Here is a 60,948-nt window from a genome sequence, read left to right on the forward strand (position 1 = left end):
AAAGAACCACTGAAAGATCCTTGTGTTTGGTTGCTTTTGTCGATTTTTTGAACTTGTGACGAATGAAAAACACGATGACGATGAAGTTGACGGTCACCGTCAGTATGACGACCACTGCTCCAGTGGTGGCGTAGATGTAGGAATAGATGACATTCGATGACACCGACATGTCGATGAAGTCCAGAAAACACCAGGACCCCGGGTAGTAGTTCAAACTGGAGCCTAAGCCGTATAGGTGAAGAGAACTAAGGATCCCCGCTAACGTCCAAGCTACCCCAAGCATAACCAGAACTCGACGATTCTTTGTCGGAGTGTTGTACAGGATTGGAAAAAATATCGCGTAGAAGCGATCAAGAGACATACAGCAGACGATCATGGCAGACGACATTAAGGTGAACATGAAGACGAATCCTACGTAGTCACACACTGCCTTTGGGAAAACGTATTCAAAATTAGAAATGTATCGATACTCAGCGAACGGGTAGGACGCTAAAATCCCCCCACCATCTGAAATAGCGAGTCCAAATACCAGCCTGTAAAACGGGCGCCATTTGTGAGTCTTAGCAGAACAAATCAGAACGAGCAGAGCAATGACGTTGCCGGACACCCCAAAGAAAAACAGCAGGGTGACAGGAGCAATGTTTTCGTACACACGCGTTGTGGTTGTTAGGTTCAGTGGCGGGGTAGAGTTGTTGACGGAGTTGACGTCTTCTGTAGATGTGGTGAACATATTATATACGTCCGTTAAGTTGTTCATGGTTATGCGAAATTCGCCTGAATTATGTAGCAAAACTAATGAGTGGCTTCAAGATTGAGTTCTGTAAATGATTAAAATGAAAATTAAATTAACGTTTTTGCATTAAAGCCATTGCAGTATACTACTTTTGATATTATATCAATCAAGAAAGTGAAAGAAAAAGCAATAGTTACTACCTGGCAACGGATAGTTCGCTTACCTTAGATGTGCGAAGATTTTGAATAGATGCTGTACATGCTACGCATTCACAAAATGTAAATTAACATTGTTTATGAGTAAAACTTAAATCCATAAAGGGTACAAAACATTACGAATGTCAAAATTAAAACATAAAAAAACCATATAAGAATATTGTACAAGCTTTAATTCAATAAAATCTGGCATTAGTTAAAAGTCAACATTAAAATTTCTCTCCAATAGATAAGGGGCTTTAATTGTCATAATATGATAAAATATATCTAGTTTAATCGTTTTATACAGTTTAACTATTACAAATGTAGCTATCTATCAATGTTATCCTTTGTACACTCCCCCGTCGTCGTCTGAAAGCTGTGATTCTGCTGTTCGGTTAATAGAAGACATCACTGTTGACACTTGTTTTGTATCTGCTGTTTCGGATATTCCCGACAAATCATGTGTGATCTGGAGACTTCTCCCCCGCACGCGCTCGATGGCGTGAAGTATGATCATGAGGACCTCCTTCCGGAACAGGATGTAGATCCAGGGATCTACCACGGAGTTTGTGACGGCCATGCGTAGAACTGTGAGTTCGGTGAATCCTTCCCCCTCAATAGAACCAGAGGCGTGCTGCAGTATGTTAACCTGATTTTTGAAAGAATGATACGATAAAATGACTTGATAACTGTCGGAGTCAATGTATCAATGTTAAAATCACCACAAACTCTAGAATTATTAGGACTTGACGATGGTAAAACATTTTTAGAATATATTACGTTTTAACAATATATAAATTAAACTCAGACAAATAGACAAAAGAAAAATGTGGAGCTAATTCATCGCTTTCGTTGAATAATATACATACTGAATCATTTTTCCTAGCATCACAGATATGTTTTTCTGTTTCATTTAAATGTCAAAATGTGTTCAAGCACCGTAAAAATTTACTACTAATTTGTCATCAATGCGTCTACCACCTTAGGTGATAATTCAAGCACAAAAACATTGGAATCGCCTTACCATTAGGGGAGCCCAGCAAGACGTAAACACTGTGACGATGACGATAAGGAAAGCAATGACATGTATATCTCTTTTCTTGCTTGCCCTCTTCTTGGTAAGTCTGTTTCTGACGAAGAACGATACGACCGCCATATTTATTACAAGAGTCATCAACACAACAAGCACACCCACGGAGGCGTAAATGTAGGAATAGATTGTGTTTTCTCTATAATTTGGATATGTGGAATTCAATTCAATAAAGTTTAGAAAACACCACGAACCGGGGTAAATGTTTTTGCTGGAACCCAGTCCATATAGATGAAGGCTACTGAGGATTCCCGAAAGGCACCACACAACGGCTAAGATGATATTCGTCCGCAGCCCTTTTGTAGGGGAGTTATAAAGAAATGGATAGAACGTAGCAAAGAATCTGTCAAAAGACATGCAGCAAACGATCATGGCAGACGACATTAAGGTAAACATGAAGACGAATCCGAGGTACTCACACAAAGGTGTTGGAAACAAATATTCAAACTTAGAAATGTACCGATATTCAGCAAACGGATACGATGCTAGAATCCCACCTCCATCAGATATGGCAAGGCCGCACACGAAGCGATAAAAAGGGCGCCATTTGTGAGTTTTGGAGGAACAGCAAAGTACAGATAGAGCAATAACGTTTCCAACAACTCCAAAGAAAAACAGCAATGTCACTGGGCCGGCGTTTTCGTACACCTTTGTAGTGGCTGCTGGCTGGACTGTAGTAGCGTTAATTGGAACTGCAGTTGACGAATTATTCCCCTCCATGATTTTTTCTACACGCACACTGTTATAGATGAAGACGGTTTACCATGACGCTAAGGCTTAATCGGATATCACAACCATCGACTGCCATAAATAAATTGAAGGAATTTAGGGTGATAATTTTACTTCAAATGATAACACCGACCAAGAGCTGCTCATGTCCTGTTTGTGAGTGAATCCATTATTTATCAGGTGTAGAGCAAATGAATTTCAACCATGGACAACAAGCTGATTTTTTTTCTTCTTATGCATTGCACGGTTACCAAGTTCTAACTTCTTGTTTGTAAGTAATTGGATAAACTTTCTTGGGTATTTTTCCGTGTTTGGATATCATATCAATGAGTATTTCCTCAGTGAGGAAGAAATCGGAAAACTTTCAATTATATATTAGATTGCGGAAAGCTTATGGTTTTAAAATCAGTTCACAGGGCACGCAATTTATAACAATATCTGAAGCACGAGAAGCGAGAAGATTCATATTGATGTAATTTATTTTACGGAAATAAAAATATTTTTTCAATGCACGGTGACCTAAATTTTAAAAGGGCTATGTGCTGCAGTTTTGAAATTGAATAATAAAAGATGACATGCAATTATAAAGTAATGGATTTTTTAAAATTTTATTTTGATAATCATTGAGTTTAGTTAGAGCGTTAGTGTTGATTAAACTGTACATCTTTTAGTGCGAGGGAAACTTTTATCAAAATTTATAGTACAAGAATGATTTCTTAAAAATCTACTATTATGAAATGGTAAAAAAAACTAAAAAGATATTACTGATGATGCAATGCAAAACAAATCGTTAATATTTGAAAAGTAGTTTTACCTGAAATGTTATTACTTGGCAAAAAACATCAACAATTAATACCCCCGCGCACTTTCTTGTTAACATAAAAGATATAAATAGCACAGTATTATTTGAATTTGTTCCAGTGCGTTTAAAAAAAAATTAAAAAAGTGTAAAAATTTAAAAACCCTACAATTAAAAAAAACCCAGATAATAATTTTTATCAATTCTTGATTATAAATACATCAAATCAATAAGACAAGTGAGAATGAGGTAGTTTCCGTTGTCCACTACTATTCTAGCATTATTTGATTAGTAACCAAGTGCTGCATTGTCATAATGTTCTGGTAAAATGTCAAGCGCCCCTCTTAACTTCCGTCCACAATAAAGCTATCCTATCTTTAGTCAAGTATATCGACAAAAATGCTATTGAGGCCAACAGGGGAAACATCAGTTTTTAATGATCTAATCAATTACCCTAAACATATTTGTGTTATCTTTACTGTGTATGTATAGCAAAACATACTGAAGTGTCCTTTTTAGTGTAAATAGAAGTTGTGGTTTAGTATCACTTTAGTAGCTTGTGGTATGCGTCCATTGCATAGGGTCATATCTTTATGTCAATCATCTTTATTAAGTTGATAAATTATCAAAAAATTATCAAGTTAAGATAAATACGGAAGTCCATTGATGCCAGAAAATATTGAATCTTACCTTATACTAGGGGGCTTCCGTAGAGATTAAATATAAATAAAGTGAATTAATATGAGATTGCCGAATACAGTTTAAATACGATAAAAGAATTAACATAATCATAAATATGGTTTATACAAAACACAATATTTCTTAAGGATTTTTTTTCAAATAATATCGTTAATAGAATGTGTATTATACACACTGGGACATACAAACGTACACCTTTCAATGATCATAAATTTCATTTAAAATGAATATTGTTAACAATCCTCATTATTATAGCTTTGTTAAATATAAAATTAAAGTTATTTGTTTAGTTAGCTTTTTTCAACAAAGATTTTAAAATTTCTCTAATGTCGGTAGGTAACAGATTACAAGTAGCGACGACAACATTTTGGCCATGACGCTTCTTTTAATTTACATTTGCAAACTTTATATTTGCAAATTTATATCCTTACACGAATATTCAAAATATTTGAAAGATAATTTCATAAAGGTACAATCTAACATTTAAGAAAATGCATTATAGTATTTCATCTTACCTTCAATATAGATCTTCACAGTATGAAATTCAGACAGATCTAGAAATAATTTATAAAAGTTTTGCATTTAATTTGTGAATTCCCATTCTCGATGGACATCAGTGTTTCCCTGGTTGTAGAACAGTGTTCTTCTGTTTGTAACAAATTGCTAGTTTCCGCATTATCATGAATCCTACAACTTTTTATCCACAAAAAAATTCACTGCAGGAAACTGTGTTAGGTGTTTTTACAGTACACATAATATTGTTTTTGATTATTTGGCGTCAGTGGGGAGATCTTATTTGACTTTGGTAAGATGCCAAATCTTATATAGAATAACCACATTGCAGAGGTTTGGTTAATGACATGTGTTATGTGTATGTAAATTGAATACAATGAAGCTGTATTAACTGCATTACCAAACACTGATGATTTATCTAAAGATCTAAACACAGTCGCTTAAAATCGTTAATAATAATAATCATTAAGTGTTTCACGTTTGTACACGCACCAATTAAGGATGTCATTGCTGATTATCTATAGATTATGCGCGAACAAGGTTTACATCCCGCGAAAAGAATAGTGTACGAGGAAAACAATTTTTTTGCTTTAAATTAAAGTTGAATATAAAAATACTTAAACTAATCGATAAATAATTAATTAATGCTTTAAATATTGGAAAGACATTTCTGGAAAGTTGAATTTCCCAGCTTACAACAGCTGCTAATAAAAGATTGAAAAATTTCGTTTTTCACTTTCTGTTCCTTGAGAGGAAAATAGTAAAAAGAAAATATATTTTGTGTTTTATAAAAACCCCTTTGATACTACGGAAAACCACTATTAGTATTCGGAATATAATGTGACTAACAAGTTTTATTATAACAATGAAGACAAAAAAGGCTGAATATTCGCTTCGGAAAAGATAAAATTACTAAGCTGACGAATACAATAACGATTTATAGCTTTATATTAGTCATACTTGGTACGGGAAAGCTGTTTAGATGTTTCTATAAAAGAATAAAATCGCTTCATTTTTATAGAAATGAAATGTTTGTGAAATATTTCGACGAAAATGTACAACATAAAGTACAAAAGTAATAGTCTGGTTGCAGATTTTATTATGAGCCTTTGTTTTTCTAGTGTATGTCTATATGATAATAGTTTTGTTAATATATGAAGATTTGAGTCAAGACTCATTCTTCTCCCGGGTAAAATCCATGTTTTACAAATCAATTGAAAGATGTACTTAGACCTGGAGTAGCACCAGTCGCGGATTATCTTCGTAATATGTGAAGTTTTTGTTTTGATAATAGTTCTAGAGTTCGGAGCATAAATGTTAGAGTTTCTCTCCTAAATAAAAAAGTGGAAGAAAATTCGTCACACCCTTGTGTAAGTTCGGTTTTGTCTTTTACACTGTCAACTTCCAAGGCAAACATGTGGAATGCTAATCTAAAGTTCTAAATAAGCACCTTTGCAAATTAAGAATAAGAATATGGCACATTATTTGTCACAGGGTAACAATTGATTAATATGATAAGTGATACATATATTCGTGAATTGGTGACCAACATACATGCATTCAAAAGTAATTTTTGCTAAAACTGTTCATTAAGTATTTTTATGAAATCTCGCGACTTGACGCATACAACTCTGGAGCGTTATTTCATTTCCAGGTAACGTGCACATGAAACATTATTGCAGAAAGTATAAATAATTCAACGATGGAAATCAAATAATGAAAATAAGTGTTTTACATCAAAGGCCGGAACGGCCACAAAGGCGTCGAGCTGACATTTTTTTCTTTTATATAGAATGATACCAATAATTTGAATTTCTGTACTAATAGTCATATCAAATGATATTAGACTTAGAATAGAAAGTATATGAATTATGTTTTCTGCTGTTTTAAAAACAAAAATCAGTATATTTTCTTATAAAATAGGTAGTGGTGCTTTTTTAATACAATAACTCATCATAATTGCAAAAATCGAAGAAATTTCAAAGTTCAAAAATAATTTGTTTCTTTCTGCTTCAAACAGTCTTTGAACAACTTTCACAGGTTCATAATTTGAATACATTAACAGTGTGTCCCTAATTATAATAATAAAACATACATTTATTTATTTCAATTCCCGTTTGAAACAAGATTTCCTATGGTATGGTTGTTTACAAACAAATCCACAACACGTGCTATCTAAAATACTCGACCAAACTAACTACATTATCGAGTTTATTTTTTGCAACGAAATTACTAGATACGTTTATCGCTTACATTTATTTTGGAGACCGTGCCCGATAACAAATAAATTTACATCTAAAATGTTATTTCTATCGGGCACGGTCTCCAATTAAAATGTAAGCGATAAACTAAAATAATATCTAGTGAATCTTTACACTTAGGCCTGATTGTATTCATCCGCCATTTCTAGATTAAGCAAATTTATTCTTATGCAATGAGTTGTCGATCACAATCACCAGGGAGGCAAAGTTGGGTTTTTTGTACACAATTTAGTTGAATAAATGGGAAAAAAAATCTTGTAATACGTTTAATACTTTTAGGAACTTATATCTTATGCGCATTTAAAAGGCGGTGCAGCGCGTGAATTTTTGGACGATTGCCAATCCAGACGATCGCTAGAAGGCTGCCGAGCATTAGCTCGACGCCTTAATAAAAGCTAGACCCTGTGCAGAAAAGGACTAGATGCAGTATTATGCATATGAATTAATAAGGTTGAAGATATTTGAAATCATAATCATTTAATATTCATTAGTTCGACGAGATGTAGGCGCATTTGATTGGTCGAGAAATGCACTAATTAGAGAACGGCAATTCCCAAAATAAACAATGTCAACAAAATGTATCTTTTTTATTTAAACATATTTCATTGAGTAATCAAATGGATTAGGCAACAGGCAAAGCCTATATAAACCCTCTCCAAAATACAAAGTCAAGAAGTTGTGTTATAAAATAATCATAGAATATAGTATATAGTATAATTTACCAGGCCCCGAGGTTATAAAACTTTTTCCATACTCGTACTCCAACTCGTACTCCGTACTCCGAGTATGTGCTCCACTGAGTACGGTTCTAAAAAGCGAGGTTATAAAAGTTTTGGAGTACGTTCTCCGCTGAGTACTATTTGGAGTATGCTCCAAAAGCCGATCGATGAAAGTGTAAGTCTCTGGAGAAAGACAGAGAACGGTATTTCATGTAAATAGTCCTGGCATGTAGGCAAACTGTTCATGTATTCAGATTAATTATTTATCAACAAAATGTAACACATTATTTACATATACATATTACCTTCTTCATCTGCAAGCATGGAGATGTGTCTGCATCTATAACTTATGAATTTTTGAGCAACAAAGACGATAAATCCAGTGTAATTGGTAAAATTATCAACAAATTGTGTTTATGTCAAATCTCTCTCTCTCTCTCTCTCTCTCTCTCTCTCTCTCTCTCTCTCTCTCTCTCTCTCTCTCTCTCTCTCTCTCTCTCTCTAATGAGACTCAGATAGTGATTCATGCATGTGATGATTAAGTATAATTATGTTGTAAGGAACGATATGAATATAAAAGAAAGAAGTAAGAATTTACACGGATATGAAGAGAGTATTTCAACATAGAATTTAGTTCGATATATCTTAAGTTTTCCTGGCTTTTTAACGATTTTGATATTTTATATGCCAGGAAAAGGTCAGAAACGACACCAATACAAAACTGGAAAGTCACTGCCCCCAAGTGGATATTTCTTAAGATACATGTATTTAGTGAGCAGTTCCTGTATAAGGAAAAACAGAGAAGAGTTTAATTCAAAAATAGAAACATATACTTGCGAAAATAACAAAAATACTAAGAAGATCCGTTTATTTTTACACTCATATAGTATACACTAAGGAAATTATATGGGTATTCCAATTTAATTGCAACATACTATATTTGCCTTAATTCTTGTGAGAAAAAAACATCTAATATCTCGAAGGGTGGGGTGAGGGTGGGGGTTGAAATTGCATCAATGAACATATGCCAAAAGCCAAGGACACACGTTAAGTTTCTCATTTCGATATTTTTGGGAATGTGCACGAGAGTTTAAGAAAATTCAGTAATTGAAATATTTTTGAAATTTCCAATATGTGTACTTGCTGGGTCCCTTTTTGATTATAGTGAAGATGTAGGTTAGTTCTAAACATTACAAAGGATGGGGGATGCACAAAAGTCGAACACTTTCTCTTACTTACTTATTAATCAAATATCATTTATGTTGCATGCCACAAAACTTGGAAAGGGAAACATTTTATAGAATAAGCGGTAAATCAGTGGCGGAGTAAAAGAGGTCGCACCCAGTGGCGCCCCCCCCCCCCCCACAGCCCTAAAAAAATTGTCCAAATAAAGTTGAATCGTACTCCTTCTGGCAAAGAAAATGTACAACTTGCGAGTCTTAATTATCTTTTTTTTTAACTTGGGGAATTTCTCTACATTTGACTGATTTCAATGGTGCAATATGAAGAAAACGCGTGTGTTCAATGGTGTAACTAAAAACCCCCCAGAAAAAAACTCATTTTGGTTACGCTGTCCTTGTGTTCAAATATGACCAGTCACCCATATACCCACCTTTAAGTAATTGGTTATACTAACTAGTGTTTTAGCGACTCTTCCACTGTTATTATAATATAAGCTGGTATATATAGTTATCTTTTATTAAAACTTCATTAATTTACATTGTCCCATTTTTAAACTGATTAATTTACAGTCATTCGAAAGAAAAAAAAAATAAAAGGATATGGTTCTTGGATTTCTACAAGACAGAGGGATTTGATGACTGTAGGTCTTAAATCTACAAACCTTTAAAAAATTGTAAATAATTTAATTTGATTACTTTAAGAATACCGGTAATTACGAGAAGAAATATCTCAAACGTCTATTTGAATATCAATGAAATTTTACCATGGAACATCACCTACCTTACGATCCTTATTATTTATTTTAAATTAAAACATCGAGAGCATAGACATGCCTAAGTATACGTAAGGTGAAATGCATTGTTTGGCTTAACATTTGATTATAAACGCTCGAATATAAGGATGGTGGGTCCCGGTGACCCCATAGTCTTAAGTATTATATAGTATCTTTCTACATAAACATTAAGTATGATCGACGTATATATTCTGCTTGAGAATTCGGGTAATTTTCAGTTAATTAAAAGCTTATTTATGTAAAAAAAAAAGAAGAAAAAAAAGATAACACTTTAATTAATCATAACCCGCATGATAGAAGCTAGAATTTATGAGAGAGAGAGAGAGAGAGAGAGAGAGAGAGAGAGAGAGAGAGAGAGAGAGAGAGGGGATTATTGTTATTCTATGCAATCGATTGACAATACATGTACTACTTGTGATAAAATAGCTTCTTCGCATTTTCATGTGAGAGATTTTTCTCTATATAGCTTAGCTGTGGGAATATTCATCTCTTAAACTATTTTATTTCATTAGCAAGTAACTATTTAGATAAAGTAACCAAATATTTATGTCAAATGCATCAAAATTAACACATGTATTTCAAATTTTAAAGATGAATAGGAAAAGGCTTGCTCAAAAATATCAAATGACGTTACTTAAGATTAAAAATGACACAGTACGTGTATGTATAAATTCTAAACACACATTTTCAAGCCTTGACTAAGTGAGAAAAACTTGAACCATCAATAAAACCCCACAAAAAGGGTTACAGCAACTTTAGTACACAGTTTCCTTGAACACGTTGTTTCGGTTTAACGTGGTCCTCATATTGGAAATTTCAAAAATATTTCAATTAGTGAATTTTCTTAAAGAGACATGGTCACGATTTTCGTCAATTTTTTTTTTTCGATTTTAATGTTTATAATGCTTTAGTAAGGCACTTTATTTGGCAACCACAATTTGAGTGTCATTTGTTGAGTTATAAGCGAGTTACAGAGCTTACAATTCCTCCCTATGTAAACAAAGCTTTTGTTTTCATTTTGAATGTTGAAGTAAAAATTCCAGTTTTAGACCTAAAATGAATGTGTTAACCGTTAGGAACTGTTTATTTATGCTTACAAAGAATAAGAATATAGGCAAATCACCTTGAAAAAGATTTTATACTGGTATATTGAACCTATGTAAACAAAAACAGGGCACGAGCTTTGTTTTCATGACGAACAAGTGTAAGCCCTGTATCTTGCTTAAAGCTATACACGCTATAATTTGCGTCAATTTTGAATGACAGTGAAAACGCATGTGTTTGTCTACTTATAAAAGTTATCCTTAATCTGTAAATTACAAGGGTGAATTCCATCTCGTTACACAGATATAGATTTTTAATTGTTTATTTTCCTGCCAGGAAAATATACCTTTTCATGAATATTGATGAAGGAAGAGCAAACCGACCTCATTGCGCATGTCCGCGGAGAACTAGGTGGTCGTTATTGTTTGCCTAATTAAATATCCAACTTGATTTTTAATATGCTTAACAGTTGTTAATTTGAAATACATACATGTACATGTATAATGAGTAAAATACGCTTGCCATTTACGATACCCTTACTTCTGCATTAACACTTATAGGATCTATAAATAGCACATAGGGGAAAAACACAGGTCTACGTCATTTTTTTAAAGGAAGTATTCCTATCTACTCACAGGCTTGTATTTTTTTCTTTTGTTTGTACTCGTATATCTGACAAATTTATGCTTTACTGAAAATATCCTTTCCTTTGTGAAACTATCACAATTATGAAGATGTTGACCCTTCACCAGTTTTGGTATGATAGGCTAAATTTAGCTGTCGATATCACGTGATAGATTGATATTCACGAGGAGGCATTACTTTCCTGGCAGGAAAATAAATATTTTTTATTGTTTAATATTGGATATATTTGTTACGTGATCGAATTGAGCATTATAATTAACAGAATAAAGGTAACTTTTATTAGTAATCAAACACATACATTTTCCCCTTTATTCAAAATTGACGCAAATTATAGCGTGTATAGCTTTAAAACTCATCGACGAGCACCCAAATTTCATTTGATCATTAGAAATGCAGTCATAAAGCGTGGTAAATAATAAAAAAATAAAAATAAAAATTGATCAAAATCGTGACCATGCTCCTTTAAACTCTCGTGCACATTCCCAAAAAAATTGAAATGAGAAACTTTACGTGTGTCCTTGGCTTTTGGCATATGTTCATTGATGCAATTCCAACCCCAACCCCCATCCTATCCCTTCAAGATATTAGATGTTGTTTTTTCTCACAAGAATTAAGGCAAATATAGTATGTTGCAATTAAATTGGAATACCGATATAATTTCCTTAGTGTATACTTTCTGAGTGTGATAATAAACGGATTTTCTCAGTATTTTTGTGATTTTCCCAAGTATATGTTTGTATTTTTTAATTAAACTCTTTCCTTTTTTCCTAATACAGGAACTGCTCACTAGATATCTTAAGAGATATCCACTTGGGGGCAGTGACTTTCCAGTTTTGTATTGGCGTCGTTTCTGACCTTTTCTTGGCATGTAAAATATCAAAATCGTTAAAAAGCCAGGAAAACTTAAGATATATCGAACTTAATTCTATGTTGAAATACTCTCTTCATATCCAGGTAAATTCTTACTTCTTTCTTTTATATTCATATCGGAGAGAGAGAGAGAGAGAGAGAGAGAGAGAGAGAGAGAGAGAAAGAGAGAGAGAAAGAGAGAGAGATTTATCATAAACACATTTTGTTGATAATTTTACCAATTACACTGGATTTATCGTCTTTGTTGCTCAAAAATTCATAAGTTATAGATGCAGACACATCTCAATGCTTGCAGATGAAGAAGGTAATATGTACATGTAAATAATGTGTTACATTTTGTTGATAAAAAATTAATCTGAATACATGTACAGTTTGCCAACATGCCAGGACTATTTAGATGAATTACCGTTCTCTGTCTTTCTCCAGAGACTTACACTTTCATCGATCGGCTTTTGGGGCATACTCCAAATAGTACTCAGCGGAGAACATACTCCAAAACTTTTATAACCTCAGTTTTTAGAGTCGTACTCAGTGGAATACTCGGAGTACGGAGTACGAGTTGGAGTATGAATATGGAAAAAGTTTTATAACCTCGGGGCCTGGAGTAAACCCCTATTTAACGCTTCAATGTTGTTCGCTGTATAACCTCGACACCTTGAGTACGAGTACGGTTTGGAGCACGGAGTACGATTTGGAATACGAGATCGTACTCAAGAAAGTTTTATAACCTCGGGGCCATTTTACAGAGTGATATATTATTGATATTTTTTGTATACAAGACAAAGGATAGTTGGATATTAAATAAGCTTGACTTTTGTCATATGATTATAAATTGTAAGTTAATTTGTTGTTTAGCATATACATGAACACATTCATTCCTACATTTGTAAACCCATCACCTCATTCAGTCAACAAAATGTAAAGTAATCAATCTGATTTAGGCTACTGTCATCATTTACGGCGAGGCTGGCTGTTCCAGGAATCATTATATATACGACATGTATTCACTGCCACGGTAACTTTGCTGTTCAAGTTTTTAACGATGGGGTGTTTAAGATTATCGCCAATCGGAATTAAGAGTACTTATAGCATCGTTACAGCTTGTGAACCACCTAAATCCTTAATACAGCATGTTCCAACGAAGATACACATGTACCATTTAAGTATCAAAATGGCTATCATTTCCACGACATTCACAAAAGTCACACATACATACTATTTTTGTGGACATATGAATTTTTTTCGTCCACTATCGCGTCCCCGGACCCCTTGCATCACGTTTAATGTGGAAATGACGTCATGAAGATTGTCTTGTTTTGATAATTTAATGTTTTTAAGCAAAATATGGGTGTTTTGCGACGGTATTTTGACTTGTAAACATCGACATATGCTTGCTCAAGTACCATTTTTTACTATAGTTGCATAATTTTATAAACAGAAACATATGTAACAATCATACTTGAGCAGACCTACGCTCTATACTTTCAAATGCAAAATATGAAGGAAAATGGCAATATTTTCATTTATTTGCAATTTTGCGTCCATTTTTGTGACTTCGTTCATAATAAGATTTTAATTAGCTAAATAATAACACGCATAAAATTAAGATTTAGTCGAGCTAATTAAGTTTTAAGGTGGAAATGAACGTATAAGGTTATAACGAATCTTATTAATAAAGCACTGATCTCATTCGAAAGTTCAGATAATACTGTTAAATGTTATACAAATCAAACCAATTCATTATATGAGAAAAAATAATGTTTCTTTATTGAAAGAATTTCTTTAACAAATACAAAATCCAACACAAATTAAGATAAGGTTAAAGTGATTATACCTTAAACGACGACCGACAGTAGGTAAAAACGACTACTATGATAAGCAGGAATATAATGACCTGCACGTGTCTCGTGCTGGTGGTGGATTTCAAGGTTCATCTGTTCCTATGGAAGTTAATGTTTTCATATTTTGGGTAAGTATACGTGCATCATTTATAATATAAAATACGAATTAGAACTTTATAGTTACGGTTTACACAATATGCACATGATTGAAAGAAAATAAACACAAATTGCGCATCATTGAAAATGTTTCCATGAGAATTCAAATGAACTAAGGTTTAATGGTGAGATGTTTGTTGTATTATGATAAAAAAATAAGTTATGTATGTGAGCTATTTAAGTTCTGTACTTACTTAAATAGTTTTAAAATTCATTACTTTGATGTATCATTATGAAAATGGATATATCAATAATATTTTTAGAAACTCACCATTGAAGTGTAAGAATTGTTTATGCCTATTACTTTTTTATTTTACGATTGGATTGGAGTTATTATTCCCCAACGTGGTTAAACATATTACGTGATGGATTTGGCGACATTTGATATTAAATTTGAATAACATAATTAGCTTATTTTTGGTCATTTTAGATGCAAGTTTTACTCAAGAGCAGGTTTAAAAATGTACAAATGTACAATAATAACATATCAAATTATCTTTGTATTCGTTGTAAATGTATTTTTAAATGCATCAAAAAGCATCATTTTCTATAATTTTGATAATTGGAGACACTATACACCGATTACTTCTTTGATGTCCATTTAAGAAAACGATGAAATATATTATTTTCTCACTTTAGTGACAGTGCTTGAACCTAAGCTCCAGTACTTATAGCATCGTTACAGCTTTGTATATGATATAACAATTCAAAAATATATAAGAAATAGCCAGATTTAAAATGAACATGCTGCGCTAAAAATATATATCCAGGTCGGTTATGATTAAAATAACGGAATAAACATTTCTCTATTCTGAAGTATAGATATTTTGTAAACTATGCACATATGCTGTTATTGTTTCTTGTTAGATATCTTGAATACAAGTGATATTTGCTATCGACAAGCCCTCTATAACAAATATCAAAATAATGTCTACCTGAAAAGTTTTTCAATTCATTGACGGAAATCTGCTGTAATTCTGCTTTTTGACTTTTGCTTTATTTGCCCTCGTTAATATCTTTTTCTATTTTGTCTCAAAAAATATTTTGCAGATCAAATAGTTTGACTGTTATCTTTATCTCACTAAAATTTCTACGGATATGAATGCTACAATTTAGGAACATTAATAAAAAAAATTTACTTTTCTAAGATGCATATGAAAACAAAGAAATAAATGAAAGATTTGCAAGGAAGGTCGATTAAAATAATCAACAAAACATATATGTGTTCTGATGGAATGATTTATAAAAAAAGAATAAAAAGTAAAAAAAAAAAAATAGCCAAGGATAATACAGGTAAGATGCAAGATAAGTTACACATCAATCCCCACCGACGAAAATTTGTCCTTCACCTCCTCTTGAACGAATCCAACAGTTTTTCGCGATAGTTATATGTTCTTTACATTGTTCTGAAAACTTTTTTCTGAAACGAATTGTTTTAAGAGGGAAATACGGGTATTGCCATTCATTTGCATGTCTTCATTCCTTGCAAGGTATACAGTACTTTCGCACTATTAAATTATTCTCTTCATTATCTCTTACAAATTTCATTGCACATTCATAACACTTTTGTGCTTTAATGTGAAATTGATATATGAGTTAAAATCATAGTTTGATTTCACTTTTTCCGATCCATATCTTTGAAAACTTATTTACAGAGGATCTAACACGGGAATTTTATCTTATTTTATATATATATAACCATTAAATATTTTCCCTGGCTACTCAAATGATATTTTACAACCTTATTGAATTAATAATAATTAATTATATAGTTATGAACGACTGCCATAAAGTAAAAAAATATAATAATGTAAATTATTCACATTAAATCAGTTTTGGTTAATATCAATCTGAAAGTCCCATTCAAATCGTTTTTCACAATGACTATGTATGTATGTACTATCTTAATATTTCAGAATATATGCACTTATTATCGATTAAATGAAGTCCGTTGATCGCAGACACCGCGATTTGGGGAAAGTTTTTGCAATATGCTTAGCTTCCGTCTTGTTACCATCTCCACAGCACGAAGCAGCAATATGAGAATTTCTTTTCGGAAAAGAATATAAATCCAGGGGTCGAGGACGGAATTCGTCACACCCATGCGCAGTAGAACGAGTTCAGTTTCGCCATCTCCACGAATAACTCCAGAGGCATGTTGAATAATGATAATCTGGGGAGAAAAAAATTAAATTATATTGAATACAAAGGTTGGCAATTTGTTCAGAAATTAAAGAAAAAAAAATCCGTTTAAATCTATACCATGGCCGCCGACCAAGTACGCCTTTTGACGCATTTTTATGCGCGCAGAGAGAAAACTGCTGTAATGTAAAGACATTGAATGCACTTTTAAAAAATGATATATTTGAAAACTAGAGAAAAAAAGGATTTTTTTTCACCAGAAAATTTGTTTATGTAAAGTCATCTAAATATAAAAAAAAATATGATTGAAATATGCACGTACGTGCAGAAATGCAGTCAAACGTTATGAAATATGCCGAATTTGGGGTGATTTATAATCAACCAAACTTAATTTTCTGTGCAAATCATTTATAATATCTTCATATATATTTATGGAAAATATATCGGGGTGATACATGTAAATTGATATACCGGGCATATTTCAAATAAGCCCCTTAAAAAATTCCAAAAAAAATCTCTCAAAGCCTTATCAAGATATTTCTGGTTTTAACTAAAATGATAGAGAAACACTAGACTTGTGCATCAACATCACATTTTTAAGGTGGTTACTCTATAATAAAATTTGATCAGTTTAAAATGCGATAATAAACTGAAAGAGATAATAAACCGGTAATACCATAAGAGGTGACCAGAGGGAAGTGAAGACGACAACGATGATAAGCAGAAATATAATGATCTGCAAGTCTCTCGTGCTTTTGGTGGATTTCTTCAAGATGCACCTGTTTCTGAGGAAGTAAAGGACCACGGCAGTGTTGGCTCCGACCATCAGTAGGAGGACAGCTAGTCCTGTAAGGGCGTAGATGTAGGAATAGATGATGTTCTGAGTGGCCTGTGAATTGTTCGAATTCACATCAATAAAATTCAGAAAACACCATGAGCCAGGGTAAAAGGTCCTACTGGATCCCAGTCCGTACAGATGAAGACTACTGAGGATTCCCGAAAGACACCACACAATAGCTAAGATTACGTTGGTTCGGAATCCTTTTGATGGGGAGTTATACTGAAATGGATAAAAAGTAGCAAAGAATCTGTCGAGAGACATGCAGCAGACGATCATGGCAGACGACATTAAGGTAAACATGAAGACGAATCCTACGAAGTCACACACGGGTTTCGAGAAATCCACTTTAAACTCAGAAATGTACCGATACTCGGCAAAAGGATAGGACGCTAGGATCCCTCCTCCATCAGAAATAGCTAGCGCACATACAAAGCGATGAAATGGTCGCCATTTGTGGGTCTTTACGTTACAACACAGTACACCTACTGCAACGGCGTTCCCCAGGGCCCCGAGAATGAATAAAATCGTGACGGGGCCGGCATTTTCATATACAGAAGTCGTCGTTTCTTCGGAGACAATTTTCGAGGAAACTGTCGACATGTTGATCTCAACATTCATTTCTGGCCTTACAGTTGTCGCTATTCTAGCCATGTTTGTAGAACTCGCCATGTAGTTAATGTGAAATTAAACCGTAAGAGCACAAAAAATGACACCAGTCTCTTGTGCAACTTTCTTGATAACTGAACCCTAATTTGTGCAGTTTAAGCTTGATATATAGATACAAGTAGGACAATTTTTCTGCATCACATCGTTGTTTGGGATATAAACAGGGACCTGCCTGGATGCATTAGAATTGAATTTCCTTGTTTGAATGTCTAAACCACAATCAGAAAATTTGAAGCCATCGGTCTCCGAGGAAGAGAACCAATTTGTTTTAAAGAACAGGAACATTTTAGTTAATCATTATTAACGTATATCACGTGAATAATCCAAAAGACAAAAGGGGGTTTTGGGGGTAAAGTTGTTGACACTTGTGACATTTTTTTGCAGATACATTATTAAAAAGGAAAACTGCCAACTTGATGAACATTTTTTGAATTTCTAAATATGGAATTAAATAAAAATCAATATTTACATTATTTTCTAAAGATTACTCCACCATCGGTCTTATTTCTTTATTTCTTTTAAAATAAGATAGCCATGTAGCTAGCATTCAACATTTCTCTTAGAGAAACGATCTCGCTGATATAAAAAATGATTGATGTGCTAAACATAAATGAACAGGTTTGTTTCATAGCTATAAAGTACAAGATATGATTACATAGAGAAACATTTAACTGTACTTTGTCTAAATCAAAAATCTACGTGAAAAGATAAACAATGACCAGTATACGACAAATTATGCGTTTATTATAATCAACAACATAAAACATATCATGATGAACAGCCGACTCTTACAAGACAATATAAAATAAAGAAAGCACAAAATGTAGAACTGAGCATCTTCGCTAGCCAAGGGTTTCTGATCCGCACCGCTCCTCATTGAGTAGTTGAGGGGCGGTGCGGATCAGAAACTTTTGGCTAGCAAAGATGAGAACTGTGTACGGTGGCATATTACTACGCCACCAAAAGTAGTTAGTCACTAAGGGCTATCCCCCTAACTACGGGAAGAAAAACACTTTTTATAGTATTGGTGAAACCAAATCACAAAAGATAAGAGTTACAGTGACTGCTTCCTAAAAATGAACACAGTCTTATCTTTAAATTTAAAACCACCCCCCCCCCTAAAAAAAATGAATTAAAAAACAATGGATTATTAAAGACATGTTTGAACATTTATGATTAAGTTTAAGTTTAACTGGAATTAAAGACTTTGGGAAAGCTACTTGAAGAAATAAAGATTATTACAAAATGGAATATCTAATTATTATTTATATATTTGGTCAGTTTTACTTGAAATGAAGAGTCATTTCTTCTGGCTTTATAAACACAACTAAATATACAAATGTTCAGCTTGACCAGCCACCCCTTGCCTTACCTGTAGTAGGTAATATAAAAGACCAAAGGTAGAAAAATGGCAAATCTCAACTACTTTAAAGCAATATAGAAAGTCTGTTCAGCGTATTCAAGTTATGAAATATAAAAAATTAAATTGACTGTATGGTCAATTTTCAAATTATAGAAAAAACATTGGTGGGCATATCAAACTCTTAAAAATATTACCAAGGAAACAAAAAATCATTTTCAAAACATGATTTTTTCATATTTTTAAAGGCCATTGAGGTAATCATTAAACCAGACTCATAGATGTATTTAAAATGTACATGCTAGATAAAAATAAATTGGCGTTTGTTGCTATGGTAACAAGGTTCAAAACAAGAGAAGAATGAAGAAATCCAACACCATGGCTTGTTTTAAACACAATTTAAAATTAATTTTTGTTGCTATTTGTGGAAAACATGCTAAATTTTTGTCATATATATATATTGAAGCATTATCCGGCATCTTAAAACTGCTGTTGCTAAAGAAATATGTTAACGTAAAAAATCATTCAGAAAATCCTAATTCTTGCAAACGTTATAGTAAAGGCGATTCCTATTGCTAAAATACAGATTCAACTGATATTGCTTTAAAATTGAGGACGTTTGGTCTTTTCATTGAAATCAATTCATTTTATAGTATCATGTTTCAGGTATGAGAAAAAAAAAACCCTCAGTAGTACATCAAAATATGCAGATGTTTGTGATTTTTAGTTGTTGTTTCCATAGCAACCGATTTCAATTTTCAATTGTATTATTTTTTTCCCAAACTAAAACAAAAGATTCATTTTTTCCGTTAAAACTATTTATGCTCAAGTAAAATGAAGAAAAAAATATGGAATTTTAAAGTGCTATTTACTTACCATGGTAACACTCTTTTAGCAATAAAAATTTCAATAACTTAAATCTTTATATAACAATTTTTATGCAATTATTTTATTATGTGTAGCTGAAACTGCTGCGATCTCTTACAGTTTGTGTTCATGAAGGGTCAATGTTAAAAGGGGTCGCTAACATCCCTGCCAACGAGAGATATTAATATTAGTTGTAGAACTTGCTTATCAGTCGTTGTAAAATAAATAAAGTTTAGTTCAGTTTAAAAGGGGTCGGATAGTCGTCGTCATTTTAAGACACATCTGTAAGAAAAAGGGCTCTGTTTAAAGGAATGGAAAACAATCTTGACTTGGTTATCAGAGATGCTAAAAACAGAGAAAAAAGATACAGAAAAAACTTCAGACTTTTTATATGAAAAATGACAACAATGTCAACCATCTCAAAAACCCATGAATCGAAATTCAAATTCAAAGCAGAGCAACACAGACCTCTAAAAAGAAAGAGGTAGGATCAGGTTCCTAGCTTCGTAAAGGTTGATCTTTATACAGATCTTTATATAAATACCTAGTATATGACAAAGAGTTGGCTTTGATGCAAAGATGCAGATGCCTTTTTTCAAAACCAAAAAACTAATTTCATTGTATTTTATTTATAAAAGTTTGACTAAAATTTCGATACATTATTATTTGATATTAACTATTTTAGAATATTGGATCATGTGATGAATTTTTATCACGTTATGATTGTTGTTGAATCAAACAGGATACAATATCATTAAATACAATAGAATGTATGATTTTTACAATTGTATTTTATCATAAATACGTACAATATCTTATTGTGTCATGTGATTATAACTCTTATTTCAGATTCATAATATATTATGATATAATATTTACGTTTACGTTCTCCTTCCCCTTATTAATTTGCCGTGGTTGATTTGAGTCACCAAATTGTATGAATACAATCTTCCTTCAGTATTTCTCGAAGAACATGACTGACTCTCCTCGCGACTTTAAACCGAATCATGACCTGATATTATACTTACGCTGATTAATATTTCATTGATTTAAATATTTTTAACAGTAACAAGAGGCCCAGGGGCCACATCGCTCACCTGAGCAACAATTGCCTTAATTCTGATCAAATTAGCATTACAGTATCAAAATATCATGACAACTGAGTACAGTAGATCTTGCTAAAAAAATTTGAAAATCTGCCAATTTTTATCCACCTCTTATTTTTTGGTAAATACTAAGCCCCTTTTGTTGTTGTACCTCTAAGATTTTTCTCTATTCCTATATACCCCCCCCCCCCATTTCGTGGCCCCACTATTCTCTAGGGAATCATGGTTTCATCAAACTTAAATCTACCTTTAATCTCATAACCTGTGCTTTCACACTAAGTACTGAGTTTTGGACCAAAAAACTTTCCCAGAATATTTTTAAAGATTTTCTCTATATATTCATATGTAAAAATTCAAACCGCCATCACGGTCCCGCCCTACCACTAGGGACTGTCATTTTGCAAACTTGAATTTACACTACCCGAGGATGCCTCTCCACAAGTTTAAGCTTTTCTGGCCAAATAGTCTTTAAAAAGAAGATTTTGAATGATTTTCTCTATATATTCCTATGTAAAATTTCATCCCCCATTGTGGCCTCACCTACCCCTGGACTATTATTTAAACAAACTTGAATCCATATGATCTGGGGATGCCTCCACTCAAATTTGAGCTTTCCTGGCCTAATACTTTTGAGAAGAAGACTTTTAAAGATTTTCTCTATATATAAGAATGTATCCCCCATTGTGGCCCCGCCCTACCCCCAGGGACCATGATTTGAACAAACTTGAATCTACATTATCTGAGGATGGTTACATGCCAATTTGAGATTTCTTGGCCAAATAGTTATTAAAAGAAATTTTTTAAAAGATTTTCTCGATATACTCTTATGTAAAAATTGATCCTCCAATTGTGGCCCCACCCTACCCCCGGGGACTATGATTTGAGGAAACGTGAATCTACACTACCTGAGGATGCTTCCATTTTAATTTTAGCTTATCTGGCCTAATAGATTTTGAGAATAAGATTTTTAAAGATTTTCTCTATCTTTATTCCTACGTAAAACTTGATCCCCCAATCGTGGCACCACCCTACCCCCGAGGATCATGATTTGAACAGACTTAAATCTACACTACCTGAGGATGCTTCCATTTTAATTTGAGCTTTTCTGGCCTAATAGTTTTTGAGAAGAGGATTTTTAAAGATTTTCTCTATATATTCCTATTTAAAACACGATCCCCCTATTGTGGCCCCACCCTACCCCTGAGGACCGTGATTTAAACAAACTTGAATCTACACTACCTGAGGATGCTTCCATTCAAAGTTGAGCTTTCCTGGCCTAATAGTTTTTGAGAAGAAGATTTTTAAAGATTTTCTCTATATATTCCTATGTACAACTTGATCTCCCAATTGTGGCCCCACCCTACCCCCGGGGATCATGATTTGAACAATTTTGAATCTACACTTCCTGAGGATGCTTCCATTTAAATTTGAGCTTTTCTGGCCTAATAGTTTTTGAGAATAAGATTTTTAAAGATTTTCTCCATATATTCCTATGTACAACTTGATTCCCCAATTGTGGCCCCACCCTACCCCTGGGAACCATGATTTGAACAAACTTGAATCTACACTACCTGAGGATGCTCCCACTCAAAGTTGAGCTTTCCTGGCCTAATAAATTTTGAGAAGAAGATTTTTAAAGATTTTCTCTATATATTCCTATGTACAACTTGATCTCCCAATTGTGGCCCCACCCTACCCCCGGGGATCATGATTTGAACAATTTTGAATCTACACTTCCTGAGGATGCTTCCATTTAAATTTGAGCTTTTCTGGCCTAATAGTTTTTGAGAATAAGATTTTTAAAGATTTTCTCCATATATTCCTATGTACAACTTGATTCCCCAATTGTGGCCCCACCCTACCCCTGGGAACCATGATTTGAACAAACTTGAATCTACACTACCTGAGGATGCTCCCACTCAAAGTTGAGCTTTCCTGGCCTAATAAATTTTGAGCAGAAGATTTTTAAAGATTTTCTCTATATATTCCTATGTTAAACTTGATCCTCCTCTTGTGGCCCCTCCCTACCCCCGGGGACCACGATTTAAACAAACGTGAATCTACACTACCTGAGGATGCCTCCACACAAGTTTAAGCTTTTCTGGCTTAATAGTTTTTGAGAAGAAGATTTTTGAAAAATACCAACAAATTTTTAATAATTCTCAATTATCTCCCCTTTAAAAAGGGCGTGGCACTTCATTTGAACAAACTTGAATCCCCTTCACCTAGTGGCGCTTTGTGCCAAATTTGGTTGAAATCTGTCCAGTGGTTCTTGAGAAGAAGATGAAAATGTGAAAAGTTAACAACGACGACGACGACAACGACAACGACGACAGACAACGGACAAATTGTGATCAGAAAAGCTCACTTGAGCCTTTATGCACTATATTTGTCAGCAGAATTCGGCTGCTCTAATGGCTTTTCCGTTAATTGAGCATTACTCGTAGAATAAGGCAGAGATTTTGAAAAATAAATCATGATTGCGGAGAGGGAATTTTATAAAAGTTTAAGCGTGCCTTATTCAATTTGTATGCACACACCCTTGCACTTACAAGACCAAATCTTTCAAAATAAAGATTCAATGCTTAAATAACTTATTAGATATGGATTCAAAAAGACATTTTATAAAAAGGAATTACATTATATTTCTTGTATAACATCACAATTCTTTGTATTTTTTTGTTAAGTGTGTGGAAATCTACGACATGCAAAACGGAAAAAAGAAAAACATGTAAAATGTTTACAGATAAACAGACGATTGTCAAAACTTTGCTGTTCACTTATGGGCACAACTGAGCTGAAAGCTCAAGCTACAGTAAAAACAAATTACAATGTATAAATCTTTATCGAAACTTAAACGACTACGGTGAACAGTTAATTTTGAAACACAGTTGGAATATAGGAAGCAGATGCAAAATTGTGTTTTGGATAATAATCAACATTTTGAATATAAATGTTTTATTATCCCCTCGCGCAACTTGTTGCGAGGGGGGTATTGCATCACTGCTGTGCGTGTGTGTGTGTATGTAGTTATGTGTGTCCATTTTCAGCTTTTTAGCAAACGTTTTTAAAGCAATATGAGCTGTATTTCTTAGAATTTTGTTTTGTTGCAAAAACATGCTAGTATTATAAGTCTGCCTGTAACTTAAACTTTTTAGATAAATAAGATTTGAAAAAATCATTAATTTTTGTCAGGAGCGAGATGTAACTTATAAGGAATATATAGCAGATTAATTTTTGTACAGGACGACATTAATTCAATATTGCTCCAATTAAGGCATCTTAATGGCTTTTCCAACAGAAACAGAGCTAACAGAAATTTTAAAACCATGATATATTTTGTCATATTAGTAGAAAATAACATTTTCTTTAAATGAATTTCAACAGGAAAATCGCAGCTCATATTGCTTTAAGCAAAATTCAAAGAAAACCCTCTCATGAATGTTCATCAAACTTTGTACACTTCTTTGGCATGGTAAAAGGACAAACCCTATAGATTTTCAAGTCAATTGATTAAATATTTTTTTAATTATCGTACTAAATAAACGAAATTAAAACAGGAATTTTATGTACGACTTGACAATAGATTTTACGGTAATTTTATGTACGACTTGAGATAAATCACTACCGTATGCAGTTCAAATCAACAACTTGATATTTTTGGGATTTAAATTCAGTAAAGGTAAAAAACAAACGTTTTGTAGTAATGGGGGAGGGGGTGTTAGAATATTGTCCATAGTTAAAATTTGAACGGGCAAGAGATTAAAGTCATCCCATTTACATCGAAACAAGCAGTCGAATTTTGGACATGTTTCCATATTACTTAGAATGGAACTAGTCCAAAATTCAGAAGAGACTGACAGATATCGCACATTTATCACCGGATTTTTTTTTATAGTAATAAAAGCTGTATATCTTCTACTACGGGTTGAAATGCGACAGGCGACTAGAGTTGTCCATCAGAGCAGACATACGACAGGCGACTAGAGTTGTCCATCAGAGCAGACTTCAGATCGCCATATCTTCTACTACGGGTTGACATACGACAGGCGACTAGAATTGTCCATCAGAGCAGACTTCAGATCGCCAGATCTTCAGCTACGTTTTATAATGTATACGAATCGTTTATTTATGCGTATATAATAATGGATGTCACTAAATGAATATAAATTTATTAATCTTTAAAGCATTTATGTTGAGTTTCTGCTAGGAATAGGAAAGCTGTACAATCACGTAAATGTACACCTCTCTCAAGATATAATGAATTCAAAGTGGTTTTAAGAATATGAATACTTATGTCAGATTTATTCTGATCTGATACATATACATGTATTTTTTTTTATATAATGCATTCCCTTCTACAATAATTCATGTCGCGAGGGAATGCTCCGCTTAGCGGTGCCCTTGTTAGAACAGTTGCGTTTGCGGAATAAAGAATTAATGCAATATTTGGTAAATAAATATTCGATGCATTAAGAAAAGGTGTAGTAGGTACACGTATGAAAATGACAACTTAGTTAGTCAAGGTACGTATAGGTGGAATAAGAGAATGGTGACGTCAACTTTACACTAGTTGTACATAATCAAGACATAACAGGCGCACCTATATCAGTTCTTACCGCATGCAGTGATGAAACACGGAATGCATTGTAGCTGCAGAATGTTGCCCGGGACACCTGTTGGACTCAGTACAATCCTTGGGTTATCGTGGGTTACTGCGAGGAATGCTGAAATCCTGTCAGAACGGGTACTCTGAATACATTGCATCTTAACTGTGGGTGCTTTCCATTTAACCGGAATCGCCGGATTTGCCGGTGTTGCCTTCGTCGCCGATTGCTGGAACGCGCGTCGCCGGCGAGCGATTGTGGCAACGCAATATACCGTTGCCGATTAGGAAACAATATGGCGTCAAGGTTATCACATTCTACAAAACCGTGAATTCTCAAACTACAATTTGTCCTACTACATTGAAATACAAATACAAAAAACTGCAAATAGCCAAAGTTTCTGGATCAAATTTTAAGATATTAAGTATCATTAAACGAAATTATATCTTGAATTTCATAAATGTGAAGGCACCTTTTATTTACTAGATCTTGGCCTTAAGTTTTAGAATTTGAAGTTTTAGAAAAGTTTAAGCGTGCTATATTTAATTTGTATACACACACCCTTGCACTAATATGGGACCAAGTCTTTCAAAAATAAAGATTCAATGCTTAAATATTCAATTAGATATGGATCCAAAAAAGACCTATTTTGTATCTCAAATTGTAATAAAAGAAATTACAATATATTTCTTGTATAACATCACAATTCTTTGTATTTTGTTTGTTTTAAAATATGTGGAAATCTACGACATGCAAAACGGAAAAAAGAAAAACATGTAAAATGTTTACAGATGAAAAGGCGATTGTCAAAACTTTGCTGCTCACTTATAGGCATAACTGAGCTGAAAGCCCAAGCTACTAAAAAAAATACAATGTATAAATCACTATCAAAACTTAAGATGAAGAGTTAATTTGGAAGCACAGTAGGAATTTAGGAAGCAGATGCAAATTTGTGTTGTGCTTAATAATCAACATTTTGAACATATGAGTTTTATTGGAAGAGTTGCATTTGCGGAAAAATTAATTTATGCAATATACGTTAAATAAATATTAGATGCATTAAGAAAATGTGCAGTAGATACACATATAAAGAATTACAACTTAGCTGGTCATGGTATAATAAGAGATTGGTGACGTCAACATTACATTAGTTGTACGTAATCAAGACATAACAGGCGCCCCAACATGTATGCCGGTTTTTAGCGCACGCAGTGAGGAAATACGGAATGCATTGTAGCAGCAGAATGTTGCCCGGGACACCTGTTGGACTCAGTACAATCCTTGGGTTATCGTGGGTTACAGCGAGGAATGCTGAAATCCGGTCAGAACGGGTACTCTAAATACATTGCATCTTAACTTTGAGACGTTCCATGACGTCATTGTCATGCAATGGCGCTGTTGGTGCGTAATTTGGCAACTCTTTTCACGTAACTCTTGAAATCGGAGGTTACGGTGTTAAATTTTATAATTTGCAGGTCGTTTTTATCATTTAAAAAAACCACCAACGGTAACAAAAAAACATGGACAGGCGATGTAACATCGTCTAGTAATTAACCACATTGATTGAACATGATCGCCACGCCTCAATGGCTGATCCCTCGTTAGCGACTGGTTACACGTAAAGGTGTCAGAATTACAAAACACGGACAAATTACTGCTGCAATGACATGTCATTTAACCAGCATAGTGACTACCTGACGGCTAGACCGGTGTTGTTTAAGGGTAAGAGTGATGCACCCAAGATCCCTGAGAACCGTAACCACTCTAGGAATGTCAACGATCCCATTCTATTAGATGCAAGTTTCTGCAAGATGCGTTTGTTTGGAAATTGAAATGATTCACTTGCCGTTTTATTATTGTCAGATAATAAAAGTGTTAAGCAGCATTAAACACATACCTTTAATATTAAATTATTTCTTTTAATGTCGTTTATTTTAGTTATTTTTTGCAAACAAAAGACTAACATTTGAGAACCGGGTACAGAGGCCGAGCATGCGAAAAGCTCGGTCAACATTATACATTAAAGGATTTAGGTTTGTAGGGAATATCATTGATGATTTTGAGAAATTCACAGTTATTATTGCAAAGAACATACACTTTTTCCAATTCAAATAAACATAATTCAGCGTACCAAATGAATTTCTACCATTTTTATTTCAATATATAAAAATTTAAAACAAAGTAAATTCTTATAAAAATAGTACATAGTAATAATACGCCATTTAATAGCAAATTCACAGCACTATTGGCCACGCCATTCATACATGTATCTGTTATAAATCTTCAAAAACCAAACAAGCGTACATGTCTGATAAATTAGTAGGTTTTGTCAGTCGTACATATTAATGGAAACTTTCTGGTATTTAGTGCTGTCGTTAGATAGGTCGGTGCTGTCTGAATTGGTTGATATGACATCGTCCATATCGGCGATACCCGACTCCCCACCTAGGGAGTAATCCCCTGGGGAGGAGGAGCGCATGTAGCGGGCCCTGACAAACTTCTTGAGGACGCTCGGGGTCGAGGATGGGAAGTGAATGGTCTCGTTGAACTGTTTGTAGTCAAACTCGAACACACCAGAAGGAGTGCAGACGGTGGACATGGGTTTAAACTTGTGCTGCCAGAGGATCTCGTGAGGTAGGTAGGAGGTACGGGCCTGGAACGACATCCCCGTGCTTTCGATCACCCCCTGGAGGAACACAATTAGTTCAAAGTCCGCGGACTTGATCTCGCCCTCGTCCAGAGCCCAGAAAGGACTGGTCGGTGTGATCTTGTGCTGGAGGACGATGGGCCACCTCAGAGAGATCCGATTCGAGTTTAACTCACTGTAGAGATCAAGGTCGTGGCGAAAATGTGAAATGTATTCTCCGTCACTTGTTATTTTGTCTTTAACGCACACAGCGCGTGCATGCATGTCAATCATGTCTGACTTTTGGAGGTCCCCTACACGTAAGTACAAATACCTGTCCTCCCCGTCTTGATAAATACACACATTTTTGCTGAACAGAATTGTATTGCCTCTTTTCTTTGGTTTCTGTACTTTGGCAATAACAATACCCGTCAGAAGAGCTTGTAAAAGAGCCCCTAAAATAGACTGGACTGTTACCATGAATACAGCAGCCGAACAGTTGTCTGTGACGTAACGAGTTCCGTATCCTATTGTCGTCTGCGTCTCCATCGAAAACAAAATCATAGAAATAAAATCATGGGCGTTCTCTACACAGTACGGTTTTTCCTCTATCACATTACTCTCCTCAAAGTCTCCATTAGTGTAGGCGATAAGAAAATACACACCGGCGAATGTGACCCAGCTAAAGACAACGGAGAGCGCAAACAAGGACAGAAACAGCCTCCATTGCATCTCCAAGAGGGTGGTGAAAATGTCGCTCATAAAGCGGATGTTCTTACCCCTGATGGTTCTGGACTCAATGTTACACGTGCCATTCTTTTCGATCAGACGCGGAAGGGTCCGTGTGGTGTTGACTTTCGTAGTTTTGGCGAACCTGACTTTGGCCTTCTGTTTCTCCGTGGGGACTTGTGTTGTGGTGATTGTCTCAGACATTTTACCCTCAGTCACTGGGAGGAAGCGGGGTTTTCTAGGGGTCGTGCCGGGGATCGGGAAACACAGTCAGCTGATTGTAAGGCCACTACAAGTAAAACTATGCGCCCCCTCTCTCTCTAGTACTGCATATTACCTATTTTGAGATAATGGCTGCCGTTTGTTTCGCTTCCTTACACACGTTACGCTTCAGTGCACATGACACGACAGTCATTAGGAGGGTGGTGCTAGCGCTCATTTACATAAGGTAATGTGTTCCCTCTACAGTGACTGATGGATATGGGTCTATCTTCTTGAACTCTCTTGTCACAAATATTTGTCCTCGTTTCACGGATGATGGTCAAATGTATTCAGACAACGTTAATTCAATGCTTTGCCATTCATTTCGATAATTATATCGAAACAATTCATTGGGAATTCCCGATTACGTAAGAGAAATCATAAATCTCACGCTTGATTTTGTTTCGTTGTCTTTTTGTCCAGTGTAAGTTGTAGATCCTATATAACAATGTCACGTATTTAGTGAAAACATCCTTAGTCATATAGTCCAAATCACTCTCATACACCAGACGCGATGTCCGGGGCGGTAATAAAAAAACTACAAATGCTAGTATCCCGGAATCGCATACCAGTGTTTAATTTGTTCAACCTACAACATATTGATATCTACATAAAAAAAACTTTGAAAGGTCACTTATCAAGTAAATTCAATATTGCATGTTAAATTGACGCATTGACAACTAAGTTGCGGGTCATTTTTTTTTTTATAGGAATATGAAACTACTAGCATTCATATTCTAAAGTTGATATATTTGGGATTTTTCTTTACTTAAGAATAGCTTATGGCTAAGAAAATCATTCCTTTAATTCTCAGGAATATCAAATGTTTTAAAATTTGTTCATTATCCAGACTCCTTTAACTTAGTACTGATAGGAAATTCTATCGTTCAAAATCCTACTGGTGAAAAAAATTCATAAAAAACTCTGCAACATGAATAATATACATGTGTACTTTGTAGGGACCACAACTCACGTGCCCTCATGGTTTTTTTTAGGTTTCTTTTGTGTTTGTTTTTTTTAGTTTTCTCTTTGCTGTTGTTTTTTGTGATATTAACGCTAATAACATAGATTAATGTCTATATCCATGTGGATGTATTTATTAAATAAATATATGATTATAATTGTCGAACGCAGAAAATCCAAATCCATTCTTTGAGGAAGGAATTAACATCTGTCATGTGAACTACTTCAAACAGATCAGCTGTTTGTGATTGCGCAATGTTGTCTTGAATTCTCATGAATTATTCATGACCCACCTCCGTATTTTTCCATTTGATCACAGTTTATGTCTAAGGTTTTATTTCTTCTTAAGATTTTTTTTTGTGACACCGTACACCTTATTGTGATGAATTATATCAACTACACAGGCATTCTAGAACCTGCTTAGATACTCTTGGAGCCTCTTCGTTGTTTATATATAAAGTGTGCTATTTATGTTAAGAAAGTAGATTGTTATACAAATATATTTTTAAGTTCTATAAATGTTAAAACTTTAATGTAAAATATACTAGTATTTATACATGTATTTGGTTTGTTTCCATACTAAAGTTATGTTCTGTTCTGTTCTATGTACTTCAAAATAAAACATTTGAATCTCAAGAATTGATTCTAAAGAGGTGCTTCTTCGTTATTTGAAATTAAAATGAGAATATACATTTGTATATTCAACGAGTATAAATAGACTCATAATAAATCAAAAAGTAAATTATAAGGTAATATACATGTAGCATTTGAGAAGGTAGGTAAAAATGTAGATCCATTTAAGAATTATATTAGCTTACTGAAGACTATTTACATTTCATTTATGCTAACGTCGAAGTTGACAAGCAGTTACAACAGGTATACGCACTCAGGTGGGAAAGGTAAAGCAAATGATGTCATTGGCGCGCTATAAAAAATAACACCAGGAAAAATTCCCTCTAGACACATTCCTGTCGCGTCGACCTTAACAAGACACCGGGGATGAAATCGTTCAACATGGACAGTTGTGTCCGACCTCGCGCGGATTCCGGCACGGACATGGAGGACGATAAGCGGAGACTGGTCAGTAAGCAGGGGAACTACCGGGTCCGACTGGAAAACGTGGACACGAACATCCTGAAGAACTACCTCAGGGACGCCTTCACAACGCTTCTGGACGCAAAATGGCGCTGGATTTTACTGATCTTCGTAATGGGATTTATTCTGACTTGGACGGTGTTCGCTTGTTTTTATCTGTTGTTTAGTTATATAAATGGGGATTCTCTAGATACCCTAGATTCGTACGACCACGATCACTGTATCACAAATGTGTATGACTTCACCACAGCTTTCCTCTTCTCTGTGGAGACACAGCACACTATAGGCTATGGTTCTCGGGCGTCCACAACCGCCTGCCCCCATGTAGTGCTTTTAGTTTTCCTTCAATTCATCTTCGGGATCGGGGTACAGTGTCTGACCGCTGCTCTCGTGTTCACAAAGCTACAAAGATCAAAGAAGCGCGGGGATGCTATAATATTCAGTCAGCAGGCGTGTATGGGGATTGTTGACGGTAAATGGCAGCTCATGGTAAGGGTGGGGGACTTCAGGCGATCTCATCTTGTGGATGTTAAAGGGGCGGGGAAACTGATCAAGAGAACTCCAATCTCAAACACAAACCAAGAGTTCCTAGACTTAGTCCCCATCGATTTTAAATCGGAGGGTGGCGGTGACACCCTGACTCTTTTGTGGCCCGCCGTATTGTATCACACAATCGACGAGAACAGCCCATTATGGCCTCCCGAAAACCTCCACCTGTTCGGGGATTTCTCGGAATTGATTGTGACGATAGAGGGCGTGATAGAGTCGACGAGCCGCGTGATACAGGTTCGAACCTCCTACCTTCCCGACGAGATCGTGATGGGGTGTAAGTTCCAGACGATCAATCCGGGCATCGACGAAGACGGCAAGTACCACTGTAGCTACTTTGACATCAACACCATGTGTCCCGTGATGCAGAATACCCCGCGAGGGAGAAGGAGGGTAGACTACCTTAACGAACAATTCATGTAATGGGGAACATCTTAAAGGGAGGCGAAGGTTGGACTACCTTAAAGGATCAAATTCGTGAAAAAGGGAATACTAAAGAGACAGACATAGAGTAGGTTACAATTCATGTCGAGGATAACTTCCAAAAGGGAGGCGGTAGAGTGAACAACCTTAAAGTAACAAATTCATGATCATGTGTTGGAGAACACCCAAAAGCGAGGTGAAAGGTGAACTACCTTAAAGTAACAATTTATACTGATGGAACACCAGTAAGGGAGACGGGGTACTAGTGATGCTGTATGTACTGTTATATAAAGATAGCATATACTGATGCTGACTACTAGTGATGCGGTATGTACTGTTATAAAAGATAGCATATACTGATACTGACTAGACCTTACCCCAATACACATCCCTGGAGTATGTGTTCGCTCAGACAGTGCTAGTCATCAATGTCTCCCGGCAGTGTTTACTACAGAAGTGAATCATTGTGATAGAGACATCTTACTTAACAGTCTTATTCTATACAGTGTCTATATGTGAATACTACAGTACGTGCACTATTAGTTTACCATACACCACTATACTAGTGGTTGTATATACGGGACCGAGTCGCAGTGAGGACGTGTGACGTCATGTAGAGGACATCACGCGGACGACCAATCACCGCGCTCATCTCTGTCAGTATTGGACCATTTCCTCATCGATCACAAGTTTTATTGTGGTTGCCTTACTGAACTATCAAGAAATCGTATTTTATTTTACGTATATATTTGTGCCAAGTTTTGTTCTCTATCAACTGATATTTTATAAACTTTCAGTATCTAATTGTTATGTGACAGTTAATGAGTTATTTATTATAAAAAAACCCGCATTAAATCATTACAAAAATATCAAATAAATGAATGAATAAAATGTATTTTTTTCAAACTTGTATTTATAAAGTTCAGCGTCTCTTCTCCCCGGGATCACCTAGTTGTATAAAGTAAAGGTTAAAAATTTGCATTTAGTCTCAAAGTTGTGTCGTGATACATTACAAATCAGACATAAATTGTTTATGTACCGTGTTTACATATCAAATTTATACAAGTTCCTTGGAAATTTATTATTTTAACAATTATGAGCGGATTATTTAATTTAATCTGTCTTTACAGATTTCATTGGCTAGTGCATGAATTTTTGCAAAATGAATTATGCTTCTTATCAGCAAATTTCAAATGATAAATCGAGGATATCATGAACTCTATGAATATCCATGTATCCATCTTATCAAGTGTCGTATTCTGTTGCGAGTCAGAAACACTGCATGAAATGCAGTGCAAGGGGAATAACTCTTGTGTTCTGCTTCAAAACGGATCATTATTCTGAAGGAGAAAATTACACAATGTTCGATTGGAAGTACTTTTTATTTAATTAATAATATAAAAAAAAATAAATAAAAAAACCATGCATGAGATCACCTTTTAAAAAGTATTGAGCAATACAAAGTTTTACAGAACACTTTTAATTTTGACAGCTTGTTATGGAAGGTAAAATTATTCATTTTTTGTGGAGACAACACCACAGTAAGAAACCCTGCTGACTTTTTGTTGGTATCACGTGACCATAGAACGGGGCGTGGCTCCTCTGGAATCCGTTCCACCTTCTCTGATACATTGGTCAGGAGTATTTTCGACGTGGTTGAGTCTGTGATGATAGCTATAAAATAAAGTTATATGTATGCGATTTCTTTTGAAAGATATCCCAGATATAAAGAAAAAGAATTCCTCAAACATTTACGATCGTTAAATGTGAGAAAAATACCGGTAATTACACTGAATCATTAAGGTGTTACAATTAGCGGTGTGCAGGCGCTTACATCGATAAGCTTGAAGTAACTCGACTTCACTTCTACTCCACCCTACCTACTATCTGACAACCTCTCACGGACCCTGGGTGTATGCTTTATTGTTACATAGTCATGCCTGGCCGTGGAATGAATTTAAATAAAAAGACGCGTAAATCTTAGTAGAGGTCAATAGCAAGATCAGCAACCAACGATAAAAGTAACAGGAGTTGATTCCGATAGTTTTTAATAGTATCGCCAGTAGTTGCAAACATATGGTAATTTACACATGTACAACTCTTAATATTGTTACATCATCAGTTATAAAGCTATTGATAAATATTGGGAAACCCGGTATTTTAGTCACGCTTATTTTATTTGACGGATGAAAGTGGCCTTCAACATTTTTTGTTAAATTGAACTCTATTTTAGCTGCTCTATCTGCGGCTGAAGAGGTGTATTAGGATAACGTCTCCTCCTCGTGTAGCTGTTAACAAGCTCACTAGACCTTCACGTGAACACTAATCCACCTATCTTTATGGTGTGTGTTGTTTGAGGACTATTTACCCAAATTTAAAACCTCGACAAAGGCACCCCTCTCACTTTCGCTGCTGTAGTGGGAAAACTGTTATTGTGGGGTTGGAGTTGTGAACGTGAAAATGGGCATATTCGACTTAGAATGCAAAGAAAAAAAAATCTGTCTGTGATTGACTAAGGTTTATTTTGTCAGGGATCTGTGCGACTGGTCAAGGGAAATAACTCTCTGGCGGGAGTTAAAGTCCCGTAAAATTTGTGGTGACATAAGGTTTGACCCACTTTTAAAAACAGCACCCCTCTGTGTCATGGACCAGTTAGCTGGGTAAGTATAAAGTCTAATTTATTGATTATTATGAAGCTTTACTTCTGCATTCGTACACATTCCGATAGAAATAACTGATACTGACTGTAATGAATAATTAATTGATCAAAAAGAATTTAAAAGAGTTTACCCTCGAATCTTTGAAAACTATTTGATTATGTATTCAATTTGGTACATGTATATGGAATTTGCGTTTGATGTCGTATGAAAACTGTCTGATGATAGAAAAATAGGGAAACTCCCTATGGACCTTGATAGGCATTTTCAATTTTCAACTTTTACCTGAATAAACCTGTCAGGTGATTTAAATCACATCTGACTGTATATCAAATCAATTCAATGAGTTCTTGTTGACAAAAGTGTATTGACCGAGGTGGCCTTGTAATTATGCGTATATCTTTCGAACCGCATGGTTTGCTGGTCTTTATTTTTGTCACTTGCGGAGGGGGGGGGGGGTAGACTATCAGGGACCAGGGTGACAGGACCGCGTCCCTTACCGTGCTACCGACTTCAGCGTCTCCCAGCGGCCGAGGCCTCGCGCTGTAGATGTTTAAATAAGTAGGATTTGCTTTATTGGGACGACACAAGGACAAATGTGAACAATTAAGATTTTACAGGGGGTAATAAAAAATGAAGGTTCTCCTGTTGTCTGACAAACATACGTCAAGTCCGGCTAGTTTATGTCAAGAACGGTATTCTAGTACCAAGTGAATCCGCTTGGTCACCATTTAAGGGTTATTTAGAATTTGTATCCCGTCTTTACTTATCTATGTGATATTCTGTATAGACGTTGAAAAGTCCGCGCTACAGCACATTAGAAAATCGAACGTATCAAAAACTACAGCGATCGCCAACTGTCAAGAGAAAAAATGAGAAAAATATAACCTATTCTTGTCTGCAACACAACAATATATAATCAATAAAGCATCTTCATATTTACTTGATCTTACACATTGGCTCTTATCTGAATGAGTTTATTTTAGCATTTGCAGCGAGAAGAATTTGTGATCACATGTTTTTTGGGTTTAAACGTATAGAGTAAATACTACCAGAAGATTTATAAACATAGGTTTATCTTGATCGGTGCATGGGGAGTAAAAAGCCAATTGATTTCCCCAGAATCCAAGAATAGCGCCCACAGAAGTGTCTAATTAGCTAGCAAATCTCCTGAACCATCAAAGACATTCAGATTGAAGCGATAGATGTAGAACGGCGCTTATCAATGAAAGCGATCCCAGAGTGGCGGTCTGTGCTGCAAAGTATTGGAAAACCTCGGAATGGTCCTCGTATTTCACATCAGTCAATGATAATATATTATATATTGTTTCATACATAGTCTGCAGGGACTTTGCATGTGTTGTTATGTCCTGTTAGATAGCACTTTTCATTAATTAAAGTCGTGAACGCCGAATTCGTAAATCTTATCTCACGTGACAGTTTGACAACAAATCTGCGCCAAAGAGAAATAGTTTTTTAAAAGTAGTTTGTCAATATCTATTTGATTTACGATTCCATGAACGTTTAGTTGGAAATCGCCTAGAAGCACGTGTAAATGTCACTAAGGCGCTTCCCTGCACTGCAGCACCCCTAGGTGGAATACTGACACTATGGGTCTCTGTTTTCCTCACCGCCTCAGCATCTTCAGCCACCCAGATAACGGGAAGGGGTAATCCGATGATTGGCGCGTGGGAGGTTTATCGGCGGGACAGGGGACCTCCGCGCATTCTCATCTCGTACTTAGGGCCACGCTAGCCTCGTTCTCGCGCCTGAATGCACGTAAAACTGGATATTTACGTTATTAGTGTCAAACACCAGCTATTGATTTTGTTTAGGGACACATAAGCACAACATAGATTATTTTATACGATACCTTTTTATATCAATTATGTTTATTCTATACGACACACTGACTGCGAAAGATCGGCTATAAACTTTCTATACATGTCGTTTAAATGCACATGTTAAGCTGTTTACCTATAAAACTGTATGGATTTTCAAATGTTTTGCATCTAATGTTGCTCTGTTTCTTTCCAGACAGATTTAAACAAGAGACAAAATGACATCAACACCTACAACAGAAGAATTTCGGATCTTAAAACACCAACCTCGTCTTGTTTCCAAGAACTCTATGTACAATATTAAGCATGTTGGAACTCAAGGAAAAGGAAAGTACCTTATGCATGACTTTTTCACCACAATGGTGGATACAAAGTGGAGATGGAATGTACTTATATTTGTAAGTGGATTTGTGCTCACGTGGTTATTATTTGCGTTATTTTATTGGCTAGTTTCAAAACTTCATGGTGATTTAAATGACGTAAAAACAACCAGTCTGAGGCCATGTTTTGAGAACGTCAATTCTTTTACGGCAGCATACTTGTTTTCGATTGAGACGCAGACGACCATTGGGTACGGATTTCGTTACGTCACAGAAGAATGCCCGTACGCGGTTGTCGGCGTTATACTACAGAACATAGTGGGAGCTGGTTTGCAGGCGGCGCTGGCGGGACTTGTGGTGGCCAAAGTGAGGCGAAGCAAAAAGAGATCAAACACATTGATGTTCAGTTCCGTGGTCTGCATTGTAGAAGAAGACGGCGTGTATAAACTCGTCATCAGAATCGGGGACATGCGTCGATCACATATAATTGGTGCGCGCGTGCGCGGTCATCTCTTCAGAACGATGAGATCAAGAGACAGCAGAAATCACCCGGTGATGTGTTTCCCGTTGGAGTTTAATGGAGAGGACGGGAGTCCGTGGTTGTTTATGGCATGGCCGACCCAGCTGGTACACACGATAAACGATAAGTCGCCGTTCTGGAAGATATCCCGAGACGACTTAGAGAGGGAGGATTTCGAGCTGGTTGTAATTTTAGACGGTATTGTGTCCACCACAAGCACTATTCTCCAAACACAGACTTCATACATGGCCTGTGACATTCTGTGGGGCCATCGGTTTAACACTATGGCCAGCAGATACAACAGCAACGATTCTTTAGTGGTAGACTACTCCAGCTTCAATCGAACCCACCCTGTTGCTATTCCTGAGTGTAGCGCCTATCAGGTCAGCGTGTTCCGGAAGCTAGGCTACAGCATTATACACAGAGATCCGGAGAACAATAATCCGTCGTATTTTGAAATCAGGAAAACAAAGGAGGAATCTCCCTCCCAGTCACGCATTCTTCATTACAGACACAATAAGGCAGTTGTCAGCACGCCGAGTCGGTGCGCGAACCTCTAGAGAGTAACCACTGAAATACAACACGGCCAGATAATCATGTATATGCAGCAGTTATGATAGTTATATTTATACAAAACCTGAATACTGTTGTTTTTTTTTTATTATTTGCCGATTTAATGTTTGTACTATGAATTGATATTAAACCATCAAGAACCAGAACTAGTATATGTATGTAGAAAAAGAATTGGTTGTACTAGATTCCGTGTCTCTTCATGTAAGGACACTTATGGTGAAAAAATGATATATGAAGTTAAAAAAAATGTTAACATATAATAATCACAATATTTATAATATGAAGTGATAGAGCACATTTTATGGAAAAAAAAAGTTTTCAGTCACATCAACTTGACAACAAAGTGCAGCAGTACTTTAACCAACATTTTACCTTTCTTGTGCGTGTCTGTGGGTTAGGGGTTGGGGTCGGAAATAGATAAATTCTTTATATTCAAATTACAGCTCATTCGGGCATCACAAATAAAAAGCATGATTGATGCAATAACAAAAGCAAAGATATACTAGTAAATATGATTGCATTAAATACTCTACAGTACATGTTTTTGTGTACTAGTAGGTTAATAAATAAAAACACTTATTATGTATCGATAAGCCACAATTGTACGGAAATGATTGCCCACTGTTATAGGTTTAGGGTATTATACACTGAATCCACGAATAGGGTTACACTTTTGTCTGACGTTTTTGTGGTAGAAGTGATAAGCCTTCTGAAATAATTACATCATCATAATTAATCGATGTCTAAGAGTACATGGTTCCGTGTTTAGAACCGTTTATCCGATCAGGTCGCTCAGAATACCAACACTTTCCACGATAGATAACCTCTGTTTGGTCCCGATAATACATGTAATAATAGCACAAATAACCATAACTACTAAACCAGCTCGGAGTTTGAGTGGGCTGGTACACATCATTAACTTTGTTTTCTACAAACAACAGTTGACGTTTGATGTATTACCCGCTCCATGTAATTAAGTGGGTTATTTACTTTGACGTGAATTCATATTGTTAGTCAACTTTTTTATAAAATAATATTTGAGGGATTTTAAAAGACCTTTCACTTGACCAAAGGCTCTCATGAAGCTACAAAGTTTGTTGACAACAAAATAAGTAAGGATCACATGCTTTTTAAGAATATCAACACAAAGTTTACATCGAAGTTGATTGTTTATTTGCTAAAATTCCTATGAATTATAAGCAGTTGTAACGTATCTAATAATATATTATGCTACACTATATCTAAGCAGAAGCACGCATGTCACTATTAACGTTAAACAATATTCTAAAAAAAAATATCATTGGTATATACACATTTATACATTTTATGAAGTATCATTCATAAAAGGCTTGGGGTAAAATGCTGACGATGGACCCTCCGCTTTGGAGGGTCCAAAGTGGAGGGGGTGGAGCTTGGTGTGTCAATCTTAATTCAGAGTCCGTTTGATCTGTCATTCCATTTTCATCATGCACCTAATAGCTAAAACATATTGGTTGTTTATTAGAAGTTTAAAAGGGGGGGGGGGGGGGTCCTAACATTTAATGATTTTGCAACTTCAAATGAACTTTATCAGGATACATAAATTAATCTATGTTTGTGTAACAATTATTCTGAGTCCAGTGAAACTGGGAACAGTTAACTCACCTCAATGTTGAGAGATTTATTTTTTCCCTGAGTAACAAATGTTAATAAATTAATAGATCTAAAAGAACATTATCCATTGACTATCATTATTAATTTCAACAATTACACAGATATAAACTCCAATTTTTATATTCATTGTATTTAATGAGCAAATTTGAATTAGGGAAGGGGAGTTTTTATGTGCCTGTGTTTAAAAGTCATATAAATAAAACAATGTTGTGGCCCATTCTGTTTCTAATAACATAATTGGAATGACAGATCAAACAGACCCTTAATTAAGACTGACACACCAAGCCCCACCCCCTCCACTCTGGACCCTCCAAAATGGAGGGTCCATCGTCAGCATTTTACCCCAAGCCTTCATAAAATCGCAGCGAGAAAAAAGTTTGAGTCGCAGGTTCGAATCTCGTTCTGAAGTAAAGAAATCGATCTCCTGGATGTCATAAATCACAGTAAGCAATGGCAATGACGACTTTGCCAATCCTAATGTGAAGAATTTAGTGCCTTTAATTAAACTAGCCAGATCTACTTTACCGCTTCATATCAAGTAGTCGGACGTGTAAATTAATAACTGACAAGGGTTGTTATAAATGAAGCATTGATTTCCAGACCAGGGTAAGAGTTCCCGGCTTACAATAATTAGGTTCCTGTCCCCTGAATTAACACGAGTACGGAATGCCTTGGTCTGGCTTTAATTGACAGTTCATAAAGTGAAAGTTTCTAAAGCTGTGTAGTTCACCACAAAAGAAGCTAATTTACGGTTATTTAAAATAGAGATACATGTTTTTCCATCTCTGATGGGTTTGAATTTTGCTTCACCTTGATTTGTAAACTTTAGACAGAATTAATTGAGCTGCTATGTAAACACAGGCGGGGAATCCCTATACATCAAACCCGACAAAACGGAGGCAGGCCAGCCGTGGCAATCGGTTTTTAGAACGCAGTTCGCAGTTCGCAGTTCGCAATTGAATAGTGAACTGCGTTCTACAGAACGCAGTTCGCAATTCAAAATTTAGTGCGATTGAATAGTGAACTGCGTTCTATAGAACGCAGTTCGCAATTCAAAATTTAGAATTCATATTTGGGGCCCGCTTGCCTTATATGCAATTGAATAGTGAACTGCGTTCTATAGAACGCAGTTCGCAATTCAAAATTTAGAATTCATACTTGCCTTATATACACTTGCCTTATATACAATTGAATAGTGAACTGCGTTCTATAGAACGCAGTTCGCAATTCAAAATTTAGAATTCATACTTGGGGCCCGCTTGCCTTATATGCAATTGAATAGTGAACTGCGTTCTATAGAACGCAGTTCGCAATTCAAAATTTAGAATTCATACTAGGGGCCCGCTTGCCTTATATGCAATTGAATAGTGAACTGCGTTCTATAGAAAGCAGTTCGCAATTCAAAATTTAGAATTCATACTTGGGGCCCGCTTGCCTTATATGCAATTGAATAGTGAACTGCGTTCTATAGAACGCAGTTCGCAATTCAAAATTTAGAATTCATATTTGGGGCCCGCTTGCCTTATATGCAATTGAATAGTGAACTGCGTTCTATAGAACGCAGTTCGCAATTCAAAATTTAAGGCAAGCGGGCCCCAAGTATGAATTCTAAATTTTGAATTGCGAACTGCGTTCTATAGAACGCAGTTCACTATTCAATTGCATATTAGACAAGCGGGCCCTAAGTATGAATTCTTAATTTTGAATTGCGAACTGCGTTCTATAGAACGCAGTTCACTATTCAATTGCATATAAGGCAAGCGGGCCCCAAGTATGAATTCTAAATTTTGAATTGCGAACTGCGTTCTATAGAACGCAGTTCACTATTCAATTGCATATAAGGCAAGCGGGCCCCAAATATGAATTGTAAATTTTGAATTGCGAACTGCGTTCTATAGAACGCAGTTCACTATTCAATTGCATATAAGGCAAGCGGGCCCCAAGTATGAATTCTAAATTTTGAATTGCGAACTGCGTTCTATAGAACGCAGTTCACTATTCAATTGCATATAAGGCAAGCGGGCCCCAAGTATGAATTCTAAATTTTGAATTGCGAACTGCGTTCTATAGAACGCAGTTCACTATTCAATTGCATATAAGGCAAGCGGGCCCCAAGTATGAATTGTAAATTTTGAATTGCGAACTGCGTTCTATAGAACGCAGTTCACTATTCAATTGCATATAAGGCAAGCGGGCCCCAAGTATGAATTGTAAATTTTGAATTGCGAACTGCGTTCTATAGAACGCAGTTCACTATTCAATTGCATATAAGGCAAGCGGGCCCCAAGTATGAATTCTAAATTTTGAATTGCGAACTGCGTTCTATAGCACTAAATTTTGAATTGCGAACTGCGTTCTATAGAACGCAGTTCACTATTCAATTGCGAACTGCGAACTGCGAACTGCGAACTGCGTTCTAAAAACCGATTGCCGCCAGCCGTTCTGCTACAGCTTATAATCCAGGAAAACGATAAGTCCGATTCGCTCGAAATTGTACCAAAATTGTTAAATTTCACTTGATGGTATCGAAAGGGTGACGGTACTTCTGGCAGTATTATCTAATGTAGCATAATTACACGCTCTATATCACGTAAATTAGTGAATTAAATAGGCTGAAATCTTATATATATGCACGTTTTTGTACAATCAGTTTTTCATGGTTTTTTTTTTATAACAATTTCATATTTTCTGGGTGAAATGAGAGTTGTTCCCATTATATCTAAAATGATAAATTCGAGTGAAAGGATTTTCAAAAAATGTAAAGGACTTTGCGGTTTGGATAAAAATGCAAATTTAAAACCCAAACCTCGGTAATAATTCATCCAAAGTTTCTTTCATCAGCGGAGGATTTTAGATGTGAGCTACTGGATGTGTCGACCAAACAGCGACAGCTCGGAACGATAGCGAGACACAAGCGGCTCACGGAGAGATAACGGTAGATTCTTCAAATTCCTAGCCCAATTTTACCGAATACTTTCCTATCTAATTTGAGTAAATTTATAATTTATTATCTATCTGGAAATAAACGTATTCTTTATCTTCTATCTAAACGTAATCTGTGAGCCCCTATCACCCATTTTAAAGTGGAAAGAAATTAGAAACAAAATATGTTCTGGATAACCTATTTCTCATACATGTGCAGTACTTGTCCAAGTTACACATTAAATATAATTTTGAGATATTAAAAGTCAATGGAAAATTCTTAAAAGTTAAACCATAATTTCTTCGAAAACTACCTTTGATGTCCTTTTCTTACTGACATTTAAAAGCTAGAAAAAGAAAACTAAAACAAAACAGAAATCACCAAAAATATTTTGAAAAAATGTCTTCGGAAATGAAAAATAGTAGATTTTGTTCCTTGTGGACAAAGAGATAAAAAATTCAATTAATTTTGTGCACTGAAATGTAAAATCAAATTCTCTGGAATTCGTCCTCGGCTGATTCGTGCACTTGAGCGAAAGCAGAGGTGATTATATAGCTCCATATCAAACCAGGCGCTACCAGATAGATCGGGCGGACCCAAAAGCTGAGAAAACTAACGACGTTACACCTCTATCGATATTGTCAATATATTGCAAAATGTTTTGCACAAAATGTCTATTAACTCGACAGGGAGTCGCATTCGGTTGTAGAATACGGAGATTTTGTACTAGATACCTTGATAGTTTTGGGTGTCTCACGAATCGAATGTGTCTCTGATGCAAAGTCTGCAAATTCTAAGACATCACATGCATACATACATGTATGTACGGATATTGCAGAATGTTACTGTAGCATTCCTATTATTTTTCCTATCAATTTGTGATCAGGCATGTTTATATAATTTCACTATCGCCCAAGTAAATGACCACCAAAGAATCAATACACATTACCGAAGTTAAAGAGTCGATTTCTTATAAAGGGAGCATTAGCCAGAACATTTCCACTAATACAAGGAATTAATGAAACATATTGGAGAAAATGAAAATAAAATCTCAAAAAATATTAATCTTTTCCGTAAATTTCCCTGGAATGAATAATCCTTCTATTGTTGTGTTGGGTTGTAAACATTTATATTGGAGGCAAGCTCTTTTTACTGGGGGTCGTAGAGAGCCATGGACCCGGGTCATCGATATTGGACCTCAGTATAAATGGAACCCTAGCGATACAGCAGCCAAAGAAAATGACAACACCCCACCCAGAGTGTTTCAAAGATAACATGTGAGTAATCACCAAACTGACATCTATAATATTTACTAGTAAGTCTTTCTCTTTTATGAAACTGAAATTCCTGTTTTTGTTTTGTAGCTTATTGTCGTTTCCCTTTCCGGTCCAAAAACCATGCGGCGCTTTCTGCCCCTAACTCTTCTCCCTCTATTTCTGGGTGTGTTCTGCAAGGATGAAATGGTAACTGATTTTGCTTATTTGATAAAGCTTCATAACATTGTTATTTGTAAATGCAATCCAATACATCAATGTTCAAATTCATGTTTCCTTATCCGGAAAAAATATCTGATCCCCAAGGTGGCCAAAGGAGTAAAAGGTTTCAAATCAAAAGGAAAATTTTTCAAAATAATGGGACCAAAAGGCGAAGATAGAAAGGCTTTCCAGATACTTGAGGTACGAGACAACCGTTAAAGTTTCCTTTCCATCAAATATTCTGAATGATACGATAAATGTACAAAACTTGTTACAAATGAGTTTTGGTTCAGTGTTTAACTAATCGCTAATAACGGAAGGGCGTATAATTAAAAGTTCATCGACTCGATGCGGTTGTTTTCAATGTGTTACAACAGGAGTACGAGGAGGTGAAGGGTCCCGATGATGGATCATTTGAAGAAAAGATTCAGGAACAGGAGCTAATTTATTATCAGTACGAAAAACAGCGACGAATCGCCAAAAAGTTAGGGGCGGATCCGGAAGAGGTTGAGATTCCTGAAAAAGCTAAAGAATACATGGTAAGGAAAACAACCCTCTCAGATCCACATTTTCTTTCGAATTATATGTAATTTAAGGGTAAAGTAAAATGTTGGAACGCATTATCATTACAAACATAGAAAGCATATGGCGCTGACCTCTCTAAAAGGAACAAACAAAAGGCTTCCCTTGAACAAAGAAAAAGCAATAAACAAAGAAAACAGCAGCTCGTTCAGAAACTGAACAAGGACGCCAACAGGAAAGGAAAGAATCGTCGAAGACGGCGTAACAGAAGACGGAGAAGAAGCAGATCACGTAACCGGAAGGGGCGGGGCAAACGCATGGCTATTGATGACGAGACACGGTTCTGGACCAATGCAATTGTTCCTTACAAATTTACTTCCGAAATCAAAAGTGAGTAAATTTAAACTTCTCCCATCTCCCATGCGTTAAATTTTTTGTTATCTATTTGAGCTTACGACGTTTGTCCAAAGTAACAAGTAAATCCACTTAAGTAAAAATATGCAATCAATAAATATTAGCTGAAGAAGAACGAATGGGTCGATTGCGCGCTCACCGGCGGTACGAGTACTGGACGTGTATCCGCTTTGTTCCATGGACGAAGACCACACCCAGCGAGTATGGGCTGGACCACAGCAACTATCTGAAACACGTGGACAACAACGGGTAACCTTGTACCCAGGGGTGGAGGTGCTGGTCGACTGCATGGGTCAGAAATTTTATCTTGTCCCGTTGGATTGCGGTGATGGTTACACATGAAACGAAAGAGATTGTTAAAAACTGTCCTTCCCTGAAATTGTCAACAATTCTAAAGTTTAATTATTCGGTGTTTACTAGTTATGTACGTGTACATTTGTAGTGCTTGTAGGTTTCATTTTTTTTTGTAGAACAGTGATTTTAATTTAACCATCGAATATGTTTTGTATCCGGATATACAAGGTATTGGAATGTAGTTTTAGGTTTTGAATATGTTTGATGTATTACTATAGTGTGAATTTTATCGTTAACTTACTGAACTTGTAAGTGAAATGTACTTGAATAAAGCTTTATCTTACAGTATCAATAATATTGCCGCGACTGTTCCAATGTTCAATGGCAATTTATTGTCGAGATAGTCTCGTTTCAGAAAAATACATGAATTATTACATTAATCATTACGAGTTTTCAGAGATTTAAGCATTCTTTTGACTAAATGTTTGCTGTTAATGTGTTACTACAGGGTTGTTGTGATACTTAATTGTTTGACATACCCCAGGTGCTGGTCTGTGTTAGGAAACACAAGAGGAAATGGACAGAAGATATCTTGCTGCATGGACGTAAGTCGCGGGGATTCGTATGTCCAGAGTCATTATCATAAATATGCTTACATTTTATGACGAGTATATGAAATCATTAATGCACAGAGGTTTACAAAGGAAGCCTCAATATCAACATTGTTTTCATGAATAATACAGAGAGAGAGAGAGAGAGAGAGAGAGAGAGAGAGAGAGAGAGAGAGAGAGAGAGAGAGAGAGAGAGAGAGAGAGAGAGAGACTCTTCGTTTGACCGATGTCAGTTGTATCTGTAGGAGTCGTGTGTTCACGAGCTTGGTCACTCAATGGGTCTACACCACGAGCAGAAGAGTTACCTCCACCACGACTTCATCAGGATCAACTTCAAGAACGTCATGCCAGGTAAATCATATATCACACAAAAAATAACGAGATATAAGCCCCCAATCACCCCATGTATCCGTCACTATGTGATTGTTGTATCCGTCACTGTGTGATTGTTGTATCCGTCACTGTGTGATTGTTGTATTCGTCACTGTGTGATTGTTGTATCCGTTACTGTGTGATTGTTGTATCCGTCACTGGTGTGATTGTTGTATCTGTCACTGTGTGATAGTTGTATCTGTCACTGTGTGATAGTTGTATCCATCACTGGTGTGATTGTTGTATCTGTCACTATGTGATTGTTGTATCCGTCCCTGTGTGATTGTTGTATCCTTCTCTGTGTGATTGTTGTATCCTTCTCTGTGTGATTGTTGTATCTGTCACTATGTGATTGTTGTATCCGTTACTGTGTGATTGTTGTATCCGTCTCTGTGTAATTGTTGTATCCGTCACTGTGTGATTGTTGTATCCGTCACTGTGTGATTGTTGTATCCTTCTCTGTGTGATTGTTGTATCTATCTCTGTGTGATTGTTGTATCCGTCCCTGTGTGATTGTTGTATCCGTCCCTGTGTGATTGTTGTATCCGTCTCTGTGTGATTGTTGTATCCGTCCCTGTGTGATTGTTGTATCCGTCCCTGTGTGATTGTTGTATCCGTCCCTGTGTGATTGTTGTATCCTTCACTGTGTGATTGTTGTATCCGTCCCTGTGTGATTGTTGTATCCGTCTCTGTGTGATTGTTGTATCCGTCCCTGTGTGATTGTTGTATCCGTCTCTGTGTGATTGTTGTATCTGTCACTGTGTGATTGTTGTATCCGTCACTGTGTGATTGTTGTATCCGTCACTATGTGATTGTTGTATCCGTCACTGTGTGATTGTTGTATCCGTCACTGTGTGATTGTTGTATCTGTTACTGTGTGATTGTTGTATCCGTCTCTGTGTGATTGTTGTATCTGTCACTGTGTGATTGTTGTATCCTTCTCTGTGTGATTGTTGTATCTATCTCTGTGTGATTGTTGTATCCGTCCCTGTGTGATTGTTGTATCCGTCTCTGTGTGATTGTTGTATCTGTTACTGTGTGATTGTTGTATCCGTCACTGTGTGATTGTTGTATCCGTCACTATGTGATTGTTGTATCCGTCACTGTGTGATTGTTGTATCCGTCACTGTGTGATTGTTGTATCCGTTTCTGTGTGATTGTTGTAGATCGTGTCAAAGAGTACCAGGAGGAAGACCCCTCCAGTTCAAGGACGTTCGGTTATTACGACTTGGGAACTTCGATGCATTATAACAAGTTTGTAAGTGTCATTTGATATTAGGATAATAAACGAGATTATTGAATAAACTAAGTGTTTTGACTTAGCACAGTTGAACAAAAATCAGAAACAACAATAGTACGCCTTTGAAAAAAAATTCCATAATCTCATTTTTCCTATGATTTATCATCTGAAAGTGAATATAGATAGTCGAGAGACAACTAGATTCCCAAAGATACACGTATATTTTCTCCTCTTTTTCATCGTATTAAGAAATTTAAAAAAAAATTTGTCAGATGTTTTCCGCCAACTCTGAACCGACGATGACTGTCCTTGACCCTAACCTTGAGTATCTGATGTTGACCCCTGACCCCTACAACTACTACATGTTCTACGAGATCTCGCGTATCCACCAATGTCAAGGTAATCTACTCAATCAACACAAACTATTTAACCATATCAAGTTAACGTACACATGTGAGGTTTGAATTTATAGTGGCTAGCTTTTTGCCGTTTAAGTAACTCAGAGCTGGACACATATTTATAGCTCGCTTAGTTTTCTTGCTATTGGGTTAAAAATCAAACTGGTGCAGATGGTTTGCAGAGAAAAAAATTACGCCTGACCTTAAGTTTGCCATGGGTGGCATTAACAGTAGTGTACCATTCATTGCAGAGATGCGTTGCTCGGACTTCCCTACTGAATGTAAAAACGGCGGATACGTCTCATACATCCGGGACACTTGCACCTGTCGCTGTCCAGAGGGCCTTGACCCTGTTACCGGATGTACCACTGTTTACCGTGGAGGTAGGATTCTCCCGACCCATCCATTCGAGACACTTTTATATTTGTATTCTGGACCAAAGTTAAACGTATCCATTTCGTTTCTTTAATATATAAAGACGGTTCTGTAACATTGCAGACGATAGACTCCGAGGAGCCATGTGGCCGTCAGACGGGTTTTCAATGTTAAAACCTCGTAATGGCTGTCCAGACGGATTTAAAGAGGGAAGCCTCGTTATGGGAGTCCCCGGTGCGGATCACTCCGAGCAGTACCATCTGGACACAAGGCTGACGGACGACGAACTGACCGTGAGGTTCTGTACAAAGGAGCAGACGACAGGCAGAGACACTGAGTGGGAGCCCGGGCAGTACTGTATACTACGGACCGACCGGAAGTGTCCCAATGGTAAGGTACTGTGTAATCTGACGATAAGGAAGTTCTGTCAATGATGAATATTACTAGTACAAGTATTTTTATTCCCCTAAATAGGATTTGAAGATGGTCACATCGTTGTTGACAACGAGAAAAATCCCCATGTGGCGTCACTTCCGCTTCCTGATGTTGACGTAGACAAGAACGTTCGTTTAAACTTCTGTTGTCGCAATGATGGTAGCTGGTTTGATCAGATCTATCTGCCAAGTAGTCAACCATTTGTATTGTTTGAAAGAGGATACGAATGCCAGGAGGTTAAAGGTAATCAACTTTGACAATCACTTAAAGGACTACTCATATAAATGTATCAGATAAGACAACATGTTACAAGAGAGTACCTTATGTTTAAGATATGATGACGTCGAGTGAATGGCTGATGATTGAGAACGACTTATCCGGAGAATACGAGATTGTCGGATCTGCGCCGGACGTTACAGTCCGACAGGACAATAAGTACTTCATCAACGTCTGCTACTACTCCCCCGTCAATTACGGTCTGTGTGTGTCGATATAAAAGTCGCTGGTAGTGATCGCTGTTAGACTCTATAATCCTTAAGAATAGAAAAGCTCTCTATGGTTAAAGAAAAATATTCAAATTGATTTCAATGTACTTTTAATTTAAAACATTGCATTTTTCTTCGCTTAATATTAGTTCAAGGCTGGAAAATTCAAATTTAAAAAATTTGTGTGGATCGAATCGTTAATTATTGGCAATCAATCTACACTCTAAGACAGTGGGTCTTCTTGTAGATTGTGGTGGCATGTTCGAACTGAGTGAGGACAAACCCACTGTGACCATTGCCTCCCCAAACTACCCTGTCCCCTACAACCCCTCCCAGCGTTGTCAATGGACCATCAGGGTAACGGAACTAGTCACCATAGCATGCGATGAGTTACCTTTATCTACAGATCGTATAACCCATTGATACAATGAATTCTGTCTTTACAGAGTCCAAGAAATACCAAAATAAAGCTTACATTTGAGAAGTTTGAGGTGGAGCTGAGAGAGGACGACACCTGTGGTGATTACCTTGAGGTTCGATTTACGCTTCCGGGTCAACCAGGCATCAAGTAAGCTGTTGTTGATGTTCTGTCCCTTTGTAAACTCGGTAAAATGAAGCAAGAGTACCGTGCTTTCTATCTCTGGGATAACAAGGAGTAGTACTCGTACTAGTAAATAATTCTAGATCTACTCCAAAAGGTTTTACAATTCAGATTTCTTAACGGAAAATCATTATTGAAATTGAATGCTGTTTTCTGTACAGCTACTGTGGATCCACATTTGATCCGACCGTCCTGACAGAGATGAACTATCTTGGCCTGGTCTTCACGAGTGGACCTGATGTTGTTCAATCAGGATTCAAAGCAACCGTATCGTTATTAACAGGTACAACAGGTGCTACATACTTAGCATCGTTACATAAAACAAAGCAGTTTTAAAGTAGGTTAATCGTTAACTGTATCTTTTCAGACGACGCCTTGTGTTACACTGGAGCCGGGGAGGATTACAGGGGGAGGGTCAACTTTACCAAGGACATGGAGCCCTGTCTCCCCTGGACTGAGGTCCAACACTGTCCCCACAGCACCTTCAACCAACAGTAAGCAGTTGGTGCACTTAACCAAATTCCTGAAATGAATAACAAAATACATGTATTTAAGTTTGACACGTAGCAGTGTGTGTAGAAGAAACAGACTTTGCAAAGTGACAAAACATTCTGGTTTCTACTATATAGAGGTAACCCCCCCCCCCCCCCAAAAAAAAAAAACCCCAAAAACAAGCTATTTTATTGTCATACTTGTTGCATTGTTGTAATTATGTTTTCAGTGACCTTGACGATGGCCTTGACCATAACTACTGCCGTAACCCTGGAGACGGTACATCACCATGGTGTTATGTCCACCGTGACAACTGTGGCAGAAATTACTGTGACCCCTGCGGACTTGGTATGTACGTTATATATACACAATGTCGACCCTGTTTCTTGTCTTACAGTTAGTTGCGCAAATTATGCTCAGTTTTTGGTATCTTTTACAGGTCACTGTTTTGACAAATACTTCGACTGCAAGGAGCTGCTTATAAATGGAACAGCAGTATGTGAACATGATATCGACATAAAGTATGGATGCCGGAAATCTTGTGGATTTTGTGAGGGAAAACCAGATAAACCAGGTGAGACACAAAAGAATTGTCCATTTTTTGTATATAATCATTATTTATTCATTTATTGATTCAAATTGTTAAAAATAAACTTTATAACAACCCTACTTTTACAGTAGTCAACGTAAAATGTAAGCCACCAGCGGATGTTGATGACGCAAAACCGACGTCACCAATGAAGAGTGAATACAGCGTTGGAGAAAACGTCACCTATAAATGTAATGGCGGACCTGAGAAAGAACTCAGACAGTGCTTGTCTGACGGCACCTGGTCTGGAGGAGGCTTTGTGTGTGGGCGTAAGTAATGCGTGAATCAAAAATAAAACATCCTTATTAAATGATACAAACTAAGTTTTTTTTTCAATTTTATTAGCAGTCAGAATGTTAATGTAATGTATAGTAGAAGTTCTTTCTCAGGGCTGGATTTAAATATGATAAACTGAGTTGTTTATATGAATTTTAACAGGTTGTCCAAACAAGTGGGTTCCCTTCAAACAATCATGTTACAGATTCTTTGACGTTGAAGTCAATAAAACTGCAGCTGGCCAACTTTGCAAAGCTTATGATGCAGTGGTGACGTCATCCAAAAATGCAGGAGAAGACGACTTTCTTACCCACATCAGGTTTTTAATGTTACATGAAAATATGTGTATGTGGAAACTTTGTGTCTTTCATCATTCATTATGTAGCAATGATTCTAGACATCATCACAGTAGTTTATAATTTATCTGTTTACAGGGACGATATGCGACCTATCTGGTTAGGCTTGGAGGAAGTTGTTGGTAGGGGGCGCCACAGATGGCAGGAAGACATGTCCCAGGTTACGTGGACTAAATGGAAGAAAGGTTACATATTTTTCAGAAATCATTTATGAAACTAATAATTATTCTTAGTACCTCTGATTCTGTCTCTTCCATTAAAAAAGCAAAATTTTGTTATATTAAAATAGGGTTTTTTATGTTTAGGTAAAAGCAGCAGTTGTGCGTTCATGGATAGGGAAGGCCGCTGGTCAGGGGTCAGGTGTGATGCCCCGAAATACCTCGCTGTTGTTTGTAAATTCGCACCTTCAGGTGCGTTCACTTCCTATAAAATCTTATTTTTTTTCCCATTAATATATCCTTAAGTTTTTAAACAAGATGGTTCTCTTCTAATTTAGAGCGAACTGAATGTGCTGATGCATATTCAAATTGTGAAGATAACATAAAATTGGAACCAGGAGCGTGCAATGAATATCCGGAATTTGCCTGGCAGAGTTGTCCATCAACATGTGGAATCTGTGGGACAAAAGGTAGAGTTATGAACGAGACTTAGTACATCGTATCCATGGTAAAAGGAAACCTATTGTGTGATCAACTAATTTAGCGTATTCTACTTTAAAACTCTGCACTTGCAATATTGAAATGTTGTTATAAACATTTTCTATTAGGTAAGGAATGCCAGGCCCCAAAATCTCCAGATAACTCAGTTCAACTTTCAAAAGGCCAAACGGTTGAGGTTGGGGACTTCATTGAGTATGACTGCAAAAAAGGATATATACTGAATGGTGGAAATCTGCGTAGAGCATGCCTTCCATCGGGAGAACTTACGGGGGAACCCCCAAACTGTATAGGTATGTACATCTGCAGCTTGTGTAATTTTAACTATACATTGTATCAACAGACTGAAATTGTAAAACCTCTATGTTGCACAGGAGAACACAGTTTACCGACGGCCAATTTTGACGTGGAATTACGTCAGCGGAGTCGTGACGGTGGGACCGACGGCGCGGCGTACACCGCCGTCAACGAGGCCCTCCGGGTACACAAGGGTGGGCGTCTGGTTAGGTGGGAGTTCTACAGTATATATGATGGAGTACTGGTCCTCCAGGTCTGGCGAAAGTCAAAGAGGGCAGGGAAGAAGATCAGGTGAGAGAGATAGAGAGAGAGAGAGAGAGAGAGAGAGAGAGAGAGAGAGAGAGGTGAGAGCGAGATAGTACATGTTTGATATAAAATAGGAGTATGATAAAGAGAGAAAGAGAGAGGATTGGACAAAGAATCTGTTTCTATCATTAATGCCATAATGTTATATATTTATAGTTTTGAACTGGTCGGCCAAAATGTTGTTAAGAGCTCAAAGAACCACAGAATTCGAAAATTCGAGGTTCCACGAGAGGACCAGATTAACGTGAAAGTTGGAGACGTGATTGGGTTCTTTTTACCCAAAGATATAAAAGGAGGAATAACTCTGGACAAATGCAATAAAAAGTTTGCTGGGCGGACTTACGGCAGTCAGCTAGTGTTTGACGGCCGGAAGAAACTACATGACGACTGGACGGTGGGAGAAGTGTACACATTCAAGCCGGACCCCCAGGACTGCAAGGTCATTTCTATCAAAGCCTTCGTGATATGAGCACGACGACCAATAACAGTTCTGTTATGTCTTATGTAAACAAAGGAAATTAAATTAATATGCATGATTTTACTGTTTCTTTTCATTTTAGAATTACAAAAGAAACACGTCTTTTCTTCTAATCTTTATTGTCAAACTGACACAAACCTTAGGCCAGCCTGAAATCATATATTTACATTTTTTGCTATATATACACTTTGGTGTTGCTACGAAAGAATATCTAAAGCTCATTGATGTATTCCATCAATAGATCTAGAGTACGCGACATATTGCATACGGTTTTATCTAAACAGCGTTTCATTAATTACACAAATGAAATTCAATAACGTGTTGTCACATTCACAAATCTAAGAAAGATAATGCAATGCGAATATATGCTTCTGCGGTTTTAAAAAACATATCAAAGTGCATCCAGATATGTGTCCTTTTATGACAATACATTTATCCTCATTAAATGACAGTGTTTTAACAACTAGTAAGTAAGGCATTGACTTACCCGAGAGACTAACTTATACCTATTTTGATAAAAATAAAAATTCATTGATGTGTATGATAATGTGGATTGCAAATATGTTGAATTAGTTAATGACTTCGTCAACAATTACTAGTATATTTCAGGCACGATTTACACATTCTATTATCTCTTAGAACATGTCACTAATTCCCAATTTCTTAAGGTAATTAAGTAGCAGAAAACTATATTTACGGGTAATTCAGTTTGATTTTAGCCACAATTCTACACAAACTAACAAGAGGCCCATGGTCCACATCGCTCACCTCACCTGGGCAACAATCGCCATAACCCTGATTAAATGAGCATAATAGTGTAAAATTCAAAATATCTTGACAAGTAAGTACAGTAGATCTAACACAGAAAGATAAGAAGATTTTTCTTTGTTCTTATTTACCCCCCCCCTTTTTTGGCGCCACTTTTCTCCATGGAATCATGATTAAACTGCCAGCTGCACAATTTGTCCTTCACACAAGTTTCAGCTTTTTTTGGGTGAATGCCATTCCAGAAGATTTTTAAAGATTTTTCTTTATATCATCCCATGTAAACATTAAGAATCATTTTAATAAGAACTGAACATCATGCAGTACGTGACAAACTCCGATATGATGAAGACGGGGTCTACTCATGGTTAACTGTCCAGTCATTGGCTTATATTTCGTTGAAACAGCGTCAATTTCACATAACAGAGCAGATCTTTGCAAACAACTTTCCGGTTTTGATAGCCTATTAATATTAGTGAGCTTCTCTTAGCAAATTAGAAGAAAGGGTGTCAATATTTGAGAGCTTGTTATGTTGAGCAATGTAGATAGTAACATCCTACAGAAAGTCCAAGCTCTTGTTAAAGCGGTTTTAACACCTATCTCCCTCCCAATTGTTGTCCTACCACACCCCGGTGATCATGATTTGAACAAACTTGATTCTACACTTCCAGAGGATTCTTCACCAAAAATTTGAGCTTTTCTTGCCTAATGGTTTTTTAGAAGTCTTTGTATTTTCCAATGTAAATACCTCCCCCACCCCCATTGTGAACACATATTACCCCCGGGAACCATGATTTGAACAAACTTGAATCTAAACTACCTAAAAAAAATAATTCTTGATGTCTTCCTATGCAAAACTTAATCCCCCAATCGTGGCCCTACCCTCGGGGACTATGATTTGAACAAACTTGAATCTACACTACTTGAGGATGATTCCACACGAATTTGAGCTTTTGTAGCCATATTGTTTTTTTAGAAGATTTTTTAAAAAGTAGCAAAAAATTCAATAACTCTAAATTACCTCCCCTTAAAAAAAGGCATGGCCCTTCATTTGAACAAACTTGAGTTCCCTTCACCTTCACCAAGTGATGCTTTGTACCAAGTTTGGTTGAACTCGACTCAGTGGTTCTGGAGAAGAAGTCAAAAATGTAAAAAGTTTACAACGACAACAACGACAGACAACGGACAAATCTTGATCAAAAAAGCTCACTTGAGCCTTTCGCTCCGGTGAGCTAAAAACCATCCCTGGTTCGAAACAAATCTTAGTCTTATTTCGTCATTGTCGGCATTTTTTATCATTATTTCAACTACAATGTATTATTATGTTGTCCAATATTATTGCAAGTCTTTGTGCGCCGAATATTGCAAGTTTTTTTTTCATCTAATGGAAACAAAAATTACTACACAAAACCCATTGTCAAACTTATTACATTGGAAATGAGACATCCTGAGAACCAAAAAGAAAACAAATAGTGTTTACATTCATACGATGACTTGGTACAAAGTGAGTTATTGGGACCATTCATTTCCTGAACAATGCTATTATACATGTAGTCCTCCGATCAGTTTGTTCAATGTTTGCTCCTAAAGAAACTCTACCAACTGACCGTCAACAATTATGACAGATCTATAAAAACATGGTGTTCCCAGAAACCAGGAGTCCAGAGTTACCGACAGAGGCACAGTCATGGCAATGTGCACGTCTAAGATCGCAGTGTATGTTTTTTTGGGCTGCATCGCTGCAAGTTCCCTACGCGTCTTTGTAGAAGCAGCCTCGACAGATAGCAAACAGAAGACAACAGGTGGGTACAATTTCAATCCCAGCCAATCAAATCATTAAAACTTTATAATGGGGGTACACCTTTAGTATCATTTTTAAGTAATACACATTTTGGAGAAAAAAAAGAAGATGGGGGAATAAGATAGCGCAAATGCCCATTTGGTTCAGTCGTTAAATACCATTTTGAATTTATTTTTTCCCAATTATATCCATTCAAATATATCATAATTCAAGCTTGCAAGAGCACAATTTCTAACTATATTCAGTTTTATATCTTTTTTTTTATAGATAAAATATATCTAACAAATGATACGAAAAAAATATTGTCTTAAAGTTTGGTGGCATCGAACCCATAACATAAAAACCCTAGATATATAAGGTTAGTTTATGTCAGGTGCTCTTACCACTGAGCCATTTCAGACACGAGAAAAAAAAGGCCGTTAAATGCCTTGTCTGACTTTGGCCACAAATTTACGGACTTGTATTATTTTTTCAAAATGTTCAATTTTTGGATTCAAAATGACATTTTTGATGTATAGTGGGTCATCTCTCCACGTTTTTGTTGATTGAAATCGGTTTGTTTTCAATTCGACTTTATTTAGACTATGAGTAAAATATGGAGTACCGACCCACTCTATGAAAAAAAATACCTCGAAGTTTCTAAAAAATGACATCATTTGCAGGTTTTGATACGTATGCATCTGCATGTTTGAGTCAAAATATTCCAAGTGTTGAACATATTTATAGGTAACAAATCAATGATGATAAATATACATCGTTTTAAATGATTTTAAAAAAAATCAGATTTATTGATATTTAAATTTTTCAGTAGCTTGTCCGACCGTATATGGGCATTTTACACGCCTTATCCACCCATCTTCTTTGTAATTATTTTGAAAAACAACGTTATGGTTAACGTCAATTTCATAATCGTAGACAGAACAAACTGAAATAGATTGAGACCATGAATTTTAGTTTTAATATTTGATATGCTCATTAAAAAATAATCTGGGCAACACATTGACTGATAACGTAATCTTTGGCATATATCTTTAACGTCATCTTTTAAAACGCGGAACCACAATATTTAGCGTCAAGTTTGTTCTTTCTATTTGTGACGTCGCTGTTACACAAAGGACATATATTATGTAAATTTTAAAGTCTTTTGGGAAACATGATATAAAAATTCCTCGTGTTGAATTCATGAATTTCAGGATGCAAAAACATGCCTACTCTTTCGTCAAACGCACCAAAATTTGAAGGATAACTAAAACAGCGCCTCAGTAAATCCAAAAATAATTAAGAAATGTACATGCAATATAGAACTCAAGAAGTCCACACTTTTCTTTTCAATTTTGAAACGAATGGACACAACGATTCCATGGATTATAGACAGTAAAAAAAGTACCTCGGACACTGGAGAGGAAATTTCAACAACTGTTTTCACTGTTTCCACAACTGTGATTTCCACGACGGCCTCAACCAAAGCAACTGATGGGACTTATACAACAATTTCAACAGACACAATGGACGTTGGTTCAGCGACTGATTCCATTGGTACCGGCGATGAACTCACTCTACAGCAATCCTCGTTCACCGGGGACGAAAATTACTTGAGTGGAGCTGGTGTAGAGGGCGCCTCTTTACAGACCACCACACTGGGAAGCGTAGAGGGGACCACAACAGATTACGGTAGATATAAGCGTATAGTTACATTAGCAAATATGCTTCCTTAGATATGAACTTATAGAACAGCAAAACGTCACAATGATTATAACACGCAGTTATTTGAAGGTTGCAATATTGCATGCGTAAAAAATATTGTTATATTTAAGGAATGGATTCAATATTTATTTGTTTTATACGATATAAAATGGTTTGGAGGAGTTTACGCTTTATAAACTTTTTATACTCTTCATTGTACATGTAGATAAAAACGGACATTTGACCTTTAAAACGACGTAGAATTATACAAAATTCAAACGTAACGTCAGGCGTATTGATTTTTGACGTTAGTCTCACTATGACGTGGGCAACATTCTTTATACGATATAAAATAATTTTTTAGCCGATCAGAAAGCGCGTTACAACCAGAATTAAATTATTAATGATTAACTACATGTATTTGCCATTCCAAATCGTAAATATAAGTAATGAACAGCCATATAAAAAAGTTTACTGAGATATATTAACATCTACCAAGTATTATTCCCTCTATTTCTTACGAAATCTTTAAGTTAATTCATAGCTCTATAGAAAAGGTCAGGCTGAAATCTACACGCCCTGTTTATCGATTCTACAGTGGCTGAAACTAAGAAGAAATTGACAGGTCTGAAATTGACACGCCCTGTTTATCGATTGGTCGAAACCTACAGCGACCTACAAAATATCACGGACTGCACGAAATAACCATGATGATGTCAGACTCAAAGTCTTACAGGAGACGATTTGGCTGTTTCTTTAAGCTAACATACTTATGTACATAACAGTTATTTGGTGAATTTTAATGACTTCATAATCAATTTATTAATTATACTCTGTCTCGAGTTTCTGCTTCCACCACTTTTCGCTTGATATTTCGATAATCATAAATACCTTTGTGCCCAAACTACGTTCATCCATTAATATGAAAAATTTCCAGATTATCTGTTTTGAAACGCCTCCTCTACCTCTTCAGGTTTCAATACACATCCCAAAATAGAAATTGTACGGGGATTTTTCATTGCATCAGCCATTAATAAGCCCGGATGATAACGTTTAAAAATTGCGCGAGGTGTCCCGAGTACTTCCGAATGAAGAAAAGATGTAAACATTTCCCATTATAAATCTCCATAAGAATTTTTTTTCGTTCCTGTAAACTTTAATGAGTGAAAAGGGATAATTTGTCAATAAAGATATCTTGGATATTTTCCATTTCATTGATTTCAACTGTACTTCTTTCACAGGTATGTGTATTTTGATTAAAAATTATCAAAAATTGATGGAAGCAATAACTTGGGACAGACTATAGTTACAAGACAGATGTTTATATAAACAATAAAATGCTTTTTCTGATGATTCATACAGGTTATGAAGGCAACGATCATTGCAGGAAAGATTTACATAATCCGCTAACGCGGGCTATATATTTTTTCTGCAATGTCGCTAGCTTCATATCCCGAATGAATCACCAAAGAAAGCATTTTAGTGAACTTGGTTTGTACGTGATCAAATCTTCACAGGATTTGATCACGTGAGCATTAAAATTCATATCCCAGTGAGCCTTTTAAGTTGGTATTTATTTCCTAATTTCATAAACTAATGGTGTCTGTACGAAAGAAAGAATTGGATACCTTCATTTTTGGACATACTACCGCAATAAAGCATGGGTTTAAAACCTGGTTAGAGATACAAAACATGCAATAATTCAATGAGACTTGTATTTTACAGGCCATTTTGGTGATGTTGGTGCCTATGGTGGTTGAGAAGAAATCTTGTTACAGTATCTAAGTATAAATAGTAACTGAATATGAAGTCTTACTTTCTTTCTTTTCCATTATTTTTGTAAACAAAGGACTGTAAAAAAATGTATGAACAATCATCGGGTGCTATACCTGTTCATGAATCAGATACTGTAATATCTGAGATGTTCTCACTTCAGTGTTTTTATTTAAATCGCTCCCATTTTCACGACAGAACGTGAGTACATCACAAATAGTTGTATTTGGGTGGCTGAAAACACCAAAGGTTTTTTTTACTGGCCCAATAATATATCTGTTTTGAAAAATGTTTTGCCATTGAATTAGCACAAGAGACGTTCCTCAATTGCAGATAATTTTCCGAAGAGGAAAAATATCATATAACATGAAAAATAATTATGGAACTAAATTGTAGAAATCACATTACGGAGATAGGAATAAAAAGAAAATATGGGAAATTTGGGTAAATGGGACACCTTTCGATGAAATTTCAAACTACCCAAAAATGATGTAGGATTTCTCATATTTCATAAATGTATTAAACTGTTTTGCATTTGTGTTAGAAAACGGTAGTAAAGTTTTGTTTTGTTTTCAATGGATAAATACAAACAAAAATTTTTATATTTGTTTTTTTTATTGTCCCAGTTACCCCTATATGTCGGGGTAACTGGGATAACTGTTCAAATACAGAGTGTCATTGATACTACTGGGTTTTTTTTTAAACTTGTGAACACTTTTAATGCAGTCAAAGACAATTGTTTCGGAGTTGAACATAATATATTCAATATAACTACATGTAGGCCGCCTCGCCTACCCATGGGGATGATTTTTATGACTAATGTGTGTGCTATAATGGTTTAATGGTTTTGACAATCGTATGCAATGCCTTTGCTGATAAAATTAAACATCATAATTATGTATGTTATCTTTCCATTCTATGCAATTTGTAGAAAATACAAAATCCTTTTTTAAACGATGTATTATCAACCTTTTAATGGTTCTCAGCTTTCATTTTCATGAGCATTTCATAGGATTCATCGGTCATTTTCGACACAAGATGGATGAAGTCATCGATGGCTATAAATAATGAAGATTAATTATATCGCAGCCAAAGAAGTGATCAATTAATGTGTAAAAATTATTATTTTGTAATTATTTATAAAATGGCACATTTAATATCAGAATTCTCAAAGTATTTAGGGAAACTGATTCGAATTTTTTTGATTGAGAGTTTATCTTCTTGGAGTACATTCTGTAGATTGTATACTAGGTCTAAGAAG

At 35.9% G+C, this 60,948-nt stretch overlaps 7 protein-coding genes across 11 annotated transcripts in view; 4 read left to right on the plus strand and 3 right to left on the minus strand.

Moving 5' to 3' along the window:
• The window catches only part of LOC105345490 (prostaglandin E2 receptor EP4 subtype), a 6,316-nt gene extending 1,325 nt beyond the window's left edge, over positions 1 to 4,991 (minus strand). Inside the window, exons 1-3 of one of the 3 annotated variants that reach the window (XR_010707925.1) lie at positions 1,955 to 3,383; positions 957 to 1,579; positions 1 to 818 (exon numbers count right to left, since the gene is read on the minus strand). The exon at positions 1 to 818 is cut by the window's left edge and continues 50 nt beyond it. Coding sequence is in view for 2 of the 3 variants with exons in the window: in XM_066067019.1 (XP_065923091.1) it covers positions 1 to 757 (757 nt within the window). In the remaining variant the exon portion in view is untranslated. Of the gene's footprint in view, positions 819 to 956; positions 1,580 to 1,954; positions 3,384 to 4,238; positions 4,253 to 4,762 lie in introns of those variants that run through there. The other 2 variants (XM_066067019.1, XM_011453622.4) reach the window with 2 other exon arrangements.
• A 10,518-nt stretch (positions 4,992 to 15,509) lies between these two features.
• On the minus strand, positions 15,510 to 18,228 carry LOC109619502 (prostaglandin E2 receptor EP4 subtype). The gene is made up of 2 exons (XM_020069689.3): positions 17,090 to 18,228; positions 15,510 to 16,444 (listed from the first exon to the last, which is right to left on the minus strand). The coding sequence occupies exons 1-2, from the start codon at positions 17,921 to 17,923 to the stop codon at positions 16,202 to 16,204; spliced, it is 1,077 nt and encodes a 358-aa protein (XP_019925248.3). The 5' UTR covers positions 17,924 to 18,228; the 3' UTR covers positions 15,510 to 16,201.
• A 9,767-nt stretch (positions 18,229 to 27,995) lies between these two features.
• On the minus strand, positions 27,996 to 29,952 carry LOC105334120 (ATP-sensitive inward rectifier potassium channel 12). The gene has a single exon (XM_011437454.4). It carries the CDS (start codon positions 29,417 to 29,419, stop codon positions 28,190 to 28,192), a length of 1,230 nt encoding a protein of 409 aa, XP_011435756.3. The 5' UTR covers positions 29,420 to 29,952; the 3' UTR covers positions 27,996 to 28,189.
• A 1,311-nt stretch (positions 29,953 to 31,263) lies between these two features.
• Positions 31,264 to 33,388, plus strand: LOC105334110 (G protein-activated inward rectifier potassium channel 2-like). Its single transcript, XM_011437437.4, has one exon. The coding sequence runs from the start codon at positions 31,439 to 31,441 to the stop codon at positions 32,504 to 32,506; it is 1,068 nt and encodes a 355-aa protein (XP_011435739.1). The 5' UTR covers positions 31,264 to 31,438; the 3' UTR covers positions 32,507 to 33,388.
• A 1,300-nt stretch (positions 33,389 to 34,688) lies between these two features.
• Positions 34,689 to 38,563, plus strand: LOC105334111 (ATP-sensitive inward rectifier potassium channel 12). Of its 2 annotated transcripts, none has more exons than XM_034455436.2 (2): positions 34,689 to 35,166; positions 37,205 to 38,563. In XM_034455436.2, exon 2 carries the CDS (start codon positions 37,223 to 37,225, stop codon positions 38,402 to 38,404), a length of 1,182 nt encoding a protein of 393 aa, XP_034311327.2. In that variant the 5' UTR covers positions 34,689 to 35,166; positions 37,205 to 37,222; the 3' UTR covers positions 38,405 to 38,563. The 2 variants fall into 2 exon arrangements, with proteins under 2 accessions (XP_034311327.2, XP_034311326.2); XM_034455435.2 differs by having other exon boundaries at positions 34,691 to 35,166; positions 37,201 to 38,563.
• A 5,458-nt stretch (positions 38,564 to 44,021) lies between these two features.
• On the plus strand, positions 44,022 to 53,723 carry LOC105334113 (uncharacterized). Of its 2 annotated transcripts, XM_011437445.4 has the most exons (28): positions 44,022 to 44,270; positions 44,358 to 44,456; positions 44,574 to 44,669; positions 44,846 to 45,007; positions 45,107 to 45,380; positions 45,509 to 45,653; positions 46,243 to 46,303; positions 46,555 to 46,660; positions 47,848 to 47,939; positions 48,194 to 48,320; positions 48,571 to 48,702; positions 48,818 to 49,084; positions 49,169 to 49,372; positions 49,462 to 49,605; positions 49,862 to 49,971; positions 50,061 to 50,182; positions 50,377 to 50,498; positions 50,583 to 50,709; positions 50,937 to 51,055; positions 51,147 to 51,281; positions 51,386 to 51,565; positions 51,735 to 51,891; positions 52,007 to 52,113; positions 52,234 to 52,338; positions 52,425 to 52,556; positions 52,695 to 52,877; positions 52,959 to 53,172; positions 53,344 to 53,723. In XM_011437445.4, exons 2-28 carry the CDS (start codon positions 44,391 to 44,393, stop codon positions 53,654 to 53,656), a joined length of 4,002 nt encoding a protein of 1,333 aa, XP_011435747.3. In that variant the 5' UTR covers positions 44,022 to 44,270; positions 44,358 to 44,390; the 3' UTR covers positions 53,657 to 53,723. The 2 variants fall into 2 exon arrangements, with proteins under 2 accessions (XP_011435747.3, XP_034311325.2); XM_034455434.2 differs by lacking the exons at positions 44,022 to 44,270; positions 44,358 to 44,456; positions 44,574 to 44,669; positions 44,846 to 45,007; positions 45,509 to 45,653 and having other exon boundaries at positions 45,249 to 45,380.
• A 2,381-nt stretch (positions 53,724 to 56,104) lies between these two features.
• Positions 56,105 to 59,839, plus strand: LOC117684204 (serine-rich adhesin for platelets-like). Its single transcript, XM_034455437.2, has 3 exons — positions 56,105 to 56,232; positions 57,603 to 57,902; positions 59,640 to 59,839. Exons 1-3 carry the CDS (start codon positions 56,118 to 56,120, stop codon positions 59,672 to 59,674), a joined length of 450 nt encoding a protein of 149 aa, XP_034311328.2. The 5' UTR covers positions 56,105 to 56,117; the 3' UTR covers positions 59,675 to 59,839.
• The last annotated feature ends 1,109 nt before the right edge of the window (positions 59,840 to 60,948 follow it).

This window comes from Magallana gigas, chromosome 7, assembly GCF_963853765.1.
Source record: "Magallana gigas chromosome 7, xbMagGiga1.1, whole genome shotgun sequence".
Lineage (NCBI taxonomy): Eukaryota > Metazoa > Mollusca > Bivalvia > Ostreida > Ostreidae > Magallana > Magallana gigas.

Coding starts and splice junctions, on each gene's coding strand:
- LOC105334111 (XM_034455436.2), top strand. CDS start 37,223: ATGACATCAACACCTACAACAGAAGAATTTCGGATCTTAAAACACCAA.
- LOC105334113 (XM_011437445.4), top strand. CDS start 44,391: ATGCGGCGCTTTCTGCCCCTAACTCTTCTCCCTCTATTTCTGGGTGTG. Junction 50,499..50,582: donor AACCGTATCGTTATTAACAG/GTACAACAGGTG, acceptor GTATCTTTTCAG/ACGACGCCTTGTGTTACACT. Junction 53,173..53,343: donor AGGGCAGGGAAGAAGATCAG/GTGAGAGAGATA, acceptor ATATATTTATAG/TTTTGAACTGGTCGGCCAAA.
- LOC105334120 (XM_011437454.4), bottom strand. CDS start 29,419: ATGTCTGAGACAATCACCACAACACAAGTCCCCACGGAGAAACAGAAG.
- LOC105334110 (XM_011437437.4), top strand. CDS start 31,439: ATGAAATCGTTCAACATGGACAGTTGTGTCCGACCTCGCGCGGATTCC.
- LOC117684204 (XM_034455437.2), top strand. CDS start 56,118: ATGGCAATGTGCACGTCTAAGATCGCAGTGTATGTTTTTTTGGGCTGC. Junction 56,233..57,602: donor TAGCAAACAGAAGACAACAG/GTGGGTACAATT, acceptor CATGGATTATAG/ACAGTAAAAAAAGTACCTCG. Junction 57,903..59,639: donor GGGGACCACAACAGATTACG/GTAGATATAAGC, acceptor TGTATTTTACAG/GCCATTTTGGTGATGTTGGT.
- LOC109619502 (XM_020069689.3), bottom strand. CDS start 17,923: ATGGCGAGTTCTACAAACATGGCTAGAATAGCGACAACTGTAAGGCCA. Junction 16,445..17,089: donor CCCTCTGGTCACCTCTTATG/GTATTACCGGTT, acceptor TTTTCTCCCCAG/ATTATCATTATTCAACATGC.